The sequence below is a fragment of the Solanum stenotomum genome, chromosome 10, assembly GCF_019186545.1.
Source record: "Solanum stenotomum isolate F172 chromosome 10, ASM1918654v1, whole genome shotgun sequence".
Classification (NCBI taxonomy): Eukaryota; Viridiplantae; Streptophyta; class Magnoliopsida; order Solanales; family Solanaceae; genus Solanum; species Solanum stenotomum.
The window spans coordinates 34,016,828-34,088,109 of record NC_064291.1 but is presented as its reverse complement, the minus strand read 5'-3'; the positions used below and the strand labels follow the sequence as shown (position 1 = coordinate 34,088,109).

The 71,282-nt window shown below is 35.8% G+C and overlaps 1 protein-coding gene across 1 annotated transcript; it reads right to left on the bottom strand.

Moving 5' to 3' along the window:
- Positions 1 to 19,473: 19,473 nt before the first annotated feature.
- On the bottom strand, positions 19,474 to 49,306 carry LOC125841950 (uncharacterized). Its single transcript, XM_049521138.1, has 7 exons — positions 49,021 to 49,306; positions 48,686 to 48,725; positions 40,264 to 40,334; positions 21,572 to 21,666; positions 20,742 to 20,809; positions 20,153 to 20,263; positions 19,474 to 19,906 (listed from the first exon to the last, which is right to left on the bottom strand). Exons 1-7 carry the CDS (start codon positions 49,232 to 49,234, stop codon positions 19,771 to 19,773), a joined length of 735 nt encoding a protein of 244 aa, XP_049377095.1. The 5' UTR covers positions 49,235 to 49,306; the 3' UTR covers positions 19,474 to 19,770.
- Positions 49,307 to 71,282: the final 21,976 nt, after the last annotated feature.

Genomic DNA, 71,282 nt, shown 5'->3' with positions numbered 1-71,282 from the left:
AATAAATTTTAAGTTTGTTTTTAAAAAATATTTTCAATTTCAAAATTTCATTTTTTCACCCCTACCCTTGACCCTCCACCCACCCCACCCCACCCCAAAATAAATTTTAAGTTTGTTTTTAAAAACTATTTTCATTTTCAAAATTTCATATTTTCACCTCTACCCTCAAACCCCACACCGCCCCCAAAAAATAATTTTAAGTTTGTTTTTCATAAATATTTTCAATTTCAAAATTTCATTTTTTCCACTCCTACCCAGCCCCCCACCCCCAAAAAAATTTATGTTTGTTTTTAAAAAATATTTTCAACTTCAAAATTTTATTTTTCACCCCTACCCTCGACCCCCTCCCAACCCACCCACCCTCTACCAGCCCCCACCCCCACCCCCAAAAAAATTTAAGTTTGTTTTTTTAAAAAAATCAATTTCAAAAATTATTTTCTACTCTAGTAAAAATAAAAGATATTTCTCAAAAACATTTTTCATTCATAAATCAAACACTAAAAATCTTTTCCGAAAAGTATTTTCTACTCACCAACCAAACATGAGAAAATAAGTCAAAAATCAACTTGTTTTCCAGGAAAACATTTTCCTTCATACCAAACACACCCTCAATCTCCATCCTCTTTCCTATTCAATTAACGGAATCCCTAAGGGTCGGTTTGGAAAGCCACCGGATAATTGAAATTGGGGTAACTACCAGCATAGTAATTACACAACATAGTAATTAGATTGACCTGTTTGTTTGCCATAATGTAATTACAAATGCACTGTCTGGTCACACAATTGCAATAATAAGATTTTATTAAATTTTAAAATTATAATTAGTTATCTAAAATAAAAAATTTATATTAGACAAATAAGAGACTTTATAAATGAAAAATAATCAAATATTTAAGATATATATTATCTTTTGAAAATATATTAATCAACAAACATATGTTTTGAACTACTCCTCCGTCCCATATAGTTGATCACTTTCCTTTTTACGCATAATAAAAAATCATAAATAAGATAATTTTACTAATTCACCTCTTAAGAAACTTCTTGAAATTTTTACAAATAAATGTGAACACTTTCAAAAAGAATTAATTGTAAGGGTAATATAGGAAAAAATTAATCAATACTTTCTTGATTTAGTAAGATGATCAACTAATATGAGACAACTATTTTTAGGAAGATGATCAACTAATATGGGATGGATGGAGTAATATTATAAAAAAAAATTGTTTTGTACTTTTCAAATTAGTATATATTTGTTGTAAAATATGAATAATATACTACAAGAAATATAGACAAAGATATATGGGGAGTAGAATGTAGAGATCATCTTATTCAAATGTCTTCATGTCTCATTTGTGTATTTTACAATGGTGAATGAACAACCCTATTTTAGGTTGAGAAATCATTCCAAAAGTCACCATATTAAGTATCATAATAAATAGATACATTCTTATCCAAAAAGGTTCATAAAACCTAGGGAAGACACATAGATGATAAGTATAAGTTTATGGATAAACTCAATGGACAATCCATTTAGTCCAATGAATTTATAACACTCCCCCTTGGATGTCCATAGATAATGTGCCTTGTTAAAACCTTACTAGGAAAAACCCAGTGGGAAAAAGGCTAGTGAAGGAAAAAAAGTACACACATCTCATAATACGCTTTGAGTGCTGCCTCAATAAAAACCTTACCAGGAAAATCCAATGGGGACAAAAGCATGATTAAGAAAAAGAGTATAACGCGTATTTCACTTCCCCTGATGAAAGCTTTACTTGATATCTCGGAGATGGCGCATTCCAATCTTATATCTCAACTTTTCAAATGTTGATGTTGGCAATGTCTTAGTGAATAAATCTGTAAGATTATCACTTGAACAGATCTGTTGAACTTCTATCTCACAATTTTATTGAAGATCATGTGTGAAGAAGAACTTTGGTGAAACGTATTTTATCCAGTCTTCTTTGATGTATCCTCCCTTCGATCGAGTTATACATGCACCATTATCTTCATACATGATGGCTGGAATACCTCATTTCAAAGAGGAATTACACAGTTCACGACATCTGCATAATCAATAATCTCTATGTGCACCAATTGCACTAATACATGATATTTTCCAATCATTTTCATATGATCGGAATTAATATCTTTCCGATTTTAAACAATCTCACAACCATTGAGGTACTCAATGAAATTGCTTTAAGACCTTTTAAATTCATTTTTATATAACCTTCATCATCTAGCTAGACATGACAATCAGTCATTACACATATTCAAGCATTTCATCAATTGTCATACTGAAACAAGCCTCATTGCATCCACCATAGGAGAATATATCTCCATTTAATAATGTCAGGACTTTTGCGAAAATTCTTTATGCCCCAAGGCACAAACCGTACTTTATATCTTACGGTTATACTTTCACATAATGATTCATTTGTACCCTACTTGACATTATATCTTGACCCATGCACTATAAGTCCAAAACATCACTTTTAAAAGTGAAGCATACTATATTTGAATTGTGCATTTCATTTGGCCAATCATTTATATGTCCATATTATACGACAGATTTGAATTCAAGATCCTTTTCATCATCTGTAGCATTGAGCGCTACTTCATATCAAAGATACCGTCGATGGTCTTTTGACTCAATTCCAATACGACTTAATTTATCGAGATCTCTTCATATTTCATCATTTCAGGTACCTGAACCTTTGTCAAGATTTTTATGAAGTGTTATGCCATCGTGCTCCTTTTAAAGCACTTGCCTCATTATCATGACCATCTTGATTGTTTGCTCCTCTCCTTCCTTAAGAAGTTTTTCATTTGGAATCGATTGGTCTATCACGCTTCATGCGTACCATAAACTTTGTCCCTTAAGAACTTCTCACTGGCATTTGCAGCTGAATTGCAAATTCATCTGGCAATTAACTTGCAACATTATGCAAATGAATTATCTCTTGAACTTTAAATTCATTTTTTTATGAGGATCTAGATAATTCATTTCATAATTTTCAGCTGTCAATCTTCTCTCCCCCTAATGTTAGAAAATCTAACATTCACCCCAACCTCACTTGGGGATCTATCTTTGTGCGTGATGGAGCAATTAAATCAGATATCGCACATTCAAACTTTAGATGAAAATTATTTGGTTCCTGACCCTAAACTAATTTTGATGGGGAAACCTTGTTGGCTTGATACATACATGTGTCGCTACATGTTAAATAAACTCATCGCATACCAAATTTTATTTGGGAGTTTCGTTCTCATACCCAAGGTTTAGCTATAATTGGAGGAATACAATTTTTCCTAAACCAACCAGCATTATCAATATAATTTCATAGTTTGAAATTGTGCTCTTAATTTAAGAGAAAAATGTTTGATTAGTACTTAGAATACTTCCAATAAAGTTATTAAATTTTTTACTATTTTGAACAAAAAAATTGCAATAAGAAATTCACATAAGATGCAAAATAAAGATAAATCATATCAATAAAAATGCAACATCATTCTTAATTCCTTACTCAGTAATAAATAGAAGGAAAAATATGAAATCAGTACACATATCTTTCGAGTTCTTGTGGACGTCCACTCCCACAAGCCGATCACCATTCTTCATCTTATTCTTCAAATCAAATTAAAATATGAATATAATAAGCACCGAAAATATAACAACCTAAAAACCTAATGTGATCTTCTATAAAGTTTTACAACGATTTTATTTACAGGGCTACAATATGAAACACCAAATAATATGATGAATATGACTNNTCATCTTATTCTTCAAATCAAATTAAAATATGAATATAATAAGCACCGAAAATATAACAACCTAAAAACCTAATGTGATCTTCTATAAAATTTTACAATGATTTTATTTACAGGGCTACAATATGAAACACCAAATAATATGATGAATATGACTATTAATTATTTTATAGGTCATAATAATAAAAAGTTGTGTAGAGTAATTAATGAAAATAAAGACAAATTAAGTTTTACATTTAACTATTCTAAAAATGTCTTTTTAATTTCTTTGTAATGCACATTTAATATAATTAACAAAGTTAAATATTTTTTAAATTCTTTTAATATAGCACATATATTTTAAAAAAAATTGTATTTCTTGACCAAAGAAAAATATCACCCTCACTTTTTCTCTTCCTAACTGTTTTGTGGTGACATAACTATTTAGCACAAGTCAATAAGTTACTAAAGATTTTAAAAGAAACATGTATATATCAAAATAATTTACAATCCTTCTAAAAATTAAATATCCACTTAATATATTTTAGCAAGAGGAATATGACATATTAATAAAGTAAAAAGTTTAAAATTTATCTAATTAAGACTATCCGTCAATAAAAAAATCCAAATCTTAACACAATTTTAAATATAAAGATCCTTATACTTGTTAAGTTTAAAATTATTAAGTACAAATTTAGTCAAGATTTCTTGTTAATTTGTTGATAAATTCATCTTAACTACTCAATTATAATGTAACAAAATAAGCTTATCCGTGCTTAAAATTATTTGAACATATAGTTATTAGTTAACACATTTTCATTTGGAAGTAAGTTTTAAACATATAATTAACACTTTTTCATTTTAAAATAAATTTTGAACCTGCAAGTAAAATATAATAGTTCGAATTCAACAATCAATATATTTTGAACAATATAATTAAAAAAATAAATATTATTTTCCAAAAAATCAAACCAAACCTCTAATATGTATGAATAATGAAACTAATAAATCAATCAATTACAATATATTGAGATAATTTTTCATTTGACATCTCTTTATTATCCAATATTTTTTTTTATTATTTTGGGTGTTAGATGAAAATAGAGAAAATACGCAAATGACAAGATGCTTCTGTAAGAACCTTTTCCACGTCTGCTCCTTCATACATGTCTCGACAATCACCAATATCACACCATGCCATGATAACTTACAGAAACAATTACAATTTCTCATAAAAAAAATAATATTAAATATTCTCTAATAATGTAACAACAATGACATATTTAATGTAATTTCACAAGTGAAATATGAAAAAAAAATAGAGAGACAGAAAAGATGTGTCCTGAAATCCTTAGCTTGATAAAACCTGCCAAATTCATTGAAAAACAAAAGAGAGGAAGGAAACATATGAACAATGCGTTTGTTTTTAATTTAATATAAATATCCATATTATTAACCTCTTTACAACAACCAAACAATTTCATAAAAATGTAAATCTCAATTTGCTGGAACAATTATTTGACAGTATAAAAGATGCCTCAATGTTTATTGTTATATACAATATAATCATCATATTTTCGTTGATTATATAATTTAAATGAAATGAAAAAAATAAAAAATTCACAATAGTATAAACATAAAAATAGTAAGGAAGTTAAGATTACCTTATGTCTCTCCAAAGTATTATTTTCTAATAGAAATATTGAAAAGCTAGAAAAGAAAATTGTGAAAAAAATTATGGCTGGATTTGAATTGGGGCTCCTTTTGCTACCGTATTTAAAAGAATATTATATTGACTTTTAATTAATCTTAATAAATAACATTAATGAAGAATATGAAAGGATAATCAGTTTATACACAAATAAAATAAAGAGATGAATTTAATAAAATTGAAGATGAAAGATAAGAAAATGATATAAATGACTATAATAATAAAAAAAGTTTATACTATTATTTTCTTGAAAGAACGTGAAAGAAAGAAAAGAAAGATAAGGGTTNATTTGAATTGGGGCTCCTTTTGCTACCGTATTTAAAAGAATATTATATTGACTTTTAATTAATCTTAATAAATAACATTAATGAAGAATATGAAAGGATAATCAGTTTATACACAAATAAAATAAAGAGATGAATTTAATAAAATTGAAGATGAAATATAAGAAAATGATATAAATGACTATAATAATAAAAAAAAAAGTTTATACTATTATTTTCTTGAAAGAACGTGAAAGAAAGAAAAGAAAGATAAGGGTTTTAAAAAAAAATAGATAAAGAAATATGGAGGGTTTAAAAAAAAAAAAAAAATATATATTGTAATTAATTTTTTATTTTCCTTAAATGGTGATTCTCTTTACATACTCACAATATTTTTAATCATTATGTTAATAATAAAATTTGCAAATGATTTCATTGTTTCATCCCATAAATACGTAATTATTCTAAATGAAATTTATAATTTTTAATATTATAGAGAATGCCAAAAGTTTCAGATTAGGATATTAGAATATTTTTTTCCGGAAATGGGATCTTTCTTCCGTTTCCAACTAATACAATTAATAATTAGAATATTAAATGTGATTATAGAATGTTGAATTAATCTTTCTCTTTCCTTATATAGTAAAATTGTAACTAAACATTTATTCTAATCTTTCTCTTTCCTTAATTATAATAAAATTGTAATTAAACTTTATTGTCCATAAATGGTGATTTTCTTTCTATTCTTGCAATGCAATTAATGTTTAATAAATTGAATGTAATATTAAATCATATTATATTTAGTGTGATGAAAAATAAAAAAAATTTGAGAAAATAAATAAATAGGAATCTTGGCTTCTAGATTAGAGCAAATAACCTTACAAAAATCAATTTGTAAGATGACAACAAAGCACATGTGACCATCCCATAGATGCATTTATCATATAGTTGCAAACGGTCCACATGACAGGTGAACGGGTCCATATTCAACTTTTTATATGTTTCAAAAACCTCAGGGAATACAATCCCAACCTTAACTGGTATAATGATACAATGATCATTTTATCATGAGAACAAGCAACACGAGAATTATTGAAGAATCTTTTATTTCTTCATCTTAAAGTCACATGAATTCTCAGTTACTTTTGCATCACATTTGAACTAGAATGGCCAATCAGTCATGCCAACTGGTTTTTGTTTTTCTCAAACCTCCTGTAGAGGTGAGTTGCGTCATATATCATTTTTCTCAAACCTCCCCTAGAGGTGAGTAGTGGCATATATTCAACCCATAATGATTTATCACATCTTGATCCATTCTCTTTTTGAATGATCGAGCATTCACGATACTTATCACAAGTCACATTCTCTTCAAGGAATGAACTAATCATTTATATGTGCTTTATAAATTTTCATTATAAGCACATTGTCATGTCTTTGAAATTCATCATTTTTGTATGACCCACCTCAACATCACTTTGAAAGTCAAGAGTACCATCACTTTATCTTCCTTTCTTTTAATGGAGGATTTATATTATTAGGCCGCACAACAACCACACGTCCAATGACCTTTCATACCATATGATGATAAGAATTACCTTCACATTTTGAAGGACCATTTCCTTTTATAATTACCTCAATGATAACTATTATAATTATGTCCCTCAACGCCCTTATTCATATATTCAATCACTTGTCTTATTTCATACTTACTATTCACTACTACCACATTCATATGATAAAATGGAGTAATTGAGCGGATTTCAAACTTATCATGTATTGCTACCACATTCGCCTCAGGGAATGAAGCAAATTCAATGGGACGAATTTCATGACTTTTCATCAAAGCCTTAGTCATCATTATATCATCGCTATGGTGCATTAACTCAAACTCAATGCCTTACCCATATAAGGCGTGTTAGGCCATAATTCTACAGGACTCGAACCCAATCCTTATCATCATGGTGCATCAAAACTCAAATTGATGTACCCTCTTGGTGCGATAGAAATGAATCTACTGTCTTACCCTCAAACATTTTTCATTATGGTGCATCCAGACTTTACCTGATGTCTTACCTTTACTTGAATTCACCGTCTTACCCTTAACCAATGGTATAATAGACCAAAGTACAACCTGACTCACCCTTTGAATCTTTCAGAATAATCAAAATAATATTTAAATTCATGCTACTAAAACTCTATACCTTCTTCCATTTAAGGAATTTTGTAGAGCATGTCATATTCAACCAGTAGTAGTATATGTCTTTGGTTCCTGGTCAATGTTAGCGACTGAACACTATTCTATTCTAAATCATAAAAAGATTCTAGAAAATGCATACTTGATTTTATGCATATTATACCTTGATTCCAATAGTTATCATTTTTTCTTCTTGATTCTCATAACAAGATCAACCAAAACATGAGCTAAAGAAAAACTAAAACTCAATCTCAATTGGCTAGAGTCTCGTGCTGATAAAGTGTTGTAAAATATGAATAATATACTACAAAGAATATAGACAAAGATATATAGGGAGTAGAATGTAGAGATCATCTTATTCAAATGTCTTCATGTCTCATGTGTGTATTTTACAATGGTGAATGAACAACTCTATTTATAGGTTGAAAAATCATTCCAAAAGTCACCATATTAATTGTCATAATAAATAGATACATTTTTATCCAAAAAGGTTCATAAAACCTAGGGAATACACATAGATGATAAGTATAATTAGTTTATGGATAAACTCAATGGACAATCCATTTAGTTCAATGAATTTATAACAATATTTATTAAATTAATTAAAAAAACTAAAAGTAAAAGATGAACATCATAAAATACATGTTTACAAATAGGTTAACATTATAAATATAATGTCATAAATTATGAAATATTTGACAAAAAAATAATCTATCAAGTCTAACTAAAAAATAAATGACTTTCTATATGAAATATCAAGTCAATACGACTAAAGCAAATGAAATTGAAAATATAACATAAGTTCTAAATTCGAAAAGAAATTTAATGTAATATTCTTATGTCAAATTTCAACATAACATACATATATAAATGCGATTTATAAAAAAAGATAAACAAAAATCTATAACCTTATTTATCAATGAATTTTCCTTCAATTTAAAAATTAAAATACTAATAAATTTATACTAATGAAAAAAAATAGATGATAAAAAAAATCGCATGGAATCACAAGAAGTAAATGTTGAGAATAAGAAGGAAATGAATTACAAATATTATAAAATAAAAAGTATACTTTTAGAAATAAAAAAAAAGAATTTAAATAATAGAACTAAAAATAAATTAAAACAAAAAAATAAAAAGTAATCAGCTTATATGGTGTGTTTAGTATGAAGGAAAATATATTCCTGAAAAACAAGTAGATTTCTGACTTATTTTCTCATGTTTGGTTGGTGACTAAAAAATATTTTTATTGTTTAGTTGGTGAATGAAAACCAATTTTCAGAAAAATATCTTTTAATTTTTGCTAAAGAATAGAAAATAATTTTTTACTCCGATGTAAGCCTCGATAATCAATCTAGGATATGAACCCAACATTCGAACTTGGACACAACCACAATGACCTCTACAAAATCCGACCCAAGACCTGACCCTGACACCTGAACTTGAACACGATCAATCAATTCAAAATTCGACTCCAACACTCATTGAGACTCGACTTCCATATCAAGACCTGACATCCCGCAACCGATGCGAGACCAAAGATTCGACTTTCAAATTGAGATTTCGTCCCAACTTTTGAATCGGGATCCAACCACCACCGATTCGAAAACTCACTTTCAAACTAAGATTACAAAATTTTATTTTTTTTGCGCTGGGGAGGGGGGTGTGAGGGGTCGGGGATAGGATGACAAAAAAATAAAACTTTTAAAATTTAAAAAATATTTTTAAAATCAAGCTTTTAAGTTTTTTTTTTTGTTGTAAAAAAGTGATTTTTAAATTTTTTTTGGGTAGGGATGGGGGTGGTAGGGGGTTGGGATAGGTGTGGGTTAAAGAAAAAAAATTAAAAATTTTAAAATTATAATCTTTTTAGGGGGTAGGGTGGTCAGGGGTTGAGGATTTAGTGGGGTAGAAAAAAATTTAAATGTTTTAAATTTGAATTCAAAAATAAAATTTTAAAATGTTAATTTTTTTTTATTGGCTAGGGCTTGTTAGAGTCCGGTGGCAGTGTGCTTCACTTCAATACCTAAAAAGAAACTTAGGCAACCTTAGTCATGAATAGAAAATTCATCTCCTAACTTGGATATAATTGATTCCAAAAATGAGGGATGGCTACTGGTGACAATAATATCGTCAATATAAACAAGCAAATAAGTTGTGACACCATGAGCTTGATAGACAAATAGAGATGTGTCTGTTTTAGAAGGAGAAAATCCAACAACCATGAGAAATTGATGAAGGCGCATGTACCATGCTCTCGGTGCTTGTTTGAGACCATATAGGGATTTCTGCAGCAAACATACATGATTAGGGAGGGATGGGTGAACAAATCCAGCAGGTTGAGCCATGTATACACGTTCCTGAAGGTGTCTATGTAAGAATGCATTTTGGACATCTAACTGGCGCAATTGCCATCCTCTAGACGCAACAACAGTGAGGACAACCCGAATGGTTGCAGGTTTGACAATTGGGCTAAACGTCTCAAAATAATCTTGACCTTCTAGTTGATGAAATCCTTTGGAAACTAAACGAGCTTTGTAACGCTCGATATTTCCCAAATAATTTTTCTTGATTCGAAAAATCCACTTATTGCCTAGCACATTCATGGATGAGTTAAAAGGGACAAGTGTCCAAGTTCCATTGCGTAGAAGAGCATTCATCTCCGCAGACATAGCATCTCGCCAAACTTTATGTTTATTTGCTTCAGTGAAGCCAGTAGGTTCGGTAGATGGAGGGGATGATAACTTGGAAGATGGAACTGTGAATAAATAGGAAGAGGGAGTCATATGTCTAAGAAGCATGTGGTGAGTGCGTTGTGGAGGTTCTACGAACTGAGATGTATGTTGCATCGATAACGGAGTAGATTGGTGTGGCAGGGAAAAATCCGTAAGATCGACAACTAAAGGAATGATCGGCTGGGACGATGGAGCATTGGTGTTGCTAAATGACTGATCGATTACGGGGCTTCGAAGAGTAGATGATAGACTGGGCAGATTTGAGGTAGGTGGTGATGCAACTGGATTAGCTGGTCGATGGGGAATTGTGATAGGAGAAGATGCCCAAGGGATCAAATATGCTAGAGTAGAGGGATGGGGACTTAGAATTGAGTCTGAAGTAAATGGAAATATGGTTTCATCGAAGCGAACATGCCTGGCTATATAGAAACGGCCAGAGACTCTATCAAGACAATGATACCCGAGGTGTTTGGGGCTGTAACTAAGGAATACACAAGGCGCGCTACGAAAATCAAATTTGTGTTTGTTATAAGGTCGGAGATAGGGAAAACAAAGTCATCCGAAGGCTCTTAGGAGAGAGTAATCTGGTGATTTGTGAAATGTAAGTTCAAAATGGAGACTTACCACTATTCGAGGGTGATGGGAGTCGATTTATTAGATATACAGCGGTGTCGAAGGCAAAGTGCCAGTAACGGGATGGGGTGGAACTATGAGCTAAGAGACTTAAGCCCGTTTCAACTATATGGCGATGTTTCCGTTCAACTTTGCCTTGTTGTTCATGGGTGTGAGGACATGAGACTCTGTGAGAGATTCCGAATTGCGAGAGGATAGGGGAAAGAGCATGAAACTCGCCACCCCAATCCGATTGAATTGACTTAATTTTGGTGTGAAATTGATTTTCAACCAGAAGATTAAACTGATGAAAAATTGAGGTGACTTCTGATTTTAATTTCATTGGAAATCCCCAAGAAAAATTTGAAAAATCATCAACAAACATGAGAAAATATTTATGACCATCCAAAGATAAGTGAGGAGCAGGACCCCAAACATCGACAAATAATAATTGCAAAATAGAGGAGCTTTTATTAATTGAAGGTGGAAGATGCAACTTTTGTGACTTGCGGAGTTGGCAAGCACTGCAAATATGATTATAATTAAACCTAGAACAAGGTAAACTATGCATCTGGATGACTTGATGGAGCACTCGTTTGTAGGGATGACCTAGACAAAGATGCCAACACGTGGACGACGTTCTGGTAGATATAAAAGTGGATGGTGACTTGGAGATTGCTCGTGGTTGGGAAGGTTGAAGCNTATTCGAGGGTGATGGGAGTCGATTTATTAGATATACAGCGGTGTCGAAGGCAAAGTGCCAGTAACGGGATGGGGTGGAACTATGAGCTAAGAGACTTAAGCCCGTTTCAACTATATGGCGATGTTTCCGTTCAACTTTGCCTTGTTGTTCATGGGTGTGAGGACATGAGACTCTGTGAGAGATTCCGAATTGCGAGAGGATAGGGGAAAGAGCATGAAACTCGCCACCCCAATCCGATTGAATTGACTTAATTTTGGTGTGAAATTGATTTTCAACCAGAAGATTAAACTGATGAAAAATTGAGGTGACTTCTGATTTTAATTTCATTGGAAATCCCCAAGAAAAATTTGAAAAATCATCAACAAACATGAGAAAATATTTATGACCATCCAAAGATAAGTGAGGAGCAGGACCCCAAACATCGACAAATAATAATTGCAAAATAGAGGAGCTTTTATTAATTGAAGGTGGAAGATGCAACTTTTGTGACTTGCCGAGTTGGCAAGCACTGCAAATATGATTATAATTAAACCTATAACAAGGTAAACTATGCATCTGGATGACTTGATGGAGCACTCGTTTGTAGGGATGACCTAGACAAAGATGCCAACACGCGGACGACGTTCTGGTAGATATAAAAGCGGATGGTGACTTGGAGATTGCTCGTGGTTGGGAAGGTTGAAGGTTGAAGCTTGAGTGAGTACAGACCATCATTACTCTGCCCTGAAAGAAGAGGTGTCTTGGATGCTCGATCCTTAACAATAAAATGAGAGGGATGAAATTCAAAAAATACATCATTATCACGAGCAAATCTCTGAACAGAAAGTAAACGTTTTGTGATTGAAGGGACATGAAGAATATTAGTAAGGGCTAAGGATTTTGAAATGAGAGAGAGCGTGGAATTACCAGTGTGATGAATAGGAAGCCCTTTCCTGTTCCCAACTTGAACTTGATCCATACCGTTGTAGTCCTCCACATGATGCAAGTTAGCAAGATTGGGTGTGATGTGATGGCTGGCACCGCTGTCCGGATACCAATTTTGGGGTGCAATATGAGGTGATTGATGAGTCAAATAAGCTGACGGATTGATCGTGTGATTGTATCGCTGAAAATAATTTGGTGCAAGATGATTTACACCATTACAAATTTGACAACGCGAGCGAGAGTTCGGTGAAGACCACTGATTTCCAATGGATGAATTGTTGCGATAACCTTGTTGCCACCACGATTTCCTCTTTTACCTCTCTTGTTGTTGTGACCTTATCCTCAGTGATTTTGCTGGTTGTATTGGCTCTCGTTCTGGGAAGCACCTGGCTGAACTTTGCAGAAGGATTGGCAGGTAAGTCCGACATAGTAGATGGTGAAATAGATAAGGACGAGAGTGCCTGACCATGAATAAACTCATGGCTTAACACTCACTAAAGGTGACAGGTTCTTGTCGAGCAGAGAGAGCAGTTACAATATCTTTGAATTCACTTCGAAGACCTTTGAACATGTAAATATTTTGATCAGGAAGGCAAACTGGACGACCAACAACTACTAGTTCATCGATAAGTAATTTGACCTTGTGAAGATCTTGAGTGACGCTCAAATCCTCTTGTTTAAGATTCTGAAGCTGCATATGAAGGTTTAGAATTTGAGTATTCGATGGTGACGAGAAGGCTGCCTCTAGAGCATACCAAATAGATTTTGCCGTGGGTAGCCCTATAACAATTGGAATAGTCTCATTCGAGAGAGATGAGATAATTAGACTCATAATCAATTGATCTTGTTTGATCCACCGAAGATATGCTAGATTGACAACATCTTGTTCGACATCTTCGCCTGCCATATGAGAGGGCGGACATACATAACTTTCATCTACATAACCAAAAAGCTCTTGTCCTTTAAGAAACAGACAAACCTGTGTTTTCCAAAAAAGATAATTCGTAGATGTTAATTTTATGAAAATAAAGTGATGAGCGTTGTTGAGAGGAGAAGGAGATGGGTTGCTTGCTTGAGCCATGGATGCCGTTTGAGAGGTGGACGATGAGTCCGAAGTATGGTCTGATACCATGTTAGAACGTGATATTCTCCAAAAGCAATAACCAAAGGATATATTATTTATATCGCTCTCTTACAATGTGTTATGTCTATTCCCGTATTTATATACAATGATAGTAGTATGAGTTATATGTGACTTAGGAGATCTAATTATACTAAACTAAGTTATCCCTTGTCTTTAGGATTACTAGTTGACGTAGGAGTCGAACTCTTCAAAGGGGTCATAACAGTAGTTCCAATAGGGCTGATTTGGTCGGTAGGGGATAAAAAAGTAATTTTTTTTCAAAAAGAATTTTTTAAATGTTAAATATTTTTCTTGGATATGAAGGGTTGGGTACAGTGTGGGGTAAGAAAAAATAAAATAAAATTGTAATTTGAGGTTGGAAGAGAATTTTGGAAAATGTTTTACCTAATTTTTGGAGGGAAGTCAGTTTCCTTAAATTAAAGAAAAATAAGTTTATCAGAAAAATATTTAAGCCAACCAAATATGAGAAAATTGGATAACATTTTCCGAAAATTTTCCCCTTCATACCAAACATATCCATAATTACACCATGTAATTATCAACATTTTAAATTAAAGTACTTATAACACTTTTGATTACGACTCTCAAGTTTTACTTTTCTGTATTCTTGGCTATTTTGTTTTACTACTGATTTTTGAACTTGGGGCATCACTCTTTAATTTTTATTTGCTGCTTAACGGGTTAGTATTACTCATCATAGTAGTTTTATTTCTTACATACGATGTAATTTTTATATCTCTATTTGTTTAAAGGAAGCATACATCATGTCAGTCCCTATAACTTTCTGTGTAGTATGTTTTTTTCTTTCCGAATGTGTTCTACTTGTTTGCTTTGATTGATGTTGCCAAATTTTGATTGATTCTACTTCCGTGCCCAATTATTTGTCCACTTTTGAATTGACACACCTATTAAGAAAATAATGATTGACATNCTCTTTAATTTTTATTTGCTGCTTAACGGGTTAGTATTACTCATCATAGTAGTTTTATTTCTTACATACGATGTAATTTTTATATCTCTATTTGTTTAAAGGAAGCATACATCATGTCAGTCCCTATAACTTTCTGTGTAGTATGTTTTTTTCTTTCCGAATGTGTTCTATTTGTTTGCTTTGATTGATGTTGCCAAATTTTGATTGATTCTACTTCCGTTCCCAATTATTTGTCCACTTTTGAATTGACACACCTATTAAGAAAATAGTGATTGACATAGTGAGTTTACCATTTTACCCCTATTAATTATGAAGGGGTGAATTAAAAATTAAGATTTTGAAGTTCTACATTTTTCAAAGTAATTAATTGAGGGTATAATAGGTAAAAAAAATTGTCCTTTCTTGATTTGTCAAAATGGACAAGTAATTAGAGACAACTAAAAAAAGACAAGTAGACAAGTAATTAGGGACAGAGGGAGTAACTAGTATGCTTTGTTTGTTTGCCAATAGATACCGTAATTACATTACTACCCCGTCCACTTTTAATTGTCATAGTTTCATTTTTAGAGTCAAACTATAAAAATTTTGACTAATATTTTACGATTTATTTTTTCATCATATTGTACTTTTCATATAGTTTTTGAATATCTATATTTTTGTTTGAAATATCGAATTAATGTAATCTGATTCAACTTTGCAAATTAGTCAAATTTGACTTTCAAAAAGCGCAACATGACAAATAAAAGTCGACAAAGGGAATAATAAATACCCCCCCTGTCCCTAATTACTTGTTCACTTTTGAATTGACACACCTATTAAGAAAATAGTGATTGACATAGTGAGTTTACAATTTTACCCATATTAATTATGAAAGGATGAATTAAAAATTTAAGATTTTGAAGAAGTTATATCTTTTTCAAAGTAATTCATTGAAGGTATAACAGGTAAGCAAAATTTATCTTTTCTTAATTTGTCAAAATGAACAAGTAAAAAAGAAAAATTGAACAAGTAATTAAAGACAAAAGGAGTATATGTTTTGTATTCTTGCATAGTGTTAATTTTTGTGTTTCTTCTATGTTTGGCAGGGATTGAACTTAAAATCAAAATTCAAAGGTGAGAAGAGTTCGCAAGGGATGAGGGCTTTGTACGTGATTAGTCTTATCTAGGAGTTTTAATAATCTTGTGTATTATTATTTCACTAGTAAAGTTATCTGCGCTTTGTGCGGATATTTAATATCACGAAATTTATAAAATAATACTTAAAATTTATCAGTTATTAAAACTTAAATACTATATTATCTTACATACAAGATTACGTAGTAATAAACATTAATAATGTAAAGGAATATGTTAATTATAACATCTTATTATTTATCCTTCAACCAATCATCTTTAATTTAATTTTATAATTTATCATTTTCCTTCAGGAAGGTGTTACTATTTGATATTTTTGTGGAATCAAATGAACATCAACCGGAGATATTAAATATTCTAATAAATAAACAATCGTTGGTGAAGGGATAAATAAATTTTAAAAGGCTGAAAAAAGTGAACAAATATTCTAATTTTAACGTGTAGAAAGTCCAGCCCTACCTTTTGCTTTACATATATCATTTTAAAGTTCCTCATTGAAATGTATCATAAGTAATTATTTAAATGAAAAATTAAAGGGAGAATGTATCATATTGGACAACAATTCAACTTATTATATATACTGAAAGGGAAAAATATTACACAAAACTATTTAGTTTGTTTGGGTGTTTTTTATAAATTAACATACCACAGTAATGAAGTTCAATTTGAAACTACACTTCTATTCCAATCATAGTGTCGAGAAACACATCTATTAATTTATTGTGTAGTTATCTATGTCTTTGGGATTAAAAGAGGCTCAAATCTAGTCATATTCCTCTATAGGTCATCTGGTACATCCTTAAATCCATGTCAAAAGTTTATTAATTTTTGTCTTCTTTTCCTGGTTCACTTCGCACATCAAGGTGCGATAAATTTTTTAAGGCCTTTATGTCCTTACAATGGCATACCAAATTAGAATTTTGTCTTCAAGAGATGGTAGTAATTTTTTTATTGTTCCTTCAACAATTTCAGTAAAAAAAACTTGCGTGAATACTCAATTGCCATGTGTTATGTAATTTGTACTAACAAATACTTATAACAATAACTTTGTAGAAACATAAACAACAAAGTTTAAAACATGTACTCAAAAATATCAATTAATAACATAATCATAAATTAATGTCCTTAAAAAACTATACCAGGATCTGTAACAATAGGATGAAACAGAAAGGAAAAAATCGGGCTCACTGAATGCATAGTGTCCCCTTCAGGAAATTATTCCCCTCTAGTACCTGAGGTTTAAAGGAATAGATCATCTCAGGATAGAACGATTATATTCACCAGTGTATTGGTACAAAAACAATGGTGTAGTGAGTCACTCAATAGGAGCGAAGTACACGAATATTTAATTGTGCAGAAGAAGAAGAATTTCAAAATTTTCATTGTTTTAAAATAAGAGGAAATCCCTCTATTTATAGACAAGGTAGTGTGAATAAATGTTTATACTGCCTTACCAGAAATGTCACCACTATTTGGAAAAGTTACAACCCTTCGGAAAGGTCACAACCTTTCATAAAAGTCACAACTTTTCATAAAAGTCGCAATTCTTCATAAAAGTCGCAACTCTTCATAAAAGTCACAACTTTCCATAAAAGCCACAACTTTTCATGAAAGGGGAAGACTAGTTTTGGAAATAAATAAATTAAAAGGGAATCCTGATTTGTGGTGACGCCATGTAGGCGGGCCTAGAGTTCTTTTATATATATATATATATGATTTTATGATTTGTAATCATTTGTATTAACTCTCTCTAAATAAAAATAATTTAGATTGTTTAAATGGGAGGGGCTTATGTGCAATTTGGGTTCATTTATTGTTTCAAAGTTGTATTTGTTTATATTAGAAACCATGCTTATATAAATTATAATTGTTGAGTTAATTGACTATATTTACAAATTTCATTGTAAAGAAAGTTTGCCAGTCATAACCTTTGGTATGCCTAAAATTTAGTATTCAGATATTATTTTAACGTCTATCGTCGAACTGAAATTATTTTAACGTGTATTGTCGAACTGAAACCTACTATTAAATATGTAAGTTAGATAATTTTCAATGTGTCTATTTTGCAATAACCATTTTTAATGCTTTTAGCTTTATAAACTTGTTAACATACTAATAAATATGATTTACGAAATCTCAATTTGCATTCTCACCATGTTTAATACAATTACTTTATAAAAGCATGATAATTGTTCGTATCGAAGCATGTTCATTATTTAGATATCATGAATTATAAATTATTTTATTTCACTTGCAACATATTAATTAGAAAAGTTTGTTTGGCTGTGGTTATTTCTAGAAGCACTTTTTTTAAAAATAGCTTTTTAGAAAAATGTGTTACGAAAAAAAAAAACAATGTGCATTTGACTAATTCATTTGAAAAATGCTTTTAATAAGCAAATTATATTTGACTAATCTTTTTTATAAAGTATTTTTTGACATTCAAATTACAAAAAAGGACAAGTATCAATGTACTTTTAATATTAAAATTATTTTATAGAGAAACTATTTTAAATTTCTTTTTACAAAATGTTTAGTTAAATTAAAATGAACATATTTAAATTTTCAATCAATATACATACATACATAAATAAAAAAAATATTACTAATATAATATTAACATAAAAATTTAAATATAATTAAAAATATCAAGAAAAATAAATTTAAAAATCATTCCATAAATTAAATCACTACATACGAAAAAATAAATAATTTCCTTCGTATTTTTGATCCTATAAAAATGTTGTTACCTCTATTTCTAATTCTGTAAAGTAATAGGAGTAATATATAAAAATATAAAATAATGATATATAAACATAAAATTAAAAAAATTATTATATAAAAATAAAATATAAAATTCTTGAATGAAACTTAACCAAACTTATGAGATATGTTAATTAATTAATAATTAATAAGAGACATATTGATAAATATATATATATATATATGGAAGGTTTATTTTAGTCTTCAAAAAAAACTTCCACTTCTTATTTTGCTTTTTTTAAGAAGTAGATATTTTTACTTCTTCTAACCGCAGAAAAACTACTTCTGCTTTCATTTAAAAATAGGTTTAAAGATCTGCCTAACACTTGATTTTTCAAAAAGAATATTTTTGACCTCCCAACAACAATGTGAAACATGCTCTTAATGTCCAATTAGCTTGTGTGTATTATAGAAGCTTTCAAATCTTGGTCTTGCTTTCCATGTAAGCTATCCATAAAGTCCTGTCAAATGTCAATACATGCACATGACTTTTGGGTTGCAGTTAAGAGTATTGATGTTAATCCGTTATTTCGTTCTTGCACTAAAGATGTTAAGATTGATCTCATAGTTCAATTTCCCACTTCGAAGGATCAAGTGGCATAACAAGGCTTGTCTGTAAATCTCATTTTTTGCCTGATGTTTATCTTCCTTCCGATAGAATCGATTTTCTAAACTCAACGAATGAGTTAATGTGCGTTCGTCCATGTTTATGGGTAATTCAGAGTTAACTCTTGCAATAAATTTAATAGTGTATTGGAAGTTATTCAATAGAGATATAAAACAAAACTAATTACATACTTTGAATGACCTGCATCAATTAAGAGACTAAAGAACAACCCCATCTCTGCCCATCAACTCATGAGCAGTACAAAAGCATTTACCTGATCAAGAAAGAAGCTTTCGTATTTACAGTATAGATTCCAGTTGCTTCAGCTCAGGGTCCAGTCTCTCAGGTGGTACGTCTTCCTCACCAGCAAAAAAATATGAATCAGCTACAGACTTTCCCTTTTCAAGCACATCAGCTGGGACGGTTTTAAGAAGACTGAAGACAGAATAGGGAAAAAATAATCCATATTTAACTACTAGGCAAAAGCCGTAACTCGTTCAGATTAAACTAGATAACTATGCAGGGATAATTGAGATTTAAAGAATCACCAAGGTTGAAAGACATTATTTATTATTTGGATAGAGAAGAAAGGATATAGGGAATTCATAACCCAATTGATTTGGGAATGACACGATATTGATTGATTGGTTATCACCAAGGCAAGAAAGATAGAAGTATGACCTGTCCAATGCATTTAAGGCAGTAACAATTTGTGCCTTCATTGAGTCAATTGAGGCCCCTGGATCCTTTCTTGATGCACGCAAAAGCAATGAGTCAAGTCCTTCCAATGCACTGCATGAAAGAATAAAAACACAAATAACATCACGTGAGTAAAAATACAAAGTTGACATGCAATGATGGTCCAATTTGCATTTTGGTTAAAATTGGTCCCTTTTGTTTACTGATGTTTATACTAAAAGCATGCTCCTCTCGTCATCAATTTGAAGGTGTTCCATCTGGCAGTGTAGAATAATAATATCATATTCGTGACATGGTCTTTTGCAGCCAACCTTGCTCAAGAAAATAAGTCAGGAAGCTTACAGGAACAAAATCAATTATGAAACTCTCTCTGAGAGGAAGACCTAGAGAAATCATCAGTGTTCCAAGGACATTCTAAAATTTTCTTACATCTACCCAGTAGACTGATCATCCTGTGCAGGCTACTGCAAATTTTAATATATATCCTTAACAGCAAAGCTATAATGTTACTGCGTTACGTTATATTTAAACAGCATTGTTCAGGTTGACAGTTGAATAAACGATGTAGTACCTCAGACACTGATCAACATCACTGAAAGCTGATTTACCATTGCCACCATCAGCTGCGTATTGTGCTACCTGAAATTGAATGAGAAGATAAGTGAATTTTTTCAGGAGTTGATCATCTAATTGTAGTAGGAAGAAGCCTAAGCATTTCTCTGTACAACAACCAATAGACTAGTTAAGAAAAAGAAATTACAAATTACACAACTAAATGAAAAGAAAAACGAATATATAACTTCAGTGCAATGCCATTTTCAAACCAAGCAACAAGATATATTTAAAAATTTGGAGCTTTTTCTTTTTTTATGTACCCAGATTTTTTCTTTTCTTGGTAACTAAAATTTGAGCATTCGGGATATTTTTCCCTTGATTTGATAGACAGATGATAACCTGTCAAAAATGCTACTTGCAATGGTATTTTGTTAACTGACTCTCTAATTTGAATATGTGGCTTGGACTTCTGTAGCTGGCTTAAATGATATCAAATGTTCATATTAGCACCGTGCAGCAGATATGGCATAGCAGAGCACTTGCAGATAAATGAAAAAATTCTTGCTTTTTTCTCTTCGAATCATTTCAAGTTCCTCCTATACTGCCTACGAGATAAAAAATTGTCTCAAAATGTTTAAAATCATCGAACATCCCTAGTTTTCACTCATCCTTAAGATGTATAGCATGCTCCAAGACCAGAATGGAACATTCATAAGTCTAAACCAAGTAAATCAGCTTCATACATTCCTAATTTTGAAAAAAGCTGTACAGAAACGGATAATTATCAACCGTTAGATAATGTCATTCATAGAGTTGAGAGTGAGGTGTGGGAGAACCTTAACTTACTGCTCGAATATTGACACGAAGAGATGATGCAGGACCAGAACGCAATATATTCCGGCAATCTCCATATTTAGGTTGATCAACCTCCAAAGATTTCTCTATAAAATGCCAAAAGATAATGTAAATATCATGCTGTGAAATCTTACAATAAATTTTTTTAAGCTTAACCATACACTGCAAATATCTAGCACTACTCAGTAAAATGAGACAACTTGCAAGAACCTAGAATTATCTTCCAGTGACGTACACATGATTTTCCATACGCACTGTCGACATTTAAAGAAGTGAATAAATTAATATAACAATGACATATTTTAGAAAAATAAATTCAAGTACACTACTACACCTTTTGGAGTTAATGTTAAGTTAGAGGCGTGGAGACATACTTTGGAGGCTAAAGGGTTGAGGTTGAGCCGGACCAAGACTGAATAGGTGGAGTGCAAATTCAATGATGTGATGCATGAGGTAAGCATGGAAGTGAGGCTTGACACACAAAATATCCCCAAGCGAGATAGATTCAAGTATCTTGGATCTATACTTCAAGGGAGCAAGGACATCGACGATGATATCACACATCGTATCGGTGTGACATGGATGAAGTGAAGGCTTGCCTCTAGAGTCTTGTGTGATAAAAGGGTACCACTGGAACTCAAAGGTAAGTACTGTAGCGTGGTGGTTCAACCAACATTTTTGTATGGGACTGAATGTTGGCTAGTCAAGAACTCTCATGTCCAAAAGATGCATGTTGCAGTGTTGCGGTGGATGTTTGGTCAGTGGATGTGTGGCCATACTAGGTAGGGGTGGGCATAAATACCGAAAAATAGAACCGAACCTAACCAAACTGATTCGGTTCGGTGTCGGTGTTATTTTTTCAAAAATTCAATTCTTCGGTTCGGTGCAAGGGTCTCAGAACTTCAGTGCACCGAAGAACCGAACTTTTATTGAAAAAAATATAAAAATAATAATAATATTTATATATTATTTATGGGCATTCTCTTACTAAAAATAAAAAGTCAACTAACAATTAAATCATTCATGAACAAATCAAAATAGCAACAAATGTATAATTCAATATTTAACTTCAAATATTAGTTCGCAAGAGGAACCAAAACATATTTTTATCAATGTACGTTATGTAAAGGAACCCGTCTTCGTCCTTGTTTTTCTGGAGAAGTAGTTGGAAGCTCAATGTTCTTGACAAAGATGAGTAGTCTTTTAGTTAGCACAATAAGTGTTCCATGGCGAGACACATCATTTCTTAACATACTTTTAAATTTTAATTATCTTATACTTTGATTTTGTCCTCATTTTAGTTTTCATTTGAACCGAAAAACCAATTTAAAAATACCTAACTAAACCGAACCGAACCAAATTAGTTTGGTTTGGTATATGGCGCACACTTTTCTAAAACAGAAAACTGAAAAACCGAACCGAAGAACCGAACGCCCACCCCTAATACTAGGAGTGATAAAACTAGAAATGAGGATATCCGGGATAAGGTGGGATTGGCCTCCGTGGTGGATAAGATGAGATAAGCGAGGCTGAGATGGTTTGGACATGTGAACAGGAAATGCATAGACGCACCAATGAGGAGGTACAAAAGGTTGGTTATAGAGGGAACGAGGAGAGGCAGAGGTAGGCTGAAGAAGTATTGGGGAGAGGTGAAAGACATGATATAATGCAACTTCAGGTTACCGGGGATATGACCCTAGATAAGAGGGTGTGGAGTATGTATTAGGGTAGAAAATTAGTAGGTAGTGTAATGTTGTCTTGCATAGGGTGGCTGGTGTTTGCAATGGTACTAGTTGTATTATTGCACTTCTTTTGTTTTATTTTTATTTTTATCATTGTTTATTATTGTTTTCTTAATAATCTACCCTAGTATGTTGTTTATGGAGTTTGGATTATCACATGATTTAACTGTTGTTTTGGCTCCTCTCTGGTGGATTTTTACATTAGTTCCTTGCTATTTGCCAAATTCTCCTCAATCTTCATTGTCTCCTTTATACTGGGATTTGTTACACTTGAGCCGAGGGTCTTTCGAAAACAGTATCTCTACCTCCACGAGGTAGTGGTAAGGTTTGCATACATTCTACCCTCCTCAAACCTTACTTGTGAAATTTCACTGGTATGTTGTTGTTTGTTGTTATTGTACTACTACACCTCTCCTCAGAGTTCTCATTTTTTAAGACGTGTCCATAATAAACTCACTGGAAATATTAAAAAATGTTCTTTTTCTATAAAATACCAAATAGTTACTCAAAAGCTCATCATTGAAGAAACTTGGGATTTTGAGGTTGGAAAAGACTTTTGAATATATGCTCTTCGTATTGCATCATGATCATTCAGATGATATTTTTGAATTGGTAATATTTTTCATAAAGGCAAAAGTTAATATCAACAGGTATACTACACCATAAAATTGTCAGTCCCCCAAAAAAGTAGGCCGATTACAAAAGGATCGTATCTGTTAAAATACTTATAAATTGTGAACATCAAAAATATCTTCAGTTTGTATTAACAATTTCTGTTTACACCAAAAATAATAGAGAGCTAGGCAATTCATCATGATCTTCTGGGTGTCACAATGGTTTCCTCAAAACATCTCTGATTTCTCTGTCAAAACTGACCACCAAATAAAGCTGAGACGATCTACTATCTCTCCTCCCTGTTAGCTGCATTGCCATCACTGTTCCAACAGTTTAGCGCTTCCTTTATTCTTCTTGGAATCATCCACTAAATTTTCCTCAAGTTGATCAAATTTTTCCATAGTCGATATGTCCATTTACAGTGCAAAAAAAAAAGGTGGTTAATTGTCTCTACTTGTTCATTACAAAGATAGCATCTGAGCATAGTTGCATTCCTCTCTTGCTGAAGTATTTCATTTGTCAGAACCTTTTCTGTAGTAAAAAGCCAAGTGAAACAAGCTACATCGTAAGGAATTTTCACTACCAGATCATTTTCCATAGCGAACAATCCACTTGATTGTTGGAGCTAGTGAGATCTCTGTAAGAAGACTTAAAAGAAAACTTCCCTTTTGCTGTGACAATGTCAAACTAATCTATCCATCTCTTCTGAAAAACCATTTAACTGAGATAGAATGTGGAGGAAATCTGCCATCTTTTCCATCTCTCAATTATTCTAAAATTCTTCTAAATCTGAGACTCAATACTTGCCCGTTTTTCATTTCTTTTGAGTTTGGCAGATGATAAGCGTCGAATCCCTAAATACTTCGGTTTTCACCAACTAAAAGGCTCCCAAACACAGTTCCCGATACCCTCTCTCTCCTACTTCCTAGGAGAGAGAAGTCCATCTTTTCCGGTTACTCCCACCCGAATCAACCCTTTTCTTTCAAGCCAACAATAATCACCCACTGTGATTATTGATAAACCACTCTCCGATAGAATGGAGGAAAGTCGAATCTATTTCAATGCAGGATTTAAGTCTTTCGATATCACCAGATGGGATGATGACAAAGTCGAATGGTACGAATGGGTAGAGAGAAGCAGAAAGATGATGCACAGATCAAGGTGGACTAGGTATCAAGAACCTTAAATATCAAAGCAAAGCACTCAAGGTCAAGTGGCTATGGAGGTACCATCAGGAGGACCAAGCCCTCTGGTACAGGGTAATCAAGAGCAAGTATGAGCAACTGAACACATGGGTAACTAAAGAGGTCAACATCCCCTATGGTATTAGCCTCTGGAAATCCATTAGAATATTCTGGCAGTTTCTCAGTAATCAATTAACCGTCAAAGTTCGAAATGGCAGAAAAACAAGTTTTTGGATTGATAAATGGATGGGTACTGTGAGCCTTAAAGATCTCTTTCCTGATATCTTTGTTTTGGCTCAATACCAAGAGAAGACTGTTGCTGAAATGTGGTCACCACAAGGATGGAATATGATCTTTAGAAGAAACTTGAATGACTGGGAAATTCCCAGAATGATTGAACTTTTCAAACTACTGGAGAGTTTCCAAGGAATCTAAACAGGTGAAGATTATTTATGGTGGCATGGTCATAACAAAGGAAGATACAGGGTGAAGGAAGGATATAAACAAACAAGTCTTAGGGAGAATCAAGACTTCAAATGGCCTTGGAAGCAAATCCGGAGAGTCAAAGTGCCACAAAAAGTGGCATGCTTCACCTGGCTGCTAGCCAATGAAGCAGTTCTGACATTGGACAATGTGGCCAAGAGAGGTATATCTCTATGCAACAGATGCTCCTTATGTGGTAAGGATACAGAGACAGTAAAACACCTCTTTCTACACTGCAATTTCACTGACCAACTGTGGCAGATTTCCTTAATCTCAGAGGCATTTCCTGGAGTATGCCTAGTAAGATTGATGAAACTCTTTTCAGTTGGGAGGAGGCTGGAGTTGGGGCTACAAACAGAGAAAGATGGAGGATGATCCCTGCTTGTGTATGGTGGACTATATGGAGAGAGAGAAATGATAGATGTTTTGAAAATAGGGACAACAACCTGCAGGAAGTCAAGCTTAAATGTATTTTGTTGTTCTGTTTTTGGTGTACAAATGTCTACTCCAATGACACTGAATCAATCATAGACGTTTTAGGGTCCATCTAGTTCCTGGTTTAGCATTGGAAAGACTATAATTTTTTTTTTTTGATTTGCACCGAGTGTCCGAGTCTCTTTGAGCCCCGACTAATCCCGGGGGTGCACAGGCCCTCGGCAAGGAGTTTCCCGCAAGTGCACCACGGTTAATTCAGGTTTTACCCAGTCCGATGGCCCTCAGAAATTGTTTGCACCTAGTGGGTTTCGAACTTGAGACCTTGAAAGGGAGCAAACCCCAAGGCTCAAGTCAATTGCCAGCAGGCCAACCCCTGAGGGTTTGGAAAGACTATAATTTTTTTCTTCTTTTTTGTAAATATGGTTTTCAGTACAAAGTACTGACTGAAATACAAATATTACTAGTGTAAAAAAAAAAAAAAAAGATGATGCACAGATCTTCTATGAGTAGGAAGGCGATGGAATGGATCTGCCAATGCTTAAGAGAAGCATCCGAGGAGAAAAAGGAGAAAAGAAGATAGAGAATGGGTTGAGCATGAGTCGGAGCACTACTGTACAAGAAAGCATAATATACATGGGAGGTTCATAAACATCATAACATTATATACAGGGGGAAGGTCTGGAATTACAATACCAGAGTTGGCATTGAATGCTGGGTGGTTGGACATTGCTTTGAAGATTGACAAATTCATTAAATATCAGCAGGTAAAGGTGAAAATACCTAGCACTAGGGTGGTCCTGGATTACCCCTAAGCTACTGCTATTCAAGATAGTAAATAGCAATCCAGGAATTTACGCAATGCAAAGATAAAAAATATGAGGGGTATGGTAGAAATCCTAGATAAAATAGGAGCGCAGGAAGGCGATCTTTTATCTAGATGCCTAGTAGAGTTTTATAGTGAGAAACCTGCAGAGAGGCCAACTCTAGCAGATTTAAAAAGATCGTCGTCTTCTAACTGGAAGAATGTCTTCAGAATAAACATATACGAGCTGAATGATAAGAAATTTCTGTTTTGAGTTTCCATACAGAAACATGGCAGAGCAGACTATACAGGGCCAGTGGAGATGGAACACGTGTAACCTTCATCTCGAATGGTGGACACCAACAACAACCTCTATTTCTAAGTCTGTTTCTGTTAAAGAAACATGGATCAGAGCAGTGGGGATTCCCCTTCACCTATGGTCAAAGAAGGTCTTCCAAGAGAAAGGTGAGATCTGTGGAGGTTGGGTGGCTACGGAGTAGGAAACAAAATTGAAAAATCATATGAAGTGGGCGAGGATCCTGGCTGCAAACGATGGTAGAAAAATCCCGAAAGAGGTGGCTGTGTCGCGGAATGGCATAGAATTCTACTTTCAAATCTAGCCGGAATGTTCGCCAAGATTTGAAATTATGCTGGAAAGCGGTAAGGGGAAAGAAGATACCTTTTACCCAGTCCAGCGATTTAACCAAAGGGTTTAGGGGAGAGGATCTGTGATGTTGATAGCGAATCCCGTCAACTTAGGAACTTTCCAACGCAGTCGCGCGTGGCCCCTGCAAATAAAGTCACGATGTCAGCTCGTGAGGGGCACGTGAGCCATTTAAATGAGGGGTATGTCAATCATTTAAAGGAAATCTTAAAGAAGGGTTATAACTTATTAGTCTAGGCCAAATAATTCACAAGCTTGGTGCATAGGCCCAGATGTGGCGGCCCAAGTTATTGTTAACAACTTTCAAGGGGAAATAGAAGGCTTGTTGACAGCCAGAGATCTTTCGAATGCGTCGAGGAAATAAGAGCACAAAGAGTCGTACATGGCAATTCTCAAGTCACTGAGAACAGTCCAACATTCGCAAGGATGGTGAGAAAATCCGCAGAGATAATGAAGGATAAAGAAACTTCGATGGAGATTGAAGACACTAATAAACAGGTGGAAAGCAATCAAGAACCAAGTGAGATCAATCACAATAACAATAGGGTAGTATTACAAAATCCTATTACAGAGATAGTCAACCGGGAAATTGATGAAGCAGAGCCTATTATGTCGCAACAACAGTTCATAATGCAGGGGAAGGAGAAAGAAACCTCGAATTGGGTACAACAAAACCTAATTAAATCGGGGAAAATCTTCGGGGTTGATTTTCAAGGCAACGAGAAGGAGGCCATAGAACTATTGTTAAGTTCAAAAGCTCAGGGAACAGAGGAAATGGGAGGAATGCAAGTACTAGTTGCAGATGAAGATAAAGCTAGTCTCTTGGAATGTTAGGGGACTAAATGGTAGAGACAAGAGGAGATTGGTGAATAGTATGATATGGGGGTGGAAGGCAGACATCATGTCTTCAAGAAACAAAACGAGAAGGCAATGTTATAGAGGTAGCCAAACAGGTCTGGGGAGGTAGATGGATCAGACAAGCATACTTAGAGTCCAGCGGAACAAGAGGGGGGATTTTACTGATGTGGGATGAGAAAACTTGGAAGGGAGAAATTCTGGAAATAGGGGCATACTCTATCACCTGTAAATTTGAGTCTCAAACACAAGACTTCAAATGCCACATTACAGGAGTATATGCTCCCAATTGTTACAAGGAAAGAAGATTAGTGTGGGAAGAAGTGGGTGTTGTAAGAGGTTAGGTGGAAGGGTCGTGGGCAGTTTGTGGGGATTTCAATGTAGTTAGATACATATCTGAGAAGAAGAATTGTACGAGCAGAACTAGGGGGATGAAGGAATTCTCCGACTTTATTGAAGACATGAAACTAGTTGATCTACAACTAGAGGATGCTACATACACCTGGTTCAAAGGGGATCAACATGAAGCAGCCTCCAGGATTGACAGAATACTAATTTCTGAGGACTGGGATGACAAGTTTCAAAATCTAAAACAGATTCCTCTTCAAAGGCTGAGCTCTGATCATATACCAATAGCTTTACTTGGGGGTTCTTGGGAAAGGAACAAAGGCAATTTCAAATTTGAAAATTGGTGGTCGAAAGCTGAGGGTTTCATTGATATAGTTAGGGATTGGTGGTCATCTTTCAACTTCACTGGAAGACCTGACTATAGATTGGCATGCAAACTAAGAGTTTTGAAGAGCAAACTCAAAGAATGGAGGAAGGGGGAAGAGGGAAACTTGACCATTCAGAGGAAGAAACTGTTGGAACAGATGGCTGACTTATAAGCTGATAGGAAGGAGAAAACTCTCACTATTGAAAAATCTGCATTAAAAGATGAGTTGCTGCTGAAGTATAAAGAGTTGATTAAGGAGGAAATCTCCTGGAGGCAAAAATCAAGGGCTCTTTGGCGGCTGAAAGAAGGTGATAAGAATACTAAATTCTTTCACAATACTGCAAATGCACACAGAAGATATAACAACATTGACCAGCTTGTAATACAGGGAGAAGTGACTCAAGAGCCAAACAGAATTAATGAGGAGATTGTTGATTACTACACTAGGCTATACAAGGAAACTACTCAGTGGAAACCTAGGTATCAAAATGAACAATGACCAGTCATAACATAAGAAGAAAGATAGATGCTTCAAAGTAATTTTGAGGAAAGTGAAGTCCTGAGGTGCTTAAAGTTATGTGCAGTTGATAAAGCAGCAGGTCTAGATGGCTTTACTATGGGGTTCTTCATTACATGTTAGGATGTGGTAAAGCAAGACATCATGGACACTTTCCAAAACTTCTATGAGCAAGAAGAATTTGAGAAGAGCTATAAGGCAACATTCATAGCTCTTATACCCAAGAAGAAAGGTGCCAAGGAGTTGAGAGATTTTAGGCCAATTAGCCTAATTGGCAGTATATACAAACTGATCTCTAAAGTCTTGACTAAGAGACTAAAAAGGGTAGTAGACAAGTTGATAGACTCCCAACAAATGACATTTATTAAAGGGAGGCAGATAATGGATGCAAATCTGGTTGCAAATGAAGCTGTTGATTCAAGAAATAAACAAAAGAAACCTAGGGTACTCTATAAGTTGGATATAGAAAAAGCTTATGATCATGTTAACGGGAAGTATCTAGTGAAGATGCTGGAAATGATGGGTTTTGGGTAAAAGTTGCTGAATTGGGTGAAATATTGTATCTCAACAGTTAGCTTCTCAATTCTCATCAATGGTAATCCCGCAGGATTCTTCCAAACACGAGGACCCAGACAAGGTGATCCCTTGTCCCCTTTTTTGTTCCGGAACACTATGGAAAGTTTAAATAACATGATAAAGATAACAAACATGAGAGGGTGGTTAAGGGCTTTGAGGTGGCTAGAGAAGGTACTGACAGCTTGGAAGTTACACACTTGCAATATGCAGATGACACTTTGATATTTTGTGATGCTGAGTAGGAACAACTTAAATATCTAAGAGTGATTCTAGTCTTGTTTGAAGGTATATTTGGGCTGCATATTAACTGGAGAAAGAGTGTGATGTACCCTATTAATGAGGTGAACAATATGAGAGGGTTAGTTTCAATCTTGGTAGGTGAAATAGGAGCACTACCAACTACTTACTTGGAAATGCCTTTAGGAGCCAATTCTAAATTCCATAGAAATATGGATCAGTGTCATTGAGAAGTGTGAGAAGAAACTAGCCAAGTGGAAGACAATATTTATCCATAGGTGGTAGATTGACCCTGATCAACTCAGTACTTGATGCTTTACCAACCTATATGATGTCCCTCTTTCCTATTCCAACAAGGGTCATCAAGAGGTTGGATAGGATTTAGGAGGAAATTCTTGTGGCAGGGTAACAAGGAGAAGAAAGCTTTCACTTGATAAAATGCAAGGAAGTGATGACTGGAAAAAAGAATGGAGGGATGGGGATAAAGAATTTACAGATCCAAAGTAAGGCCCCAAGTATGAAATGGTTATGGAAGTATTCAAATAATAACCAATTGTTATGGAGGAAGGTGATAGGAGCCAAACATGTGGAAGAGGACAACTGGCTTACCAGAGAAGTGACAACTCCTTATGGAGTTTGCCTCTGGAGGTCCATTAGGAGTCTATGGAATGAAGTTAAAAACAACTCAAAGATAAAAGTCTTGGATGGAAGGAAGACCAGATTTTGGAAAGATAACTGGCATGAGAGTGGTAACATGGAAATACTTTTCCCAGACATTTACAACCTAGTCCTGTCCCAACAAAGTACCATAGCAGAGCTATGGTCTCCACAGGGATGGAATTTCATTTTCAGAAGACATCTGAATGATTGGGAGATCATGAGAGTTGCTGAATTTTTCAACTCGGTGGACACTTTCAATGGTTTGCAGACAGGTGAGGATGTTCTATGGTGGACAGGTGATGGCAGAGAAGTGTTCAAAGTCAACAAAGCCTATAAAGATTGTTAGAATATAAATAGGTTTATACAATCCTATTAGAATAGGAATAGGTTTATACAATCCTATTAGAATAGGAATAGGAATAGAAATAGAAATAGGAATACTAAATAGTATCCTACTTGGTAAAGGATTGTATTCTAGGGTCTATAAATAGGGTCTCAATGTAATAATGTAGACACAACAACAATTCAATAATATTCTTTTCCTATATTTCTCACATGGTATCAGAGCCTCTACGAACTTGGTAGAGAATTAAAGAGCCTCCGCTGCTGGCGGGTGGCACCCATATATGCTGCCCGTCTGGCCAATGATTATGTTAGCAAAAGTTGGGTCACCGTGTATCTATCTGGTGACTATTTTCTCACATCTAATTTGTGTAGCACTGTGCCATCATTCCGGTGACTACTTTCTTATATCTAATTTGTGTAGCACCGTGCCATCATTCCGGTGACTACTTTTTCATATTTAATTTTTGTAGCACCGTGCCATCATTCTGGTGTCTACTTTTTTGTGTAGCACTGTGTCATCATTCCAGTGACTACTTTTTCATATATAATTTTGTAGCATCGTGACATCCTTCCGGTGACTACCTTTTTTTTTGCATATCTAATTTGCGTAGCACCGTGCATCTATCCGGACTACTTTTCATATTTAATTTGTGTAGTACCGTGGATTTTTCCGAACTATTTTCTCATATCTGAGTTGCATAGCATCATGTGTCTTTTCAATGACTTCTCAGATTTGATTTGCATAGTTCCATTCGTCTTTCCGGTGACTCCTCAAATCTGATTTGCGTAGGGTTGTGCCATCATTCCAACCCTACCCATATTATTTCTCTTTTTCAATGGGGTCGTTCCATCAATTCGAACTATCCTATATAATTTCTATTTTCTAGTTGGGTCATGACATCATTCCGACCCTACCCATATAATTTTATTTCTTAGATTGTGACCACTTTTAGCCATCAAATCTAATACTCCGGCATATGAGCATGTTCTAGCTAGTTTTTTCGGTGACTTGTTTAATATCGACTGTCTATTGATTCCAACATGAACCATGTACTTTATACTAGATTTTGAGCACTTACAATGTTCGCTGCATTGTGAAGAAGTCTATATGGAGCAACCACCTAATGTTGTTGCTCAGGGGGAGTTTAGTTGCCTTGTATGTTGATTACGTAAGTCACTCTATGGTCTGAAACAGTCTTTGCAAGCTTGGTTTGGGAAGTTCCAACACTGTAATTTTATCACTTTGTGCTTTATCGGCATTATGCATCAAATTCAGTATTTCATGAGAAGATCAAGCACATTGAAATTTATTGTCAATTTTGTGAAGTCGAGTGATCAACTTGCAGATATCTCACCAAGCCCCTCATCGGTCCTCGTGTTAATTACATTTGTAACAAGCTAGGTACATGAATTGTATGCACTAGCTTGAGGGGGAGTGTTAGAATATAAATAGGTTTATACAATCCTATTAGAACAGGAATAGGTTTATACAATCCTATTAGAATAGGAATAGGAATAGAAATAGAAATAGGAATACTAAATAGTATCCTACTTGGTAAAGGATTGTATTCTAGGGTCTATAAATAGGGTCTCAATGTAATAATGTAGACACAACAACAATTCAATAATATTCTTTTCCTATATTTCTCACAAAGATGATGGACCAAACAAACCAGTCGGGTACAAATGGCCTTGGAAACAAATATGGAAGAGTAGGATACCTCACAAAGTTTCATGTTTTGTCAGGTTAATGGCTAAGGAAGCAGTCCTTACTCAGGACAATGCCATGAAGAGGGGATATCCTTGTGCTCCAGATGTTTCCTATGTGGTGAAACAAATGAGACTGTCAACCATCTATTTTTACATTGCAGGTACACCCAACAATTGTGGAGAATTTTTATCAGCCTGAAAGGCATTCCCTAGACCATGCTTAGGGAAGTGACTGGGGCCTTAATGAGCTGCGAGGGAGAAGGGGTCCATGCAAAAGACAAAAGTAGATGGAGAATTATCCCTAGTGCTATATGGTGGGCTATCTGGAAAGAGAGGAATTCAAGATGTTTTGAGAGCTTAGTGAACAGTGTGTGGAAGTTAAAACTTAACTGCAATTCTTTTTCTTTTTCTAGTTTTTTGGTGTAACCAGTTATACTCAAATGACACTATCTCTATTATTGATGTCCTAGACTCAATCTAGTCCTAGAGAAGTGAAATTGGGAGTACATTTGTATATAAGGTTTCAATACAACCCATGTATTGTTTTGTGATATAATACAAGTTACCAAACTAGCGTTTGGCCATAGATTTCCAAATATTTTTGACAAATATTTTTGACAAATATTATGTGTTAAAATTTGGGTGAAATTTTACCATGTGTTTGGCCATAGTATTTGGGAAACATATTTCACTTTTTTAGGAAATATGATTTATATCCATAAGTTTTAAAAACTATCAAAACTAACCATAGGTTTGTATTAGAAGTCAATTGGATCTTCGTTGCAACAAATAACAAGTAGTGTCCATGACACTAGAGCAATATGGTAGTTCGAAGTGAGTGCAACAAGCATCATTCCATACATCGTGAAGTAGATAAAGAACATGATTTTGTTACCCTGAGCCGATTGTTCATCATTTTCATCAATAATCATATCATCACTTTCATATTCACTGAATATTTCATCACTACTTTGGTGTTTACGTAAAAAAAAATTATGTAATACAATGCAAACTACTAATATAGAGGGTGTTTTTGCAAAAGATGAAAGTTTGGTATAGAATTAAATTTTTTAAAAGATCCCAAATAATGAGATTTGGCCCAAATACTAGTTTTTTCTAGTATTTGTGAATTTGGATTATTTGCCAAAAATATTTGCCAAATAATGACAAATTGTATAACAAACACTATTTGCCAAATTTTCCTCCAAATATTATTTGGGAAATCTATGGCCAAATGGGTCACAAGTTAAAAAAAAAATCCCTAAATACTTCGATTTCTTATATTCCCAGGGTCAAGGAAGTCTTAAATCCATGCCTGTCCACATGTCAGCTATTGATGCTTGTTGAGAAAAGCTGTATAATTCTGGAAAGAGATGATTGGTGTGTTTTCTCCAATCCAGACGTCATTCCAACAGGAAATTTTCATTCCATTCCCAATTTTGAAGCCTATTCTTTGTTGGAAAATTGGCCAAAGGTTTCAGATAGATCTCCAGATGTTGCATCCATAGGGAGTAGTCACTTCCTTTGTTGTCCATAACCCCTCTTCTCCATAGTTAGCTTTAGTAACTTGTTTCCAAAGTTGGTTGTCATCTATATTCAATCTCCACAACCACTTCATAATCAAATGTCTATTGTGCATCAACCTGTTCCTGACTCCCATTCCCCCTTTCTTCTCGTTTTTTGTCAAAGTTACCCAAGATGGATTTTCTTCTTGTCATCATTGCCTTGCCAGAAGAAATTCCTCCTTAAGGCATCTATCTTTTCTATCACATAGATAGGGGCAGGAAAGATAGACATCATATATGTGGGTAAAGCATCAAGCATGTTGTTGTTCAAAGTCAATCTTCCTCCCATAGAGATATATTGACTTCTCCAGTTGGTTAGTCTTCTTTCACATTTTTCTACACCTCATTCCATATCTCTCATATTTTCTCTTTGCACCAAGAGGCATACCCAGGTATTTAGTAGGAAGAGTTCATGTCTCTCCTAAAATATCAGCCAAGGATTGAATATCAGCCACTTCATTGATACGATAAATGTAGCTCTTTTTTCAATTAATGTGTAAACCTATATGGATTCAGAAAGGATGACAATCACTTTCAATAATAGAATTTGTTCTTTGGAAGCCTCACAGAAAACCAGGGTGTCGGTGGATGATTTCTAAGTCGTTCATTGTACTGGGAATTGCTTGGGAACCTTTGACCCATCCATTTAATTTTGCAGTCTATACCATATTGCTTATGCCTTCCATAGCTAGGATTAAGAGGAAAGGAGACAAGGATCTCCTTATCTCAAGCCTATGTAGGAAGAGAAGAAACCGGGGCTCTGTTGACCAATACTGAGAATTTGACTATGTTGATTCAATGTTTGATCCACCTTATCCACTTGGAACCAAAGCCCATCTTCTGCAATAGTTCAAGACAGTAGTTCCAGTTAAGATGGTCAAAAGTTTTCTGGATATCTAGTTTGCATAGGATTTCTGGCAAATTGCTCCTCTGTATTCCTTCAACACATTCATTTGCCATCGTAGTAGCATTCATGATTTGTCTTCCTTTGATGAAGGCCATCCAACACCAAGTTGTGGGTTACTTTTTTCAAGCTTTCTGCTGAGATTATGGAAATGAACTTGTAGACACTCCCAATCAAGTTGATTGGCGTGGAATCAGTTGATTCAATAGCACCCACTTTCTTTGGAATTGAGCTACAAATATAGCATTATATCTCTTCTGAAAGAAACCTACATTATGAAAAGTTTTGTACTACAACTACTACATCTGAACTAATCACTGCCCAACATTGGTGGAAGAGTATAACCATCTGGTCCTAGAGCTTTGTCTCTCATATAATTTGACACAGTCCAAAATCTGTTGTGGTTCAAAGGGGGCCATCAACATCAGGTTGTCTTTTGCAGTGACCGTGGGACAGTTCCTCCTATCAAAGTGTGGTCTCCATTCCTGTCTCTGAGTAGAGAACTCATAGAAAGAGATTATTTCTTTCTTGATGTTGATTGGGTCCGTCAAAGTTTCTCCTCTTCCTATTAGTTTATATCAATGGTATTTATTCTCCTGTGTGCATTGGTTGTCCTGTGAAAAAATTGGTATTATCTATCTCCTTGTTTTAGCCCCATAGTGCCCAGGATATTTGCCTCCAAGCAGTCTCCTCATGCCTATCAATATCTTCAAATTCCATTGATAAAGCTAGCCTCTTGGTTATTTCTTCTTCTGTCAAAATCCTCTGTTCTTGGATCTCCTCCAATTATGCTAACTAGTTTGGTATGTTCTGTTTCTGTAATTCCATATTACCCTTGACTATTTTACTCTATTCCTTTAATTTCTCCTTCATAACTTTCAGTTTGAAAGCCAAGATATAGTCAGGCCTTCCTGTGCAGTGGAAAGACTCCCACCAGTTCTTCACTTTGTCACCAAAATCTTCAGTTTAAAGCTACCAATTCTCAAACTTGAAATAAGATTTATCGAGTTCATAGTCACCACATTGTAGCATCAGCGTTGTGTGATCTGAGGTCACTCTAAGAATAATGAGTTGTCTTATATTCCTAAATGTGTGTCCCATCCTTCTGAAACTAGGAATCTATCTAGTCTAGCAGCAGCTGCCTATCTATCCCCCTGTTTCCAGGTGAATTGACCACATGTTAAATCCAAGTCTATCAACTCCATGTCTTCAATGAACTCGGAGAAGTCTGTCATTGATTTGTTAATTCTATTGCAGTTCTTCTTTTCTAATGGATGTCTAACCGTGTTGAAATCTATAGAGACAACCCATGGACTTGAAATCAGACCCCTAGCTGATGCTATTTCCCACCATGCCTCTTCCCTTTCCATTATGTCATTTGATGCATATACTCCAGTAAGATACCAAGCGAAGTCCTGATTCTTACCTGTAATCGTTGTAGATTACAGGTACAGAGTAAGAGCCTATACTGCTGATCTCCCCTTCCCAAACTCTGTTGTCCCACATTAGGATAATCCCTCCCCTAGTACCACTTGCCTCCAGTTGAGTATAATTAACCCATCTAATCCCCCATAAATCTCTTACTATTTCCTTGATATCCCCCTCCATTTTTTTTTATGACAAGGGAAATTCGCAGCCGCTACCCTTTGGGTGCGCACAGGGTAAAACCCCCGCTCCTATGCAATAGCTTGCAAACCACATAGGAGAGGTAACCCGCACTAGGCAAGCCCGGTGCGATGAGCTCGACCAAGAAGGCAAACCCCTTGCTTTAGACTCTTGGAAACAAATCACATCAGCCTTCCAGGAAAGGATGAGATTTTTTATCAATCCCCTCTTTTTTATGTTGATTAGAGTGAGCCTTCCACCTAAAGATAAATACTATTTTTCCTGGGGGATCAGTTTCTTCGCACATGTCTAGAACTCATTGACTATCATTTGATCATTGTTTTTAACACTCGGAGGAAGTCCCAAATATACAACAAGGAATTTCTCAACGTTACATCACAATTTCAGCCAACTCTTCAATATTACTATCAATATCAACACTAAACAGGTGACTCTTCGCGAGGTAAGCTTTCAAACCTGTGACAGCTTCAAAGGCCGAAAAATCTCTCTGACAAGAAGAAATCGTTCCTTCTTTGCCTCACCCACTAACAGTGTGTCATCAGCATGCCAAATATGAGAGATGGCCACCTTTTTGTCACCATTTCCTTTAACCTTAAAGCCAGTGATCCACCCCAACCTTTCTGCTCTCTTTTCTTTTTTGATAACCGTGGAGGCTGGGTCAGCTTGTGCGCACCTCGACTAACTCCATGGGATATTTGTCCCCTCTCACCAGCAACAAGTATCAGGTAACTAACTCTATTTACTCCAGCTACAACAGATGAGAAGAAATCACCAAGTGCTTTTGTATCTACTGATATTTGAACCTGAGACCTCATGGTTCTCGACTCACTTCATTGACCACTAGGCCATACCACTCTTTTAGTTGTTTTGAGCATCAAACTTAAAAAATTTCCATAACCATTACAAATAAATAAGGGGGTAAGGGGGATCTCCATAAACAACATCTGCTCTGATTCATAAGGTGCTCATGATCCAATTGGGCCAGTATTAGAGGATGGCTATTGTTTTTGGGTTTTTTAAATTTATTTTTGGATGGAGGGGGTAAGTAAGGGGATAGGATAGCAATGTAATTGCAACCACTAACACAAATTCTTGAAGAAGAACAGTTTAAGCCAATATGGTTTCAGGGTGTCAGAAAAGAGGCAACACATTATGGAAGTAACCCTATTCTAACTCCAACTTTTTCCACCACCCTCTGCCCACCTCCACCATAAACCACCACAACCAACTGAAAAAATATAAGCTGATCCGACAACATCTTGTATAATAAGAGTAAATTCCTCCAACATTGCAACATACTGAAGCAGTGCACAGGATGGACTTCAATCATAATGACTCAAAAACCAACTAATTTCACATGAAGTACAACTTAAACTCTCTAATTTATTTGAAGAGTGCATAATGTTTCCGATATCAAAATTTAGGAAAAAACATGAGTGCTCAATTAACTCTGAGAACATTTGATAATTGTACCATTTAAATAAAACAACATTTCAGAATTTTGAGAGAGATGGATTCTGACCCGCAACAGTTTTGAGAGATTTGTTGAAGGAGGAGGGGGGAAGGGAAAGGTGGAAGGTGTGGAGGAGGAAGGGTGGGAGGTCGAGGGGTGGGGAGGGGGGGGGGGGGTCGAAGAAAAAGAGGGTGAGGATAAGGACAGGTGGCGAAAGAAAAAGGGGAGGGGGATCAGAGGTTCAGTTCTGAAACATTTTGACGAAAGAAATGAGAGGAGCAAGAGAGAGTGTTTTTCTCATATTTACTGGAGAGCCCGTGTAAACACATGCCCAATATGTGTTACTCTATTTATCTCAATTTTATACCGCATGGATGGAATTAGGAGAGTCAACTAAATTTTTTTTATGATTTTTAAATTTTTTAAATTATTAATTATTGGGATTTATAGTACTTTTAACTTAATTTTCAAATAATACATGTTACTTCCTCTTTTCCAAATTATGTGGCACTAATAGAATTCGAGAGTCAATTCGATTTTTTATGTCTTTTAAATATTATAAGTCTAATTATAGTGATTAATGATATTTTTTATGAAATTTTCAAATATTTAGCTAATTTAAAAAAATACAAACAAATAAGTCAAGAATTCTTTTGAGAACACCTGAATGGATTTGAGCTCCACCAAATGCGTCTCAGTACCTGCCAAATGTTACCCCTTTCAACATTATGTAACCACATGTGTTTTAGTGTCATTATCATTTAAGTTTCTATCTTGTTTTATAGCCAATCATGTTATTTAATTTTATTTAAAATGACCCAGCTAACTGTACATGCCAAAGCAGACATGTCGACCTGCTGCCTACTTTGGCATGTAAACTCCCTCTTATAATATTATGCAATTTTCAAATATATAACAAATTAAAAAAAAATACAAACAAATAACTCAAGAATTTTTTTGAAATCACCTAAATGAATTTGAGCTCCACCAAATGCATCTCAGTAGCTGCCAAATGTTACCCCTTTCAAGATTCGGTAACCACCTGTGTTTTAGTGACATTATCATTTAAGTTTCTAACTTGTTTTTAAGCCAATCATGTTATTTAATTTTATTTAAAATGACCAAACTACCTTACATGCCAAAGTAGACATTGACCCACTGCCTGCTTTGGCATGTAAACTCCATCTTATAGTATAGGTAAATAAATGGTTTTTGTATTTTATAAGTTATTCTATTTCTATTTTTATAAAAAAAAAAGATTACACATATCACCATTTCATTTAACCATCTGACATCAGCAAAGAGAGTCTCAAGCGGGTGATCTAACAGACAGATGTTCATGATACAAATTTCTATCAAGAGAAGGTGTCAAATGATCACTGGCACATTTAAGGTGTCTATCTGACCGTGGTGCCAACTTCGGGTGTCTATCCATTGTTACTCCTTTAAGTCTAGGATATCTCTGTATTGCTTTAAAGATCATTGAAATACTCAATCTAAATAAACACACTGATTGCAGCATGAATGGAGGATATTTTCTTAAAAGTTTTTCACGTTAAGAAACGAAATAAGTGAAAGTGGGAAACGAGTGTCACCTAATTCCTTAATCTGCACCCCAGCTAGCAGCACAGCTGGTACATAAGCCTCCAGTGGATCAAGCTGTTTCCTAGTTATCAAATCAAAAATTAAAATAATAAAATGAACACGACAACTCAATTTAAAGCTTAAAAAAGATCACAAAGTATCACAGGCTTATAAAACTAAGTGAAAGCACATAGGACAATGACTTGAGCAAAAGATAATTTTACCAATCACGGTAGCTAAGTAAAGCAGATTGGCAGATGTGAAGCTAGGCAGACAGGTGATGGAAGTTAATGAAGATTGCAGAACATTATGGAACAGAGTCTCCTGACATCACTAAGTTATACAAGCTATTTGAGCCTATGTTCTGACGTGAATACCAATAGTTGTGAAAACACAAAAGTTAGCAATCCTGTAATTCAGTTGAGGAAAGAACGGAAACTGTTTTTTTCTGATGTGGGGACAAAATTTTGCCTTACATACAAGTTTCATCTTTGGTAGCAGACAACAACGCTTAGGACCCAAAACTTAGCACATTTTAAATAGTCAACATCACTTGGGGAAATTAGTTTCGCTAACTTCACAAAGCAGGCCCAAGATTCGAAAATTTGACTTGAGAATTGAGAGGGGCATGGAAGAAAGAAATGAATTAACTTCATTCAAATTGCGGGATAAATGAAATCAGGGAAAACTTGCTTGAACTAAACGAAATCACTATCAATGCTTCGCCTCTTTCATTATCATACTAAAAAGATACCTTCTTTTTTTCATTTTCACTAAAATATTCCTAGTGCAAACTACCGATTTCAATTAAAAAAAAGACCCAAGTGCAAACTCAAGTCATTAAATACATCATCAAATTTATTGTTATTAAAGAAAACCATATAACTGTATTGGACTGAAACTGACTAACGCACGTGGCATGCGGAGGAATGGACACTTGGCGACAGGGTACAATTAAAAGGTAAGTTTTGTGAAGATCAACCTGTCGGAGAGATATCCTCAGAAAAGAGAGAAGAATCGTGCTGAAGACAAGGCAAAGGACCAACCCCGATGACATGGACAAAGAGACAAAGGGAACAAAGACAGTTACATTCTGGTACAGAGGCACAATCAGAGCTAAATTGGTCACACCGGAGGATGGAGTGTTGTAGATTGCGATCAATAAAGTTTGGAAGCTTCATCCCAGTAAGATTTCAATCAATTGTTGAGGATAAAGGAGAGGACTCCGATTCTTCATCCTCTATCCAATTGGAGCCATACGGGGGGTGGAACGAACGGTACTCAACTGGCAGCCCGCCAGCTACAATTCTCTGAAGCTGTACTTCAGGCCAGCCGACGCTGGCGGAGAAAAAAGATTATGAGGGCAATAGGAGCGTGAAGCAAGATAAGACACTAAGACGCTATCCTATGTTCCTCCTAGCTCTAAGGATGGTAAGGTTTTTGTTACTATGGAGCAGGATGACCTTTAAGGAGCAAGAAATTTACTGGAAGTCCGCACTAATTGGGGGTATGTGATTGGTGACACTCCATATGAGTTAACAATGGAAAATTTTATTATAAATGCTTGGAAGTTTGTGACCAAACCCTACGATTTTGTTGCATAAGGGATACTATATTTTTCGGTTTAGAACTGTCGAAGATTGTGAGAAACTTATGTAAGTTGGTCCCTATACATTCTTCAACAAACCTTTTGTGCTACAAAATTGGAGTATCGATTTCGAGTTTAACCCGGATTACCTAAGAAGATTGGGGCCAAAAATCTGAGAAACTTTAGGCCTATCAGCTTGATAGGAAGCATTTACAAAATTACATCCAAGCTTTTGACTGAGAGACCGAAGAAAGTAGAGCACAAATTGGTGGATGCACAAAAAATGGCTTTCATCAAAGGCCGACAGATACTGGATACCATTGTAATTGCCAATGAATGTACTGATGCTAGGATCAATATTAAATCCCCTGGTATCCTATGCAAGTTATACATTGAGAAGGCTTTTGATCACTTGAACTTCTTATTGGGGATGGTTAGGAAGATGGGGTTTGGAGAAACTTGGATCAAATGGATCCACTTATGCATAAGTACAACTATGTTTTCAGTACTTATCAATGGCTCTCCAGTTGGTTTCTTCACTTCACAAAGTGGTCTGAGGCAAGGGGATCCTCTATCCCCATTTTTGTTCATCATTAGCATGGAGGGTTTAAATAACATGGTACAGAGAGCTTAAACAAACAACTGGATCAGAGGGTTCAAAGTAAGATCCAGGGAAGACAGTAACATGATGATCACGCATTTACAATATGATACCTTGATTTTCTGTGAAGCAGATATAAATCAAGGAAGGATGCTAAGGGTGATTTTTATTTTATTTCAGGTCATCTCTAGTGCACATCAACTGGATAAAAGTTCTATTTATCCATCTAATGAAGTGGGTTCGGAGACTGTCCAGCATTCTTGGAGGTAGAATTGGGGAACTTCCAACAACATATCTTGGATTACATTTGGGGCCAAAAAGCAAGTCAATAAATATATGGACTCAAGTGTTGGAGAAATGGAAAAAAAAGTCGGCAGATTGGAGAAACCAATACTTATCCATGGGAGGAAGGCTGACCTTGATAAACTTTGTATTGGATGCAATGCCTTCCTACATGATGTCTCTACTTCCATTCCCTGCCAGTGTTATGAAAAGGTTGGATTCCTTAAGAAGGGACTTCTTTTGGGAGGAGAACAGAGAAAAGAATAAAATACATCTTGTCAATTGGGAGTCTTGTCTAACCAGCAAGAAGAATGGAGGTGCTGGAATTAAGAATTTGAAGATCCATAATCAGAGTTTAATGATGAAGCAGATATGGAACTTCAACTCAGATGACCACCCATTATGGAAGAAGGTTATCATGGAGAAATATGGTTTGAATGGAAGATGGACAACCAAAGTGAGCAATAGTCCTTATGGAATTAGTCTCTGAAAATCCATAAAGAACTTGTGGCCCAAATTGCTAACAAAAACCATGTTCAGCATTGGTAATGGAAGGAAAGTAGATCTATGGAATGATAAATAGATAGAGCAAGGCCTCCTAAAGCAGCTCTATCCAGACGTATACTCCCTCAATCAACAACAAACAACAAAACTCAACAATTGAAATGGTTTGGGGTGAGGAGGAGAACTTGAGTTTCAGAAGACTTTAAATGATTGAGAAATTGATAGGCTAGCAAGCTTTTTCAGAACTTTAGAACAGCTCAAAGGAACATCAATTGAGGCAGATTACTTGATATGGTTAAAGAATAAGCAGAACAAATTTACAGTGAAAGCAGCATACAGAGTATTCACAACCTCAAACTTGGACTGGGAAGATCATCTGGAGGGTTAAGATCCCCCACAAAGTTGCATGCTTCTCTAGGTTACTAGCTAGAGAAGTTGTACTCACACAAGATAAACTCATGAAGAGAGGTGTCAATCTTTGCTCATGGTGTTTTCTATGTGGTAAGGAAGCAGAGACAATCTCTCATCTCTTTCTTCATTGCAGCTGGACTGATCAGTTGTGGAAGATTTTTCTGTAACGACTCGGAAAATGATAGATTGAACTAGAGCCTTAATGTTTGGGTTAGTGTGACTTTAGGTTGACGTCTAGGCTGTTTTAGAACCTAAGTGGGGCAAGGTTGAAGCCTAGGGTGCAAGTAAGGGCCTAGACTAGCAAGATTGAGCGAAAGAAACCTTGTTCTTTGAGGGGCTGTTTTGCGATGGGAGTACTTGATCGCCCAAAGGATTGGGCGAGTCGTCCTTGTGCTCTTGTGATCGCCTAGTGGACTGTATATTTGGCCTAGGTGCTGGACCAAAAGGCAAGCTAAGTGGTAGCTCGCCAAGCTGATTGGATTGTATTATGAGTTACTTCCTTGTCTTGATTTATTGTATATGAATGTGCCTTGTCCATGGTGACTTCAAAGAAGTACTTAGTGTGGGTAGTAGTATGGGATGCTACTTGCACATTGCACAAGTATGACTTAGAGTTGTCTTAGATGTTGGTCTTAATGTGATGATGCGACTTATGTATTGTTTATGTCTCTTATGTGCTTTATTGTGTAAAAGTGGAAAGGATGAATGGTAAGTTCACTTATGGTGACCTTAAGGTGGTGCCTTAGTGTGGGTGGTGGTATGGGACATTATCCATACATTCACAAGGTATAGCTTGAGGGTTACTTGAGGTGAAGGCTTAAGGTAAAGGTAAAGGTTTATATGCCGATCTTGTTCAAGTGCGAAAATGTGACTTGTATATGGGTTGTGGCTTATATTATGCCTCTTCTATCAATGTTCATGAAGTTTTTCCAAATGGCATAAAAGCATGACTTTCAATTCAAATGTCCCTTTTTAAGCATGTTTTTGCATGGTCATCATATTTAGTACTTAATTGTGCTAACCCCATTCTTCAGTTTCTCTTTCTAAGTGTAGGGTTTGGAGATATTGGTGTTCTATGCTTGAGGAGTAGGTTTCCAAGGTGCTTGAAGATGAAGACTTGGTGAGTCCTCATAGTTTCGAGGACAATACCCACTTTGTTCCTTTATGTCTTTTAGTTTATGTTGAAGCTTTTGTATGGGCCAAGTTCCCAATGTTGTATTCATAGTATTAGATGGTTTGAGACATAGTGTACAATGTCTAGAAAGTCTTCCGCTAGCTTTTTAATGGAAGTCTTTTCGATTGTAAAGGAAAGTTTTTAATTCTTCTCTATTTTCCTATGTTCTTATGTTCAAGAATGTTATGAGGCTTGTATTAGACCCCCTCGGGGTCGTGTACGCCGTGTTACAACTAGGGGGTGCTCCCGGGTCGTGACATTTTCATTAACTTGAGAGGCATTAGCTGGACTATGCTGGGAAGAGTATCTGAGGTACTGAAATGCTAGGACAGTGATACCAATCCCTCCAATTAGAAAGAGAGATGGAAAATTTCCCAGCTTGCATTTGGTGGATTGTGTGGGAAGAAAGAAACCAAGTTTGTTTTGAAGACAGAAACTAAAGATAACATGATTAAGGCTTTTCTTTTTTTGGCGTAAACATAGCTTAATGGAAGAGTTAGAATCAATTTTTGATGTACTAGATTCCTAATGAGAAGATTAGGGAGCTTATTTTTTTTCTCATCTAGATGTAAATATGGGTGACTACACACCCTTTGTGTAGTTTGTTATTAATACACAAAAATGTTACCTGTTCAAAAAAAAATCCCCCTTTGGATCACGTTACCATGCCTTCCGGTGGGCTATTGGTCTAGTGAAGCATTGAGTAAGGTTGCGAGTGACACTGGGAAACCCCTCTCACTGACAGTTTCACTGCTTCAATGGCACGAATTTCATATGCTAGAGTACTAGTTGAAGCTGATCAATGGCCACTCTTGGAGTCTATTGAAGTAATGATACCAACTGGATCTTTTCATAATTGAGTATGATTGGCATCCAAAATTTTGTTCTGAGTGTATGACATTTGGCCACAAAGTTGAAGCATGCTGGAATTCTGAAGTGGAAGCACAGGAAGAGCCTAAGTCCTAGGAAGTCAACAAGAAGAGGTGCAGGAACAGAAAACCTAAAAAAACCTAGATATAACTGGAAAACAAAAGGTGTAGCAAAGCAGGATGAACCAACTACTAGTACATTAGTTGTGGATAGACGGAAGATAGCTGAACCTGCCAATATCACCATCTCAGCTCAGTTCAGCCTCCTGAAGTTCTACAAATAGAGGTGCATGTGAAATGTGAAGGTTGCAAATGGCTATGAAGCTCTTCAAGATGAGGGGATCACTCACACTGGAGACCCGAGGGATACCCATCTCCCTCAGTAATTATCTCCACATGGAACATACAAGGGCTTAGCCAACCTTTGAAAGAGAAAGAGTTGAAGCTCTTTCTGCAGAAGAAAAGATAGAAATAATGGGAGTTATTGAAACTAGAACTAACATGCAAAAGTCTGGGAATATTTTTTTTTGAGAATGGTAACAGTTAATCTATATATCCACTGGTACACTACATCAAAATATGTAGTCCCCCTTCTAAAGTATTACAACTTACATCTTGAACATCTATTTGTTGTTCATCAACAATATACTCATTCTAGTGTCTCTGATGCAAATGATACTTTTTCAATCTACCTAACTATTGTCTATGCCAAGAATGGAAGTCAGAATAGAGAGGAGTTGTGGAGGGACCTAATTCAAATTGGGAATGATATCTAGAAGGCTTGGTTTCTAAGTGGGGACTTTAACAATGCTTTGGCTACTGAATACAGAACTGGATCCCATGTTGTGCCAGGAGAGAATCAAGCTTTTCAGGGTTGCATTGACACTTTGCAGCTAACGGCTTTAAGACAAACCGGGAGACACTTCACTTTTAGCAATAGACATCAAGATGGGAGTAGAGTATACTCCAAACTAGACTGGGCATTGGGCAACTTTAGGTGGACAGTGGAGGCATATGGAGGTTGAGTTTTTGAGTCCAGGAGTATCTGAACACTCACCAATCCTTATCCAAGTGGACACAAGACTGCCCTCCTGGCCAAAATCTTTCAGATTATTCAAAATTGTTTTAGAGCACCCTGAGTTTGAAGGGATTTTAACAACTATTTGGAATAGAAGGTACACTCATACAAGAATGTTTCAATTGTGAAGTAAGCTCAAAGTATTGAAAGTTGGACTGAAGGATCTTAATGTATAGTCATCTTTTTTTTGTTTTTCCTTTTCGAGTCACCCCTCAAAGAAGAAGCTGTGGCAAAGCTTGAGGATGACGAAGACATGGAACAGTCAAAGGAAAAAGATGGAACAAAAACAAAGAACAGCAAAACAAATTGAGAGTAATAGATCCAAGGATTTCATAAAGAGTTGGAGGAAGAACGTGGAGAAACTGAATGGTTTAGGGAACTCCCAAATTTATAGACATCAGAAGAGGGTTGTTGAGGTCGCTTGGGACTATGTGTTGTAGATAGGCCGAACACATGGCAAGAAGGTTTAATGAGGTGGGACCAACATCTTTTCATGTTGAAGAAAAATGGGTGATAAGGGTTTGCGTGAGTTTTCTCCTTCCGCCTCCCGGCGATGCCTGACACCAAGACTGGAAAGTGGAATGAGAATCTGTATTGGGGTGAAACTGACTAATGCACGTGGCATGTGGAGGAATGGACACTTGGCGAAAGGGTACAACTAAAAACGAAGTTTCAAAAAGATCAACCCATCAGAGAGATATCCTTGGGAATGAGAGAAAGACCACGCCGATGATAGGGCAAAGGACCAACCCCAAGACGTGGACAAGGAGACAAAGAGGACAAAGTGTCAGAGAGGAGAGGTGAGCAGATGAGCCTGTACGGACCTGAGCAATACAAAAATTATGGTTGGCGCCCCTAACGGCATCACCACGTGGCCCACGGTCGTTGATCTTAGTAATTTAGGGATTGAATGGGGCTTTTTTATTGGATGATGCCTCACTATTGTAACATATAGATGGTTTGTTTCCTCCACTAGTAAATTCATACAGAATTCTAACAATACACAGTTTTCTTGTGCTCCAAGTTACCATTGTTCCATTCAGTTCTTATCCTAGAAGCATATTCACCCAAAGATATCACCTATTCAAAAGACTATCAGTCTCGGATTCATAACCCTCCAACAACATCTTAGTCTCAGCTTTATCTCCTTTACGCTTTCGTTTCATTTGATTTGTTTTGTAAATCCGGCATTATCCAAATTGCTAACAATCGGCCCAAAAAAGAGTTAAACCAAGATGCATTCTCTTGACCTCATATAAATTTACATGTACGAAAGGAACGGAAGATGCTTTCTAGATAAGAGAAACAACATCCAGAAAATTAGAATGAATTGTCTTAGTCTTTTGTACTTTTGGTGTAAACAAGATATGATGGGGGATATAGAACTTTTTGATGACTTCATAGGTAATTTGTAATCTCCCATAGGGTAGTTTGATATGCTCTGATGAGATTGTAAGTGACCTATGCTCATCATTTATTTGATGATGACCCTTTTGTGAATACACAGTTACCTTTATCTCAAAAATAAATAAATTTACATGTACGATTTAACAGGTAAACAATAATCCAGGGAGATTAATAGAGCTAAACATGATACAATATCTTCCCCATTCAACTACATAGATGTGGCAATCAAACCTAATTCTACCTCTTGATATTATGGTCACAACTTATAAGTTATAAGAGCGCATAATAGTATAGGGGGGCCAAGGATTTAAATGCTTCCTGTGCACCTTTTAATATATATACATATTTTCATGATCTTTCTTTAAATTTTCATACAGATTATATACTTCGATGAGTAAGTGTATGTGCACTTCACTGCTTATAAGCTGAATCCACTTCTAAAAATTAGCCATATTTTCCTCAACTATATAAAAATTATATATGTAACCTATTACAAATTCCCAGAACTTTTGTGCTCACCTTTTCACATACTTGTCAAAAGGGCTAGCTCCTACTGCATCTGCAAATAAAAAAGTTCCAACACAACTTTCTTAGGTCGCTTGTAATATTTTCCATTAATCCAAAACAAATTTTCAGAAGGACAAGAAAAGTAGACACACAGAGAGCAATGAATATAACTGACAATTTCATTTTTGCATATAAAATACCAATTTCGATCACTATCTCACGTGTATGATAACCTATGGCAGCCAAAAGTGGCTTTATACATGAGCAGATGATTACAAATGTAGTTACTAAGGCGCACTGCACTAAACAGTGGCGCAGGTTAGCATTGCTACAATGAAGGGAATCACCTTTAGGTAGAGCTAGCCATTGAAGCAAGACTCCAAGGGCTATGTTGACCAATCGTCTGCTTTCCCGCCTTGTCTCCGGTAATAACGCGCAAGTTAGGCTAAAATTGCGGTGATATCTCGCCGGCGACAATGTTTGTCGTGGCGGAGAGCGGAGGAGCCGGGAATTTAAGATGCTGGTGGTAACATGCGCAGGGGTGTACATGGTAATTGTCATCTGATCGGAATGTTTGGCAACAGAGAAGAGCAGTCTAAAGATAAGACTTATCCAGTGCAATCTACGAATTTACAATTCTACCCTATTTAATTTAATAACTACACATTGGTGTATGCACTTCCTTTATAGATACATTAAAATCAAAATTAATACTACTACTAGATAAGTATGTTATTTATGGTCTAATTTTTTTTTATTTAAATATAATTACCCTATTTAATTTAATAACTACACATTGGTGTATGCACTCCCTTTATATATACATTAAAATCAAAATTAATACTACTACAAGATAAGTATGTTATTTATGGTCTAATTTTTTTTATTTAAATATAATTAATATAAATGATCAAATTGTATATAAATATTATTTTAGATGAAATAAATGAAAATATTACTATCTTGAATACAGTGTAGCTGCTAAATGTGTTACTCTATATATATTGTGAATATCATATATTGAATGTTAAAGTGGAATATTTACATAGTTGAAAGTTTTTATACGTGGATATATATACTATTTATAAATCAAACACTTACAAATGCATCTTGTATGTTGTAATCAATAGCTTTGAATCATTTTTTTTTTGTTATCAAAATCACCTTTTATCCTTGAAATGAGGATGAAATATTAGTATTCTAATTATTTTAGAGTATCAAGGTCCAACCAATTCAAACAAATATAACAGTTATACTGTCTCTCCATCAAATATCAGCGTCAAATGCCCTATTAAATAATTTTCTATGAAAGTAAAACAGTAAAAGTGACTGAGAAATAAAATTAAAAAAAAGCACACATAAAAACACACAAAAATATTAAAATGAAGATTAATTAGCTAAGGATAGTCCTTCGGTATATAGTCTCTCGACTTTGATAGATATCCAACAAAAAATATGAGAAACGTAATTAACAATGAAGTAAGGAAAAGTAGATAAAACAATACACTATTATTCTATAAACCTGCTAAATTAGATAAAAATAAATATACGACAAAGGTCTTCACCAGAAAGAAAGTAACACATAAATGTCATATTAACAAACGAGTTCACTATTTTTTTCACCTTTATTTAAAATGAGTAATGAGTTGCCTTGATACTGCCAAACTATAGTATAATGAAAATTCAAAGGTAAAATGTTATAATTATACTCACAAGAAAATGTAAGTTTGAATAGGCAAGTTGTTCTACCCTACCAGTTAAATTTCACACGTTTCATATTTATCAATTGTCTACAATTCTTAATTTCTTGGGAACTGAAAAAGAAATAAAAATAAAAATATATGTTTGACATAAAAATATTACTACTATATTCTCTTTGAAACAAAAGATGTTAGAAATAAATTTCCGCTAAACAAGAAACATATCAGTTCCTCCATCGCCCACAGTAGCAAGCTAGATGAAGCTTGATATTCTATAGTTTGTTTGACCGAATATATAATAATAGATTCTTAAACACTAACACAATATCAGTCAAAATAATTACTATCCAATCAATCACATATTACCAAATAAAACCCATCTCAATCAGCAAACATATAAACACCTCAATTTCAAACTATTTGTGATCAATTATATGTCTCATATATATTAAGATCAATTATCATTTCAATTCTAATAAATAATCCATAACTATATAAACTCATCTACTTCTTCAAAAATTCATCCCAAACAAAATTGAAACCAATTGCTAACAAAAATAAAAGGAACAATTGAATTAAAAGAATCAACAAAATGTATAAACATCTTAATCTTATACTATTTAGAGCGTCAACAATAAAGCTTATTTATATTATGATGGATGATCATTCAAATACTTTATGGCTACACAAACCTTATTTTTATATTAAAAAAAATCATCCGAATAAAAGCTAATTACAACTTTTTTTAAACGAAGAAAAGGAATAATTTGAGCAAAATAAATAATGTAAACACCTCAATCTCGTCTAATTTTTTATATAAAATAATCACCATATCAATATAATATTGTCTTTTTTCATTCTTATATTGAATCAAGACGTATCATCTTTTGTGAGTTTCAAATTTATATCAAGTCACGTTTTGTGATTATAAAAAATTCTTTGTTAATTCTCTTGTTTGCACAAATTAGCTTAGCGTGCTCAACTCTAAAGCTAATAGTTTATGAATTTTGTTTTCAAGTTCATTCACACAAAAGGTAGGAGTAAAGCTAAGTATATGCTATCTTTTTAAGACTCCATTTATGAAATTTTATTGGGTATGTGTAACACCCCGGAAATCTAATGACCCAAGCTAGAGCCTAACATGTAGTCTAGTGCCCTAAAAAGGGTTAACGTCAAGATAAGAGTTGTAAAATAACTTTCCTAACTTAGTACTAAGATCCTAGTGCCTAAACGTTAAGGCATGGTCCTCCTCAAGGGCACGCGGTAAGGGGTTCCCCGTCTGGCCCTTTTTACCCTCCTGGGAGAGAAGCACAGCCGCACATTCCCGAGGCTGCATTCATTTATTCATATTCAACTTGACATGTGGGAAGGGCTTTACTCTACTAGTGGCTCGGCTTGGTCTTGCCGATCGTGTTTTTCACAGAATTTTTCGTTAAGTGAAAAACCTGTAGATAAATGCTTTATACAGACGACGATAAGACTTTCCAATCAGTAGTTGTTGTAAAATTCTGCCAAGTATTACGGATGGAAGTAGACAAAAAAGTATAAATCCCGATGCTGGCATAATTGTCTGGAATTCAAATTGGTCGAGAAAAAGAACCGATACCCCGGAACCACGATGCGCATTATTCACTGCGCTTTATTTAAAGCAGTATGCGTCATCTGGGGTGATAAAAAGGCTCTCCATGGGCAGCGTCTGCTTCGGCGCCATTCCGGACCTTTTCCTCATGAAACGAGAAGAGTGATACGCCCTTACTCTAATTCGAAATACATCTTTTTCTTTTTATTGGAAGGGTCTTGCAAAGATGGAAGACCTACGAGATAGGGGCATACTCATATGATTTTGGGAATACCACACTTGGTCAGGGATACTGGAACAGAAAGTAAATCCTGTTCCCAAGCCTTATACCTTTCTTCTGCAATGATTCCATTTTGGGATTCTGCGCTTCCTTTAACCCTGAAAAAAGCATATGCATCTCGGGATTCTCTGCTGGTCATAGAATAGTCTTTTCAGTAAGTGTTGTTGCAGTTGTAGAACCATTGGCCAGGTGAGATCCAATGTAGATCCAACTTTTGATTCACTCGTGGGATCCGGGTGGTCCAGGGGGGAGGTCGGGTCATTTGACGGAAATATAAGGCTTTTCACTATTAGAGAAAGCCCTATCCCGCTTGTGGAGTAAGTTCGAAAGAAGACCCCTTGAGGAGAACCCAAGAGAAGACCCCAAAGCTGTCAAAAATAGCACCTAACCACGATTAGGCACCCACGAGCCGTGGGTGGACCCACACTCCGTGGTTGGGGAGTCGTGGGTCGAGACTTAGTCTCCCCAATCTTTCCTACATTTTTCACCTCTCTGAACCTTTGACGGATGAACAGCATGGGGAGTGACCCCATCCACGGTCCATGGATGGGGGTCCATAGGTCACCCCTAAAACTGCCCCAAAAATTCGGCCAAGGCTTAGTCAAAGCCATAAATTCCAAAACGTGTTATATTAGTGTGGGGTCATTTTAATTCATTATTTTAGACCTATATAAGTATATCCAAGTTATTAACCAACTCTTTTAACACCTCACAATTCACAAACTCAAACTCAACCAACTTCCGACCCAAAATATTCTCTCTCTAAGACTCCATTGAAGAACAAGGTCAAGGTCAAGCTAGGGATTCAAGAACAAGCCTTTATTCCTCAATTTCGTGTGGAAATCTCCCTAAGGTATGGATTCTCTTCATTCTTGGGTATCTATCCCCCAAGAAGTCCCTTCAAAGTATGTTTTAAGACTTCCAAAAACCTAGGGTTTTCATCTAGTCATGGGTCTTCTTCCAAAATGATTTCAAATGTTTAATTATTGTTTATTATGATGAATGATGATGATTTATGGTTGGATTAATGGAGTATTGTTGGGGTTTTGATGAAAATATCCTTGGACCCATGATTTCCCCTTTTTCCTAAATTATAAACTATGTATGGGTTGATTGATGATGAGAGCTTGACAACTGATTATGTTAATGTTTATTAAGTTGTTGAATAATAAAATTCCCCTATCTAGTGTTGTAATTCTATAAGTTAGGGTTGATCTTGATTCATGGCCCTTAAGGGCAATTTGTTAGGGTTTATACAAGTTAATGAGGTTTGTATATGAACATGTGATTCACTTAGATAGTGATGATCCTATGACTATTGTGTAATTGTGGTATTGATGCAAGATCCTTCTTTTCTATACCTTTGCACTTGATTATGTATGAAGTATGTATGTATGTATGTTATCATAAGCTTATTGTGTTCATTGAAAGGCTATTCTCATGAAACACTATGAATGTTATGTGAAAGGTTTACTCACATGTTGATGATTCTAAGATTGAAAGGACATCATCACCAAATGAATCTATGAGCTACTATGATGTATGTTGGTTGAGTGCCTAGTGCATTCTCTTATGACCATGAACTTAAGTAAAGACTTAATAGGAACTTTAAAGGGAATTATGCTTAGCACCGAATGGATATGAAAATGAGATGAAGGCTTTTACGTTTAGCAAGTCCGGCTTCCCAATGTATGTTGTCTCATGGGATGGAAACCTTTTACATTAGTAGTCCGGATTTCTAGTAGCAATCCCCATATCCCATAACTATGTGCCCACATAGGTCTTTAGCTAATGGATCCACCTAAAAGCTATTATGAAAGTTCTACCTTAGGATAGTAGGACACCTCTTTCTAGTGTGGGGGTAGAACGCCGAATTCTATGCAGCTCACATGGTCTATATCGGTTAATGTTATTTTCCCTATATGATATGAATATGAACTATGATAAGAACATGGAATTTAATTATGACTTCTTAAGAGGCACTACTTAGTATGAGTGGGGGTATGAGACTTCACTTATGCATTGCACAAGTAGACCTTAAGAGGGGTTATGGTGAGGTTCTCTTATGTTATGAAGGCTTATGAATTATGTATGAAAGGTATGTATGAATGTTAAGGTTGACTTCACTTGTTACAAGTTATGAATATGATTGGCTCTTTACTTATGTATGTTGGATATAAATAAGGTAAAGTAAGATATGTATGTTGTGGTGACCTAAATGTGGTACTTAGTATTTGGTAAGGTTATGGGATCTTATCTTAGAATTGCACTAGTATGGCTTTGGGTTGCTTATATGTTGGTTTGACTTATGTTTATTCATATATGTGCATAATAGTTTCTAAACTTGTCGAAGGCATGATTTCAACTAAATGTCCCTTTTATGCATGTTTTAAGGATTTAGTGCATGGTTTCCATACTTAGTACATTATTTGTGCTAACCCATATTTTCTACATTCTATGAGTGTTGGTTCCGGCTATTGATACATACTACTTTCTTCAAGTGAAGCTTGGTTGACTATTCCCTAGGCTTGGTGAGTCCTCAAGTTTGAGGACAAGATGTTATCATTTCTTAGCTTTTATGTACCATCCAATTTTGAGACTTTATTGATGTAAAGGGCTTTTGACCCTATTTGTACTCTCTATTGTACTAGATGGTGATTGAGACAAGTCTAGATTCTTATTTTCATCTATGAAGAAGAAGTTGACTTCTATTGTAAAAGTTTTAAATTTTCCACAATTATTCTATGTATTTATGTTATGATAATGCTAAGGGCTTGTATGTGACCCCTTCGGGGTCAAGTACGCCATGTTACTTCTAGGAGGTAAACTCGGGTCGTGACAAACTTGGTGTCAGAGCACAAGGTTATAAAATGATTCTAGGATGATGTCTCGTAAACCTCATCTAGTAGAGTCTTGTTCATAAGTGTGAAGCGCACCACATTTATGAATGAGAGGCTATAAGATGTTTTGGAACTTTTCACTTCTTTCATTACTCTTTAGTCGTGCCTTTGAGTTTTAACTCTATGAAGTCCTTTTCCTAACCTTTTTCTTATGCATATAGGAATATGACTACAAGAAGAGTGGCCGCAAGAAGGATGTAAGAAGAGATTGTTGATAAGATAGTGTCTCGCTAAGGTCCCCAAGGTCAACAAGGGCCTCAAATTCCTCAAGCTGCTAATGATGAAAAGGCTATGACAAATGTGGAGATAAGGTCGGCTCTCCAAACTTTGACCTATGTTTTAGTGACTCAAGTAACTAGGGATGCTAGAGCTCATGTGAACCCCAATGCAAGTACAACCGCTTCAAGTATTAGGGATTTCACAAGAATGAATCCCCCTACATTCTATGGCTCCAAAGTGAATGAAGACCCACAAGGCTTTATAGAAGAAATGTTTAAGGTGGTTGATGCTATGGGGGTGTCATCTCAAGAGAAGGTGGAACTAGCTACCTACCAGTTGAAAGACGTGGCTCAAGTTTGGTATGAGCAATGGAAGGATGAGAGACCCATGAAAGCGGGCCCGATTGATTGGGGAGTCTTCAAGTCAGCCTTCCTTGATGGGTTTTTCCCCCTAGAGTTGAGGGAGAGAAAGATGCAAGAATTCATCAACCTTCGCCATGGAGGTATGAGTGTGAAAGAATATAGCCTTAAGTTCACCCAATTGTCTAAACATGCTCCAACCTTAGTGGCAAACTCTAGAGACAAGATGAACAAATTTGTTATGGGGATATCCGACTTGGTAGTCAATGAATGTCGTTCGGCGATGCTCATCCCAAGTATGAATATTTCACGTCTTATGGTTCATGCCGAACAAATTGAGGAACAAAAGCTCAAGCAAGGACCGATGATGGGAATTCTTCCAAGGGTAGATTTGAGATTCAAGGTAAACCAAAGTTCAAGAAGAGGTTTTCCAACCAAGGCTCCTCTAGCACTCCAAGGGTCAACAAAGATAGGGTGTCTAACCCTAAGCCACAAGGAGGTAATAGTGGTGGCTCTTATGTTGAAAGACCTAGTTGTGCAAAGTGTGGCAAGAAGCATGAAGGTTAGTGCTTAGTTGGCACGAATGATTGCTTTAGTTGTGGCAAGAGCAGTCATATGAAGAGAGATTATCCTATGCTAAAGGTTCAAGAGAGAGAGGGCAAGAAAGTCCCTCCAAGTGGCTCAAATTTCGATGCTCCCAAGAAAAATCGCTTCAATGCTCTCCAATCTCGAGGGGACCAAGAGAGTTCCCCAGACGTGGTAACGAGTATGTTGCAAGTCTTTTCCATTTAATGTTTATGCATTGTTAAACCCCTGTGCCATTTTATCATTTGTTACACCTTTGGTGGCTATGAAATTTGAAGTATTCCCCGAAATATTAGAGGAACCTTTTTTGATTTCTACCCCGGTGGGTGACTCGGTTATGGCTAAAAGAGTTTATAGGAGTTGTCCCATTTCATTATCTCATAAAGTCACTTTTGTTGATTTAGTAGCATTAGATACATTGGACTTTGATGTCATATTGGGGATGGATTGGTTGCATGCTTGTTTTGCGTTCGTTGATTGTAGAACTCGAGTAGTTAAGTTTCAATTTCCAAATGAACCTACTTTAGAGTGGAAGGGGGGAAATTCGAGTCCTAGAGGTCATTTTGTTTCATGTCTAAAATCCAGAAAAATGATCTCAAAGGGGTGCATGCATCACATTATTAGCGTTATGGACGTTGAGTCTGAGACTCCTTCTTTGGAGTCGGTGCCTGTAGTGAGTGAGTATCCGAAAGTCTTCCCCGATGACTATCCCGGTATTCCTCCCGAACGGGAAATAGACTTCGGCATTGAACTTTTGTTGGATACACAACCCATATCCATTCACCCTTACCTGATGGCTCCGGCCAAATTAAAGAAATTGAAGGAACAACTCAAGGACTTGTTAGAAAAAGGGTTTTATTCAACAAAGCATATCTCTATGGGGTGCTTCGGTATTGTTCGTAAAGAAGAAAGATGGGTCCCTTAGGATGTGTATTGATTACCGCCAATTGAACAAAGTCACAATAAAAAATAAGTATCCAATTTCTACGATTGACGATTTGTTTGATCAACTCCAAGGGGCTAACTTTTTCTCCAAAATAGATCTTCGTTCGGGTTACCATCAACTAAGGGTAAGAGGATGTGATATTCCTAAGACGGCCTTTAGGACCCGGTACGGTCACTACGAATTTGTGGTTATGTCTTTTGGGTTAACAAATGCCTCAGCGGCATTCATGGACCTAATGAATAAAGTGTTTAGGCAGTATCTTGATTAGTTTGTGATCATTTTTATTGACGATATCTTGATCTATTCGAAGAGTGAGGGTGAACTTATGGACCATTTGAGGATTGTATTGTAAGTCCTTAAGGACTACCAATTATATGCAAAGTTTAGTAAGTGTGAGTTTTGGCTAAGATCAGTTGCTTTCTTTGGTCATATTTTGTCGGGTATGGGTATTGAGGTAGATCCTAGGTAGACGGAGGTGGTTGAGAATTGGCCTAGACCTCTAACTCCTACCGATAGTGGAAGCTTTTTGGGTTTTGCCATTTACTATAGAAGGTTTGCTGAGGGATTTTTCTCCATTGCTTCTCCATTGACGGCTTTAACTCAAAAGAAAGCTAAAATTGTGTGGTCGGAGGCTTGTGAGAAAAGCTTCCAAGAATTGAAAGATAGACTTACTTCCACTTCGGTGTTGACCTTACCGGAGGGTACCGATGGGTTTGTGGTATATTGTGATGCTTCTCGAGTGGGTTTTGGGATGTGTCCTTATGCAAAGGGGTAAAGTGATTGCCTATGCTTCGAGGCAACTCAAGGTACATGAGAAGAATTATCCGACTCATGACCTTGAATTAGTGACGGTTGTGTTTGCTTTGAAAATATGGAGACATTACTTATATGAGGTCCATGTGGATGTGTTTATCGACCACAAGAGTCTTTAATAAGTGTTTAGCCAAAAAGACTTGAATCTCCGACAAAGAAGGTGGTTAGAGATTTTGAAAGATTATGACATGAGTGTCCTTTACTACCCCGGCAAAGCTAATGTAGTTGCGGATGCCCTAAGTAGATTGTCCATGGGTAGTGTGGCTCATGTAGAAGATGAGAAGAAGGAATTGGTTCGTGATGTGCATATGTTGGCCCGGTTAGGTGTCCAACTAGTGGATTCCAATAAGTGTGAAATTATGGTCCATCATAGTTCCGAATCGTCCTTTGTGGTTGATATGACGTCTAAACAACACCTTGACCCTATATTGATGGAGTTGAAAGAATCGGTTCTCAACAAGTCCGTTGAGGTTTTCTCCCAAGAGGGGATGAGGTACTTAGGTACCAAGGTAAATTATGTGTTCCAAATGTTGATGGCTTAATAGAGCAAATTTTAAAAGAGGCTCATGGTTCACGGTATTCTATTCATTCGGGAGCCACCAAGATGTACCGTGATTTATGGGAATTCTATTGGTGCAATGGCATGAAAAAAGATATAGCGGGTTTTGTGGCCAAATGTTTGAATTGTCAACAAGTTAAGGCCGAACATAAAAAACCGGGAGGTTTGTCCCAATATATAGATATTCCCACTTGGAAGTGGGAAGATATGAATATGGACTTTGTGGTGGGTTTGGCTCGTACTCGCAGGCAATATGATTCAATTTGGATCATTGTTGATAGGATGACTAAATCAACCCACTTTATTCCGATCAAGATTTCATTTTCAGCGGAAGACTATGCCAAGTTGTACATTAATGAGATAGTGAAGTTGCATGAGGTTCCCTTATCTATCATATCGGATCGGGGTGCCAAATCTACCTTACACTTTTGGAAGGCATTCTAAAAAGTGCTTGGTACCAATGTTAAACTTAGTACCGCTTTCAACCCTCAAACGGATGGTCAAGCGTAAAGGATCATTCAAACCTTAGAGGACATGTTGAGAGCATGTGTGATTAGTTTCAAGGATAGTTGGTATGACCATCTCCCATTGATTGAGTTTGCCTACAACAATAATTACCACTATAACATTGCCATGGCTCCGCTCGAAGTACTTTATGGGAGGAAGTGTAGATCTTCGATTGGGTGGTTTGAGGTAGGTGAATTTTCTCTATGAATGTTATTGTGTAATTGTGGTATTGATGCAGGATCCTTCTTCTCTATACCCTTGCACTTGATTATGTATAAAATATGTATGTATGTTATCATAAGCTTATTGTGTTCATTGAAAGGCTATTCTCATGAAACACTATGAATGTTATGTGAAAGGTTTACTCACATGTTGGTGATTCTAAAGTTGAAAGGACATTCTCCCTAAATGAATCTATGAGTTACTATAATGTATGTTGGTTGAGTGCCTAGTGCATTCTCATATGACCATGAACTTAAGTAAAGGGAATCATGGTTAGCACCGAGTGGATATGAAAATGAGATGAAGGCTTTTACGTTTAGCAAGTTCAGCTTCCCAATGTATGTTGTCTCATGGGATGAAAACCTTTTACATTAGTAGTACGGATTTCTAGTAGCAATCCCCATATCCCATAACTATGTGCCCACATAGGTCTTTAGTTAGGGCATCCACCTAAAATCTATTATGAAAGTTCTACCTTAGGTTAGTAGGACACCTCTTTCTGGTGTGGGGGTAGAACGCCGAATTCTATGCAGCTCACATGGTCTATATCGGTTAATGTTATTTTCCCTATATGATATGAACATGAACTATGATAAGAACATGGACTTTAATTATGACTTCTTAAGAGGCACTACTTAGAATGAGTGGGGGTATGAGATTTCACTTATGCATTACACAAGTAGACCTTAAGAGGGGTTATAGTGAGGTTCTCTTATGTTATGAAGGCTTATGAATTATGTATGAAAGGTATGTATGAATGTTAAGGTTGACTTCACTTGTTACAAGTTATGAACATGATTGGCTCCTTACTTATGTATGTTGGATATAAATAAGGTAAAGTAAGATATGTTTGTTGTGGTGACCTAAATGTGGTACTTAGCATTTGGTAGGGTTATGGGATCTTACCTTGGAATTGCACTAGTATGGCTTTAGGTTGCTTCTATGTTGGTTTGACTTATGTTTATTCATTTATGTGCATAATGGTTTTTAAACTTGTCAAAGGCATGTTTTCAACTAAATGTACCTTTTATGCATGTTTTAAGGATTTAGTGCACGGTTTCCATACTTAGTACATTATTTGTGCTAACTCATATTTTCTACATTCTATGAGTTTAGATTCCGACCGTTGATACATACTACTTTCTTCAAGTGAAGCTTGGGTTGACTATTCCCTAGGCTTGGTGAGTCCTCAAGTTCGAGGACAAGATGTTATCATTTCTTAGCTTTTATGTACCTTCCACTTTTGAGACTTTATTGATGTAAATGGAATTTGACCCTATTTGTACTCTCTATTGTACTAGATGGTGATTGAGACAAGTCTAGATTCTTATTTTCATCTATGAAGAAGAAGTTGACTTCTATTATAAAAGTTTTAAATTTTCCACAATTATTCTATGTATTTATGTTATGATAATGCTAAGGGCTTGTATGTGACCCTTTCGGGGTTAAATAAGCTATGTTACTTCTAGGAGGTAAACTCGGGTCGTGACAAACTTGGTGTCAGAGCACAAGGTTATAGAATGATTCTAGGATGATATCTCATGAACCTCGTTTAGTAGAGTCTTATTTAGAAGTGTGAAGCATGCCACACTTATGAATGAGAGGCTATAAGATGTTTAGGACCTTTTCACTTCTTTCATTACTCTTTAGTCGTGCCTTTGAGTTTTAACTCTATGAAGTCCTTTTCCTAACCCTTTTCTTGTGCATATTGGAATATGACTACAAGAAGAGCGGCCGCAAGAAGGATGGAAGAATAGATTGTTGATGAGAGAGTTCCTCGCCAAGGTCCCCAAGGTCAACAAGGGCCTCAAATTACTCAAGCTGCTAATGATGAAGGGGCTATGACAAATGTGTAGATAAGGTCAGCTCTCCAAACTTTGACCCATGTTTTAGTGACTCAAGTAACTAGGGATGATAGAGAATGTGAACCCCAAAGCAAGTACAACCGCTTCAAGTAATAGGGATTTCACAAGAATGAATCCCTCTACACTCTATGGCTCCAAAGTCGATGAGGACCCATACGGCTTTATAAAAGAGATGTTTAAGGTGGTTGATGCTATGGGGGTGCCATCTCAATAGAAGGTGGAACTAGCTGCCTACCAATTGAAGGACGTGGCTCAAGTTTGGTATGAGCAATGGAAGGATGAGAGACCCATGAAAGCGGGCCCGATTGATTGGGGAGTCTTCAAGTCGGCCTTCCTTGATTGGTTTTTCCCCCTATAGCTGAGGTAGAGAAAGATGCAAGAATCCATCAACCTTCGCCAATGAGGTATGAGTGTCAAGGAATATAGCCTTAAGTTCACCCAATTGTCTAAACATGCTCCAACCTTAGTGGCAAACTCCAGAGCCAAGATGAACAAATTTGTTATGGGGATATCCGACTTGGTAGTCAATGAATGTCGTTCGGCGATGCTCATCCCAAGTATGAATATTTCACGTCTTATGGTTCATGCCGAACAAATTGAAGAATAAAAGCTCAAGCAAGGACCGATGATGGGAATTCTTCCAAGGGTAGATTTGAGATTTAAGGTAAACCAAGGTTCCAGAAGAGGTTTTCCCACCAAGGCTCCTCTAGCACTCCAAGGGTCAACAAAGATAGGGTGTCTAACCCTAAGCCACAAGGAGGTAATAGTGGTGGCTCTTATGTTGAAAGACCTAGTTGTGCAAAGTGTGGCAAGAAGCATGAAGGTTAGTGCTTAGTTGGCACGAATGGTTGCTTTAGTTGTGGCAAGAACGGTCATATGAAGAGAGATTGTCCTATGCTAAAGGTTCAAGGGAGAGAGGGCAAGCAAGTCCCTCCAAGTGGCTCAAATTTCGATGCTCCCAAGAAGAATCGCTTCTATGCTCTCCAATCCCGAGGGGACCAAGAGAGTTCCCCAGACATGGTAATGAGTATGTTGCAAGTCTTTTCCATTTAATGTTTATGCATTGTTAGACCCTGTGCCATTTTTTCATTTGTTACACTTTTGGTGGCTATAAAATTTGAAGTACTCCCCGAAATATTAGAGGAACCTTTTTCGGTTTCTACCCCGGTGGGTGACTCGGTTGTGGCTAAAAGAGTTTGTAGGAGTTGTCCCATTTCATTATCTCATAAACTCACTTTGGTTGATTTAGTAGAATTAGATATGTTGGACTTTTATGTCATATTGGGGATGGATTGGTTGCATGCTTGTTTTGCGTCCATTAATTGTACAACTTTTGTAATTAAGTTTCAATTTCCAAATGAACCTACTTTAGAGTGGAAAGGGGGAAATTCGATTCCTAGAGGTCATTTTTTTTCATGTCTAAAAACTAGAAAAATGATCTCAAAGGGGTGCATGTATCACAATGTTAGGGTTATGGACGTTGAGTTCGAGACTCCTTCTTTGGAGTCGGTGCCTGTAGTGAGTGAGTATTCGAAAGTCTTCCCCGATGACTATCCTGGTATTCCTCCCGAACGGGAAATAGACTTCGGCATTGATCTTTTGTTGGATACACAACCCATATCCATTCCCCCTTACCGGATAACTCTGGCCAAATTAAAGGAATTGAAGGAACAACTCAAGGACTTGTTAGAAAAAGGGTTTTATTCAACCAAGCATATCTCTATGGGGTGCTCTGGTATTGTTTGTAAAGAAGAAAGATGGGTTCCTTAGGATGTGTATTGATTACCGCCAATCGAACAAAGTCACAATAAAGAATAAATATCCACTTTCTACGATTGACGATTTGTTTTATCAACTCCAAGGGGCTAACTTTTTCTCCAAAATAGATCTTCGTTCGGGTTAACATCAACTAAGGGTAAGAGGATGTGATATTCCTAAGATGACCTTTAGGACCCGGTACGGTCACTACGAATTTGTGGTTATATCTTTTGGGTTAACAAATGCCGCAACGGCATTCATGGACCTAATGAATAAAGTGTTTAGGCAGTATCTTGATTCGTTTGTGATCATTTTTATTGACGATATCTTAATCTATTCGAAGAGTGAGGGTGAACATATGGACCATTTGAGGATTGTATTGTAAGTCCTTAAGGACTACCAATTATATGCAAAGTTTAGTAAGTGTGAGTTTTGTCTAAGATCAGTTGCTTTCTTTGGTCATATTTTGTCGGGTATGGGTATTGAGGTAGATCCTAAGTAGACGGAGGTGGTTGAGAATTGGCCTAGACCTCTAATTCCTACCGATAGTGGAAGCTTTTTGGGATTGGCCAACTACTATAGAAGGTTTGTTGAGGGATTTTCCTCCATTGCTTCTCCATTGACGGCTTTAACTCAAAAGAAAGGTAAATTTGTGTGGTCGGAGGCTTGTGAGAATAGCTTCCAAGAATTGAAAGATAGACTTACATCCGCTCCGGTGTTGACCTTACCGGAGGGTATTGATGGGTTTGTGGTATATTGTGACTCTTCTCGAGTGGGTTTGGGATGTGTCCTGATGCTAAGGGGTAAAGTGATTGCCTATGTTTCGAGGCAACTCAAGGTACATGAGAAGAATTATCCGACTCATGACCTTGAATTAGAGGAGGTTGTGTTTGCTTTGAAAATGTGGAGACATTACTTATATGTGGTCTATGTGGATGTGTTTATCGACCACAAGAGTCTTTAATATGTGTTTAGCCAAAAGGACTTGAATCTCCGACAAAGAAGGTGGTTAGAGATTTTGAAAGATTATGACATGAGTGTCCTTTACCATCCCGACAAAGCTAATGTAGTTGCGGATGCCCTAAGTAGATTGTCCATGGGTAGTGTGGCTCATGTAAAAGGCGAGAAGAAGGAATTGATTCGTGATGTGCATATGTTGGCCCGGTTAGGTGTCCAATTAGTGGATTCCACCAAGGGTGAAATTATGATCCATCATAGTTCCGAATCGTCCTTTGTGGTTGATGTGACGTCTAAACAACACCTTGACCCTATATTGATGGAGTTGAAAGAATCGGTTCTCAACAAGTCCGTTGAGGTTTTCTCCCAAGGGGGGATAGGGTACTTAGGTACCAAGGTAAATTATGTGTTCCGAATGTTGATGGCTTAAGAGAGCAAATTTTAAAAGAAACTCATGGTTCACGGTATTCTATTCATTCGGGAGCCACCAAGATGTACCGTGATTTTTGGGAATTCTATTGGTGCAATGGTATGAAAAAAGATATAGTGGGTTTTGTGGCCAAATGTTTGAATTGTTAACAAGTTAAGGCCGAACATAAAAAACCGGGAGGTTTGTCCCAATATATAGATATTCCCACTTGGAAGTGGGAAGATATGAATATGGACTTTGTGGTGGGTTTGCCTCGTACTTGAAGGCAATATGATTCTATTTGGATCATTGTTTATAGGATTACTAAATCAGCCTACTTTATTCCGGTCAATATTTCATTTTCGGCAGAAGTGTATGCCAAGTTGTACATTAATGAGATAGTGAAGTTGCACCGGGTTCCTTTATCTATCATATTCGAATCGGGGTGCCTTATTTACCTCACACTTTTAGAAGGCATTCCAAAATGTGCTTGATACCAATGTTAAACTTAGTACCGCTTTCAACCCTCAAACGGATGGTCAAGCGGAAAGGACCATTCAAACCTTAGAGGACATGGTGAGAGCATGTGTGATTGGTTTCAAGGTTAGTTGGGATGACCATCTCCCATTGATTGAGTTTTCCTACAATAATAATTACCACTCTAGCATTGCCATGGCTCCATTCGAAGCACTTTATGAGAGGAGGTGTGGATCTCCAGTTGGGTGGTTTGAGGTGGGTGAATTTTCTCTAATTGGTCCCGAACTAGTTTATGAGGCCATTGAAAAAGTTCGACTTATCAGAGAAAGGTTGAAGATGGCTCATAGTCGGGACCAATCCTACGCCGATAATAGAAGGAGGGATCTAGAGTTTGAAATTGGTGATTGGGTCTACTTGAAAATCTAACCTATGAAGGGTGTTATGAGGTTTGGTAAAAAGGGGAAGCTTAGTCCCCGGTATGTGGGCCCATACCAAATCTTGAAACGTGTGGGGAAAGTTGCATATGAATTAGACTTGCCAAATGAGTTGGCTCCGGTTCACCCGGTGTTTCATGTTTCCATGCTCAAGAAGTGCATTGGTGATCCGATATCCATCCTTCCATTAGAGGGTTTAGGAGTTGATGAGAACCTCTCTTATGAAGAAGTTCCGGTTGATATTTTGGACCGGCAAGTGAGGAGGTTGAGAAATAAGAAAGTAGCCTTCGTCAAGGTTTTATGGAGGAATTCCTCTTAAGGTAAGTAATTCCTCTTAAGTTTTAGTGTTTTGGGAGTCATGTGTATTGTATGAGTTTCCCATGATTCCCTTATGTTGTGCATGTTCTTGTGAGAATTCATGTTTAGTATAAATTGAGTTTTCATGGATTATAAGTTCCTAATGTTGATTTGCATTTTGGTATGATGATTGCATATTTGACTTCATGAGCTGAAATGATGAACAAGCTTAGTTATGTTTTGATGAAATGACATGTTGGCCATATTATTGTGTTAAGCTTGTTTAAGTTGGAGAAGGTAGTTCCTCCTATGTTTATGTGAATTGGTGAGTTTTGTGCATATTAGGTTGGTAGATATAGTTCCTACCTCCTTGAGTTGCATTGACTTTGTCTTGTGAAATGGAGTCGAAGTTTCCTCCTTTTGAATAATGCATAAGGTGAATAGTGCATTTGTAAGTTTTGAACATTTTGATGTTTCATGCATAATGGGCTGTTAGTCTAATGTTTCTAACTTATCTAGGTGCCTAGATCACCATTCGGGGACGAATGCTCCAAAGGGGGGATAATGTAACACACCGGGAATCTAATGACCCAAGCTAGAGCCTAACATGTAGTCTAGTGCCCTAAAAAGGGTTAACGTCAAGATAAGAGTTGTAAAATAACTTCCGTAAGGTCCTAGTGCCTAAACGTCAAGGCATGGCCCCCCAAGGACCCCCTAAGGGTCCTTGAGGAGAATCCAAGATAAGACCCCAAAGCTTTCAAAAATAGCACCTAACCACCATTGGGCACCCACGAGTCGTGGGTAGACCCACGCTCCGTGTTGGGGAGTCGTGGGTCGAGACTTAGTCTCCCCAATATTTCCAACATTTTCCCCCTCTCTGAACCTTTTGACGGATGAACAACACGGGGAGTGAGCCTATCCACGGTCCATGGATGGGGGTCCGTAGGTCACACCTGAAGTTGCCCCAAAAATTCGGCCAAGGCTTAGTCAAAGCCATAAATTCCAAAACGTGTTATATTAGTGTGGGGTCGTTTTAATTCATTATTTTAGACCTTTATAAGTATATCCAAGTTATTACCTAACTCTTTTAACACCTCACAATTCACAAACTCAAACTCATCCAACTTCCGACCCAAAATATTCTCTCTCTAAGACTCCATTGAAGAACAAGGTCAAGGTCAAGGTCAAGCTAGGGATTCAAGAACAAGCATTTCTTCCTCAATTTCATGTGGAAATATCCCTAAGGTATGGATGCTCTTCATTCTTGGGTAGCTATCCCCCAAGAAGTCCCTTCAAAGTATGTTTTAAGACTTTCAAAAACCTAGGGTTTTCATCTAGTCATGGGTCTTCTTCCAAAACGATTTCAAATGTTTTATTATTGTTTATTATGATGAATTATGATGATTTATTGTTGGATTAATGGAGTATTGTTGGGTTTTGATGAAAATCTCCCTTAGACCCATAATTTCCCGTTCTTCCTAAATTGTGAACTATGTATGGCTTGATTGATGATGAGAACTTGACAATTGATTATGTTTATTAAGTTGTTGAATCATAAAATTCCCCTATCTAGTGTTGTAATTCTAGAAATTAGGGTTGATCTTGATTCATGGCCTTGAAGGGCAATTTGTTAGGTTTTATACATGTTAATGAGGTTTTTATATGAACATGTGATTCACTTAGATAGTGATAATCCTATGACTATTGTGTAATTGTGGTATTGATGCAAGATCCTTCTTCCCTATACCCTTGCACTTGATTATGTATGAAGTATGTATGTATGTTATGATAAGCTAATTGTGTTGATTGAAAGGCTATTCTCATGAAAAACTATGAATGTTATGTGAAAGGTTTACTCATATGTTGATGATTCTAAGGTTGAAAAGACATTCTCACCAAATGAATCTATGAGCTACTATGATGTATGTTGATTGAGTGCCTAGTGCATTCTCTTATGACCATGAACTTAAGTAAAGACTTAATATGAACTTTAAAGGGAATTATGCTTAGCACTAAGTGGATATGAAAATGAGATGGAGGCTTTACGTTTAGCAAGTCCGGCTTCCCAATGTATGTTGTCTCATGGGATGGAAACCTTTTACGTTAGTAGTCCGGGTTTCTTGTAGCAATTCCCATATCCCATAACTATGTGCCCACATAGGTCTTTAGCTAGTGGATCCACCTAAAAGCTATTATGAAAGTTCTACCTTCGACAAGTAGGACACCTCTTTCTAGTGTGGGGGTAGAACACCGGATTCCATGTAGCTCACATGGTCTATGTCAGTTAATGCTATTTTCCCTATATGATATGAATATGAACTATGATAAGAATACGGACTTTAATTATGACTTCTTAAGAGGCACTACTTAGTATGAGTGGGGGTATGAGACTTCACTTATGCATTGCACAAGTAGACTTTAAGAGGGGTTATGGTGAGGTTCTTATGTTATGAAGGCTTATGAATTATGTATGAATGTTAAGGTTGACTTCACTTGTTACAAGTTATGAATATGATTGGCTCCTTACTTATGTATGTTGGATATAAATAAGGTAAAGTAAGATATGTATGTTGTGGTGACCTAAATGTGGTACTTAGCATTTGGTAGGGTTATGGAATATTACCTTGGCATTGCACTAGTATGGCTTTGGGTTGCTTATATGTTGGTTTGACTTATGTTTATTCATATATGTGCATAATAGTTTCTAAACTTGTCAAAGGCATGATTTCTACTAAATGTCTCTTTTATGCATGTTTTAAGGATTTTGTGCATGGTTTCTATACTTAGTACATTATTTGTGCTAACCCATATTTTCTACATTCTATGAGTGTAGGTTCCGGCTGTTGATACATACTACCTTCTTCAAGTGAAGCTTGGGTTGACTATTCCCTAGGCTTGGTGAGTCCTCAAGTTCGAGAACAAGATGTTATCATTTCTTAGCTTTTATGTACCTTCCACCTTTGAGATTTTATTGATGTAAATGGCTTTTTACCCTATTTGTACTCTCTATTGTACTAGATGGTGATTGAGACAAGTCTAGATTCTTATTTTCATCTATGAAGAGGAAGTTGACTTCTATTGTAAAAGTTTAAAATTTTCCGCAATTATGTTATGATAATTCTAAGGGATTGTATGAGACCCCTTCGGGTTCAAGTACGCCATGTTATCTCTAAGGGGTAACCCCAGGTCGTGACAATATGTTATTATTATTATTCAGTTATTTAATCTTCATGAATTCATGTTTTCTTGGACAATTTCTCAGTGAATAATCTATTTTTTTAGAAACTATATACAAATAAAATAAGTGAGTATCCAAATTATTAATATACCTTATGAGTGTGATTTTTTTTAGTAAACACATGTTGACAATAAATTCAAGGTGATAAAATGAAGAGATAGTGAACCCCATAATAGCTTACAGAACCAACATATACATTTATATTTCATACTGTTGGGTTCGAAAGTGATTAGGGCGTCATGCGAAAGTTTACAATTGCAAATCAAGATGGTGATAAATTAGATGACAAAAACTTGTACTGAAAACATAATATTATTATATGAAATCTAATATAAACTGTAGAGAGAAAAATCTCCCCATAAGCTAAATTTTTAAATGTCTACATTGTGGATGTTATTGTGTTGTTGATATGACAAGACGAGTCTTCAATTTATAGAGTTTCAAACTTTTTCTCTAAGGAAAAGAATAAACCAAATATGGAAAAGAATTATATTTTCTTTTCAGGAAAAATTCAAGCATTTATGGTAATACTTTGACTTTACTTTAAGAAAAATAAACTTCAAATAAGGTAAAAAAAAATCAGGGCAAAATCCTAACAAATCTCCCCTTTTGGCTTGAATCTTCTAGCATAATAATCTTGATCCTCTTTCTTCACACAATCTTCACGTATCACTGTTGCTTCCCATAATTTTTAAAAAATTGATATGAGTAAAAAATTAGAGCCCCGTGTTAAAATTTATGAGTAGGATTGAAAGTAGAGTTCATGCGTTAAAAATAATATGCATGAGTTGAAAGTGGATTTCATGCGTTAAAATAATATGCACGAGTTAAAAGTGGAGCTCATGCGTTAAAAGTAAGATAAATGAGTTAAAAGTGGAGCCCGGACATTAAAAGCTTGCAGGGGTTGAAATTGGGAACCCATGTATTAAAGTAAGCATGAGTTGAAAATTGATTTTATTTTTAAGGATGAAGCAACAAGATTGCTGAAAATATATCTGAAAATTTTCTCCACATGTAATAGCACAAAAATCTTCATTATCATCACGTTGATTGCAAATTGATTTGAAACCGCCTTGAACATGTCTTCAACTTTGTTCCATTGAATCATTGAACCATGTGTTCTGATACCACTTGTTGGGTTCGAAAGTGATTAGGGAGTCACGAGGAAGCTTACAATTGCAAATCAATATGGTGATAAATTAGATGAAAAAAACTTATACTAAAAACATGATATTATTATATGAAAATTAATATAAACTGTAGAGAGAAAAATCTCCCCATAAACTATACTTTTAAACGTCTACATTGTGGATGTTATTGTGTTGTTGATATGATAATATGAGTTTTCAATTTATAGAGTTCCAAACTTTTCCTCTAAGGAAAAGAAAAAATCAAATATGAAAAATAATTATATTTTTCTTTTAGGAAAAATCCAAGCATTTATGGTAATACTTTGACTTTACTTTAAGGAAAAATTAAACTTCAAATAAGGTAAAAAAAAATCAGGGCAAAACCCTAACACATATCTACCTTTTGAATATAGAAACATCAAGGGTCTAAGTTTAACAAAATAGACAATCTACTAACCATTAATTACTCTAATAAATAAACGTCTCAATGATATGTTCTCATTCAATTACAAAGGTATGTATCTTTATGGATATTATGAAATGTTCACTAACTAATTCTACTATTTTAGTGAATAACTCTATGGTCATTTTAGAAATGTATATTAACTGATGCAAAATTTTACACATCATAAATTTTTAATTATAATTTCAAGCTAAATACATTTCAAGAAATAAACTACTAAAAAGAGGTATCCGGAAACTACTGTAACGTCCTATTCCCATCGTTATGGAAAAGCCAATGGGGAAAGAATTTGGGCTAGAAAAATTTTGAGTAGTGAGTTGAAAAATTGCAGCCTAGTCCAGATTTGGACGAAATCTGAGTCAGGCGAGGTCTAGGGATATCTGGTAATGAATGGAGGATCTAATTGTGAATTTGGTCATATCACTACTAGAAAACAGTCGTTTAGCTACAGACGCAAATCCTAGCTAAAGTGAAAAATCCCTAGCTAATGTCAATTTAGCTAGGAAAATGACCCTAGCAGACTTTCAGAGCTAATAAGCTCTTAGCTAATTTTTAGCTAGCAGATTATGTCATTCCTAGCTAATTTAGCTAAGATATCTCCGCTAGGCTCTTTCCGTAGCAAACATTTTGCTACGATGTATACTAGTTAAATTCCTAACAAAATTTGCTTGGTCAATGTTGACTTTACTAAGACTTAGCAAGGAATTACCCTATCTAAACTTACAAATTCTCTAGCTATTTTTCAAATTTTACTTGGAATATTTTCTTTGCTAAATGACTAGCTAAAAATAGCTAGGGATACTTTCTAGATAAATTTGGCTAGAAATTGTATGACGAAATACAAATATAATTTTCTATATTTGACACAAGAAGAAAAACATAGTTAAATCTAATCAATTTTTCAAAATAAGC

Bases quoted from the DNA above. Each gene is read 5' to 3' on its own strand.
- LOC125841950 (XM_049521138.1), bottom strand. From the start codon at position 49,234: ATGACAATTACCATGTACACCCCTGCGCATGTTACCACCAGCATCTTA. The intron at 48,726-49,020 runs GTGATTCCCTTC...TTTTATTTGCAG, and splicing joins ATGGCTAGCTCTACCTAAAG to ATGCAGTAGGAGCTAGCCCT. The intron at 20,810-21,571 runs GTAAGTTAAGGT...ATTCAATTTCAG, and splicing joins TTCGTGTCAATATTCGAGCA to GTAGCACAATACGCAGCTGA.